Source organism: Lycium ferocissimum, chromosome 7, assembly GCF_029784015.1.
Source record: "Lycium ferocissimum isolate CSIRO_LF1 chromosome 7, AGI_CSIRO_Lferr_CH_V1, whole genome shotgun sequence".
In the NCBI taxonomy this organism is placed as follows: Eukaryota; Viridiplantae; Streptophyta; class Magnoliopsida; order Solanales; family Solanaceae; genus Lycium; species Lycium ferocissimum.
The window spans coordinates 57,309,666-57,374,464 of NC_081348.1; the positions used below are offsets into that span (position 1 = coordinate 57,309,666).

The following is a 64,799-nucleotide window of genomic DNA, read 5'->3' on the forward strand; positions in this document are numbered from 1 at the left end:
AGAGCGAAACCGAGGTGGTCCCCACATCCAAAAACGTCATTTTCTATTAAATTTCATCCGGAAAGTTTAGATTCTCGGATATTCAAGTCAAGGAGCAAGGAAAGATTCTAAGTTCGAATTTTGGGAAAAAGCGGTATCCAACTCGATTAAAATAACTCTACAAAAAATCTTCGATTAAGGTTTTCTACTATGAACTTTTGTTATTATTTTGTTATATACATTATATTCTAAGCATGCTTAACATTTAATCCTTGCTATTTTCCAAAAAAAAAAAAAAAAAAAATCAATGTTTTTTTTTTGGTTCTTAACGAATTTGGGTAGTGGCTTTTGCCACTGTTCCGATTTTTGTTTTTTTTTGTTTAATTCATTATTTGTTAAATGTTTATGCATTGTTAATTTGTTAAATTTTTATGGATTGTTAATTTGTTATATGTTTATGAGTTATTAATTTGTTAATTATTTATGAATATTAATGAATTATTATTTTGTTAATTGATTATTTGTTAAATATTGATTATGAATTTATTAGTTGTTAAATATTGTTTATGAATGAAAGAAGTTGATTGGTAATGAATTATTATGTTGTTAACACTTTGTTTGGATGATTGTTATGTATTGTTTTGACATTTATCGTATTGTGTTGTATTGTATAGGACCAAATCAGTGGTTACATAAAATAGGACCTTTCGTCGTTACATAAAAATAAAATTAAAGTAACAATTACAAACATTGTATTTAAACTAACAACATAATATAATACAATAGGTTAACAACCATCCTTCAAGTTGTAAATGATTATGAATTGTTAATCTATATAATTTAAAAGCGTGAATATATGTTAAATAAAAAATATTATCTTAAAAAGAATAGTTAAAAGTTCTTCTTTTCATAAATACATAAGCTAACAAAAAAAATGTAAAGTTTGTAGGAAAATATGTGGTCGACAAATATACTCTTTTAGTTTAATTTTATCGTAGTTGTATTGGCTATTTGGTCAATTAAAAATATATCACATATTCAAAATAGAGTTCTAAACAAATTTGGCTTTCTTGAATTTCGATTCCCAAACTAATTAACTTAACAAGTCTTTGCCATCACATAATTCAAAAGTAATTAACTTGAAAAAGTCTTTGCTATCACATATGTGTCCTTACTATCACATATTAAATTTTAGCATATCCCATGTTAATTATTCACAAGATATAATACTACATAATTCACATATTCCTACAAATTATTAATTAGTTAATATAATTTATCTTTCATTTTCAAGAATAATGACTAATTTAGTTTGTACGAACTCGGACTCTTTCATGGATCCGAATGTAAAAAAAATCATGTTTCATTAGCAAAATGATCACTTTTTGGGCCCGTGTTCACCCGAATCACAAGATTTATGTCTTTGCAAGACAATCATTCATTATTATGGTTCGGTACTATAGGGATATCTACTAGGCTCGATCCCCAAATAATACGATAGAGCAGTGGAGCACAGCCCCCACACCCTCGCGTCTTGGAGATATTGTTTCGAGGCGGCATCTACCATTGCGTGTCCGTTGGTCGGGTACAGCATAATTGGGCGCTCATCACGGCCATGGTTGAGCGGTAGAGGCCAGAGACACATACCTTCCATCTTCCCAACTAACGTGAGGCCACGATTACACTTCATGTGGAGGTCCTCTTTGGATTGCGGGTAGACTGAGAAAGTGTACACTCGGTGCGAGCCTCCTCCCGGTTCGACGTGAGCGACGAGTTGACTAGGCTCACCGACTTTGCACGATCTTGGGGACGATTTCGGGATTTTTGGGTTCAAAGATTAGTGCACTCGCACTTATTTGGAGGGTACGGATCCGGTTGAGGACGGCACCCCACAAGACGATGTTGATCGTCATGCCCGTTTAAAACCGCTTATTAAAAATATTCGGGGGCATCTTGTTCCCGAAACTCATCGGGTGCCTTTTTTTCGTGTTACGTTATTTGGTTTTCTTGGAGCATCCGGACCGCTCGGGAGAGACTACGGTTACCACCACTTGTTTTGGCGTATCTTTACACCAAACCCGTGCCGAGCGTCTATTGGTGTTGTCAAAGATGTGTGTTGAAATTTTCATAGAGGTAAAGGGGTTCAAATTTTCATAGAGAACCTAAGTATGAGTTTTGCACAACAGTTTCTTTGATCTTTTGAACCCCCTTACAAAAATTCTACCTCTACCACTAAATTTGAGATTTTATTCTCACACCATCTAATTTATATTCTATCTATAACAGACGAATTCATTTGAATCAAGAAATTTTTTTTTACCTCCCAAACCCGTAGAGGCTGATGGAATTATGGGTTCAATTGAATCCTACTCTTTTCGGACGAAATATAAATAAATATGAGGAAAACGCTAAAATTTTAATAAATAATAAATTTTGAATCACTAGTTATAAGTCTGTGATGGACTCAAGGAGAGAAATATTAAAGATCAAACTATTCGAGTTTAATCTTGAATCTACCTATGCAGCCTTGTCGCCGCGTAGACAAATCAGCTTTGCTTATTATTTTATCACTTAAGAAAAATATAGTGTCTTATTTCCCTTTCCTTGAGCACTAAAAAACTTGGTTATGTTTTACATATTTGGTTGTCATAACCTGTTGTGATCTATGTGACGAAAATAGCGTTATCATCCCGCTTCATTTTTTCATTTCAATCATAAAAAATTTGTCACATCCAGGTGTTGGAAGGTCATTTTGTCCGAAGTTTGATACTTTGGGGGCAAAATTAGGAGTAAAAACGTTCCACTCTAGTTCTAATGCCACTCATCTGTGCAAAATTGGAACTAAAACCTAACCATTATAAATTAGTTACATTACTTTGAAAATGTCACATAACCTATATAAAATTTCATTTAGCAAGATACTTGAGTTATTTTTGCATAATCATGATGTCGCAACTCGAACTGTAATATCAAATATAAAAAATAAAAAATCATGAAAACATTAGCAAAATATTCAAGCACTGACTCACGTGAATAACGCAATCACAGAGTTTATGCTCCATATTAGAGAAAAGATTCAAAATAGTTCATTTAAGTTTGGACCTTCATTTAAACTGATCCCTAAATAATACGATGGAGCAGTGGAGCACTGATGATTTTTAACATTTTATTTAAAAAGTGGTTAACTTTTGGTCTTGATATGACTAAATTTACAAACTAAGGGAATAATCAAATTGTAAATCACGTGGCTCGTTCCCAAGTCCCAACTAACGTGAAATGGATATACAGACAAAATATGGGTCTGAGAAAGTGTAATTCTGGATGGCTTCTCTGTTTTTCTTTCCTTTCTTTTTGCCTTTTTTTTTTTTTTAAATGTTTTCCTTTATTTTTGTGTATTCAAGATAAAGCATGTAAACGTCAAATTAAAAAAACTACTTTTGAGGTTTGATTTCTTTTTCTCGTTTAAAATAAAATAAAAATGTCATTCTTTTCTTTCCATTCTTCTTCCTCTCGCGCATCTATTTTTTGTATTTTTTTATTTTGCCAAAATGGTTCTGGTTTTGCGACCTCTCCTTGTCCAAAAGTTTATAAAGGAAAACATTGGATACCCGATAATTAATTAATAATTAATCCTTTTATATATATTTGAGAGAAGCACACAATCATCTTCTCAGGACTTTAATATTAGTATGCATCCTTTTAACGGGAAAAAAAAAAAAGTCTTCTTAGTACTTTGGGGTTTCAGCTTTGCCATTTGGAGTCTCGCTGACGATTCAAATTTGAACATCTATTCTATCTTTAAAATGTGCATATTATTTAGTATAATCTATATTTCCTATTTACTTTTAGTATAATCTATATTTCCTATTTACTTTGGATAAATAGAAAATGAGAAAACAAAACCCACAGAGAGATATTGAGAAATAAGTAGTTATAAAAGTTTTTACATCTTGTTAATGCGCGTTCGGCATAGTTAATAAAAAAAAAAAGATTTTTAAGAGCAGTTTGGACAAGATTTGAAATCATGATATGAAACCAGTGATTTGAAATCAGGATGATTTGAAGTTAAAGTTTTGTTTAGGCATGCAATTTAGATTTTTTAAGTTGTATTTTTTCTCATAGATATAAAAACCCTCACAAGTTGTGAAAACCATCGAAAACTTTCCCAATTTTTATACATTCTTACCAAATGAGCAAATCATAGTTCATAAAAAAATTAATAAGCTACTAGAAGGCCTTTCTAAAAAATACAACATCAATTGATCGAACTTTAATTCAATAAAAAAGAAATTTGAACATGAATTGTAGTGTAGCTACTCTTTAATGCAGTTGGTAAATGATTGGTAAAAGTAGATTTGTTATAAATATACTACCAACTTGCAGATCCTTTTTAATATTTGATATAAATGATTGGTAAAAATATCTACCCACTTATGTTTTATAAAATATAAATTTGTGGGTCAAATCTTATATTTAAAAAAATTTAAAATCATCATTTGGAATCACAAATCATACTTTTTTGGAGAATTTGGGATTGGAAATCATGATATGAAGTTGCAGTTGAAATTTTGTGCAAATTGCATAAACAAACGCTGATTTGCAATCAAAACATGAAATCATAATCTCACATCTCATGGCCAAACGCCTACTTAGAAATAGTCACAACACAATATATCAGTTTGCCTATATTTAGTTTCACTAATAAGCAGTATTTTAAAAGGTTTTTCTGGACTTTTTTCGGACTCAACCTAGGGCGGACTTATAAAACATATGAGGCTCACATATGGGGTTTTGTTTTGTGAGGTTTATGCCCCAAACATTCGTCCTAAATGGCCTTTAAAGACACTAAGTGGTGAGCTTTAATGATAAAGTGTGAATTGAGAAATAGAGGGAAAAAAAAATTGAAAAATTACTTTTTCAAGTGAACTTTCTCCCAAATTGGTGAAGGAAAGCAACATTTGTGTGCTTATATGTAGAAGCACACCTATCATAAAGAGTTGAAAAGCTGGTCTCCCCTCTGACCATTGTCGTCGTTGGATCGGCTTCAGATTTGATCAAATAATCTGATTGATTTATAATATTTTTGGACCAGATTTATTCACTACTAAAAAACTGCTAAAAACCGACGGACCGCGTCAGTTTTTTCAATGAAACCGACCCTTTACGATCCGTCGGTTTACATACTCTCGCTTTTTAAAAACCGACGGATCGCGTCGGTTTTTTGCGACGGACTGTGTCGCTTACGTGGTCCGTCGGTTTTTATCCAATAATTTTAAAAAATTAAAAAAAATTAAAAAAATATAAATGTTATGAAAAAACCGACGCACTATTTAATTTGTTTTATTTTAAATAAAAAACCGACACCGCATCGGTTTTCTCAAAAATTTAAGAATTAATTTCCAGAAAACCGACGGATCAGTCGCTTTTCCGTCGGTTTGGAAAATTTCACGCATGCAATTGTTGCATTTTCTGCACACACACCGCTCAAAACCGTACCAAGCTACTCAAAAACTAGCATTAAAATGCTCCAAATCAATTCTAAAAGAGTTACAACACATAAAATCACCCTAAGTAACAATCAAACACATCAAACACTATCTAAACACATTAAATACGATCTAAATAGACCTTCAAAATTCAAAAATATTTAAATGTCCAACCAAAAGTACCATTAACTAGTTCTACATAGTTTTAACATAAGTCCATAAAGCATAAAACATAAGTCCATTATGAAATCCAAACTAAAACATAAGCCCCACGACTATATAAATGAACCCTAACCGCTTCCGATTTCAAATACTTCTTACAGCGGCAACGAGAACAAGCACACCTAATTACCGCTTCATTTTGAAAAGGGTGAAGTGACATTGCATGTGTGTAAACTAGTCAACAAATTCATCGTGTACACCCACACGATCACTATTTTTTATATTATACATCCACATACGATCCATCTACAAAAATATACCCACAAATTATTGAGGTTATAGAAATACTATATTTTAACTTAAGAATTCTAACTTAAAATATAACTTAAGAAAACACAATCCCAACCAATTCTAACTTTGAATTCTCAATAACAATTCTAACTTTAATAACTTATGGATTCTAACTTTAATATAACTTTTAAAAGCACAATCCCAACCAATTCTAACTTTGAATTCTCAATAACAAATCTAACTTTAATAACTTGTGGATTCTAACTTTAATATAACTTTTAAAAGCACAATCCCAACCAATGCTAACTTTGAATTCTCAATAACAATTCTAACTTTAATAACTTATGGATTCTAACTTTATTTCTAAAAATCGAAAAGTAAATCTAGTCAAATAAAATTTACGCTTTAGTTTAGAGGTTATAGAAATATTATGACTTAACAATTCTAACTTTGAAAAGTACAATCACGCCCAATTCTAACTTTGAATTCTCACCAACAATTCTAACTTTAACAACTTATGGATTCTAACTTTAATACAACTTGGGAAAGCACAATCCCAACTAATTCTAACTAAGCTAAAACAAATACATTGACAATATAAAAAGCAGCACAATCTCAAGCAAATATATATATATGAAAAGTACACTAGTCAAATAAAGTTTACATTTTTTTCACAAATTCAACATCAATAATTTTTAAAAACACAATCCCAACCAATTCTAACTTTGAATTCTCAATAACAATTCTAACTTTAATAACTTATGGATTCTAACTTTAATATAACTTTTAAAAGCACAGTCCCAACCAATTCTAACTTTGAATTCTCAATAACAATTCTAACTTTAATAACTTATGGATTCTAACTTTAATTCTAAAAATTGAAAAGTAAATCTAGTCAAATAAAGTCTACATTTTAGTTTAGAGGTTATAGAAATATTATGACTTAACAATTCTAACTTTGAAAAGCACAATCACAACCAATTCTAACTTTGAATTCTCAATAACAATTCTAACTTTAATAACCTATGGATTCTAACTTTAATATAACTTGAAAAAGCACAATCCCAACCAATTCTAACTAAGCTAACACAAATACATTGACAATGAACATAAAAAATAGCACAATCTCAAGCAAATATATATATATATATATATATATATATATATATATATATATATATATATATATATATATATATATATATATGAAAAGTAAACTAGTCAAATAAAGTTTACATTTTTTCACAAATTTAACAATAATTTAAGAAAGCACAACACCAACCAATTCTAACTTTCAATTCTCAATAACAATTCTAACTTTAATAACTTATGGATTCTAACTTTAATAACTTATGGATTATAACTTCAATATAACTTTGAAAAGCACAATCCCAACCAATTCTAAAAATTGAAAAGTAAATCTAGCCAAATAAAGTCTACATTTTAGTTTTGAGATTATAGAAATATTATAACTTAACATTCTAACCTTGAAAAGCACAATCCTAATCAATTCTAACTTTGAATTCTCAATAACAATTCTAACTTTAAAAACTTATGGATTCTAACTTTAATATAACTTTGAAAAGCACAATCCCAACCAATTCCAAAAATTGAAAAGTAAATCTAGTCAAATAAAGTCTACACTTTAGTTTTGAGGTTATAGAAATACTATAACTTAACACTTCTAACTTTGAAAAGCACAATCTACCAATTCTAATTTTGAATGCTCAATAAAAATTCTACTAACTTATGGATTCTAACAAAAGCACAATCCCAACAAAAAAAAAAAAAAAAAAAAAACTAGTCAAATAAAGTATACATTTTTGCACGAATTCAACATCAATAATATTACAAACAATGATAACTAAGCTAACACAAATACATTAACAATGAACATAAAATATAGCACAATCTCAAGCAAAAAAAAAAAAATGAAAAGTAAACTAGTCAAATAAAGTTTACATTTTTTCACAAATTCAACATTAATAACATTACAAATGATGTTTAACAAAGCTAAATAGACTAACATTAGGCCTAAAATCTACAAATAAAACTAAAATTGAAAGAATTTTAAAAGCTCTAATTTAAAAGAAACTACCTCAAATTACAAGTTAAAAACTAAGTCGGGGTAGGTGGGGTTGGGTTGCGTGCAGAAGCGGCGGGTGGGCGGCTGGAAGCACAGTGGCAGTGCATGGGCAAGAGGGGGTGGGCGGCGGGTTAGGTTTTTTATTTTAGAGAGAAGTGGGTTTTTTTTTTTTTTTGGGAAGATGGCAAATGATATGCCAAACCCGTTAATTCTATCATATTGTTAAAAAAAAAAACCGACGGAAAAATCGATGCGGTCCGTCGGTTTTTTTAAAATTTTGACCAGCCTTTGACAAAAAAAAATAATTAAAAACCGACATAGTCCGTCGGTTTCTTTAAAAAAAAATCGTTTATTAATATTTTACAAAACAAAATGAATTATAAATTATTTAATATATTTTTAAAAAATTTAATAAAACCGACGTGGGACGTCGGTTTTTGTAAAAAAAAAATTGGCCGAAATATAATTTCAAAATTTTGCGAAAAAAAAAACCGTCGGTTTTTTAATTAAAAAATAAAAAAAAATAGAAATACACAAAATTGACGCACTGCGTCGGTTTTATCAAAGCGACGCAGTCCGTCGGTTTTTTGTCCGTCGAATTTTGCCAGTTTTTTAGTAGTGATTTTTCATTTCCATCATTTAATTTCCTTTTTCTGATATTAATTCGTACAGAATTTAATTCTTTCATTTAACACCGAATAATTTTTCTCAACCGTCATTTATGAATTTAAACATTCATGGCCAAAACAGAAAGTCACCTTCTATCCGAAAAGTACCTTTGCACCTGTTAGTTGGTTATTAAAAAAGAGAACAAAAAAAAAAAAAAAAAACAGAGGCTTAGCCTCATTTCACACACTGAAAAATCACGAAATTTACTCTCTGAAAATTAATCTTCTTCTCCCCTCTTTTGTGCATCGGTTTTCAAAAACAAAAGTAAGTGCCCTGTGATTTCCTGCTATTTGTTGAGTTCACTGAAGTTCTGCAATTTCGATTGCCAGTATTGAAAAATAGAGTTTCATTCTATCCTGGAAGAAACTAAACCAAACCTTGGGCAATTGTGAGGGCATTAAATTCCATAAGGAAACACAGTTTTCTATTGGCTCGAAACTAAATCATTTTCTATTTTTTTCAGTATAACGTGAATATAGGGATAATATTAAACACGTCTAACGCCAACGCTCGGGGTTCGCCTTACTGTTCACAAATCATACGTAAAATTTCACAATTACTTAATTAGCATTGTTGACCCCCAACATTCTTTAACAAATAATTGATAATTTTTTTATTTAACTATTGGAGTTGAAGATTGAGAAGGAGTCATACTATTGCATATATACTAATTGAGACAATGTGATGGTGAAATTTTTTTAAAAAGTTAATTATTGTATGGTGGCGTGACCTTTATATCAATAAATTAGAAATTACAAAGCTGAGGAAAGCAAAAACTCAACCCTCCGTTCCATTTTGCGGCCGATGACCGCCAGCCAAAAAAGAAAAACACAGGCAAAAACTATATAAGTTTTGCACAAATATACAAGTCCAGCGTGATAGACAAAAAATAACTTACCATCTAAATTGGTTAAGAGGATTATAACTTCCACTTTTTACATGTAATGCTTTTGGCTTTTCATCATCTTCTGAAGTAGAACCAGAAGTATTCACGGTCATGGAGCTGAAGGAGACTTAACAACAAGCTTAGATGGTGAACATTTCTTCTAAAAATAGATAATCAAATTAAAATTTACATCTTCACTTGTTATTAGTCTTCTTGTCTAAATTCTATATCTTTAAAATGATCAAACTTTTATCATTTTGCTATTTGAAAGCAAAGTATGTAGGAGTAATGTCTTAAATTATAGTAGTATTAATAGATTTTATCAGTTATATATTTTTAGGAAGGTAAAATGCATAGTTTGACAATATCTTAAAGATTTTTTTTTTTTAGTTGCTCCAAAGTTATGATGTTTTTAGTTGATTTCCAGCTCATAATAACTTTATAAATATTGCATTATTTATACTTGTAAAAACATGCTACATATTTTATTTTCTGCTAGTTTCTTTAATCCTTTCATTTTTCTTAACTTTTAATAAACTTTCTATATTTTTGTGTTATTTTGCTTTTTGATTAATTCATAAATTTAAAAAATAAAGCCCTTTCTTGTCCCCTTTTAACTCATTGCTCATGAAAAGTAAAATTTGAAACTTTAGCTACATCAAAGTAGGTGACGAAAGGCATTTTCATGTAGTGAAAAGTCCAAGTAATAACACAACGATTGATATATAAAGCGAATATGGAAAGCCTTATGATATTATTCGTTTAAGATTTCATTTGTACGTAATAACTCATACCTTCACTTCGTGTAAATGCAAAGGGAAAAGAAGGCAATTCTAGCTATATATTTATTATTCTTTGCAAAAGATTACAAATATTTCTTTCAGTATTACTCTATTATTTTTTGCTAATCATTAAGGAATATATATAAACTTAATCAGGTCGATTACATATTAAGATGAAGAGTTGATGTAGTTCATCCATAGTGGAGATCTGTATAGAGACTGAAATATGGGGAAGATTAATTAGTAGTAGATCATGAATAGGGAAAAGCAAACACCATTATTTAATGGAGGATAAGGAAAGGCTGAGAAAAGCACACAACATGTAGTGGAATAGTTTTTACTCTTTTTGGAGGAACCAAACGAAATGGTCAATTAGCTACTATTCTTAGATTCTTCTTCGTTCTAAACCTCAAGAAAAGAATACCACTGCAATCATGGGGGTACCTTATTTTCTTAGATTCTTCTTCGTTCTAGTTGAGTCAATCTCACATCTCAAATACGATTATCTCCTTAGCACCTAATTAGGTTTCGATAAAGAGACCAAAACCCTTGGAATGCGCATGAAATTAAATCTTCATCAAGGGTGCATAGTGAGAAGGATGGATCCCTCGTCCCTCCATATATCTTTAATCAAAGGTTTTAAATTTGAACTCTAAAAATGAAGAAATTCTAAGTAAGGAGGGAGTGATTTCCCCTTAAATGAGTCTCATACTTTAAGAAGTCTGAATTAATCGATTCAGAAAGTTTCAAATATCATATAATAATTTATTTATTTTTTAAAATGAACCCTCCAACCAACCTAACCAAAAAATAAAAGTTTAGATGGTCGTCCTAAATTCACTTACCCCCACAACCAACCTAACAAAAAAGAAACAAAAATGGCTAGTTTTGCTCTTTCTTAGAAACGTGAAAAAGAATGGGAAAAAGTGAAAGAGAAGGTGAGAACCGATGGGAAAACTCAAAGTTCATTCCTTTGAAAGGTTATTGAACTATTGGAAACAGGTGAATAGTTTTTTTTTTTTTTCATCAAAAGATTACTTTTCTTTCTTTTGTATCAGAAACATTACATAATTTTTGCTATTTTATTCAAAAGATGATTTCTCTTTTATTTCTTTCGTATCAGAAAAGTCACATAACATATGCTATTTACTCAAAACGTCACTTTTTTTTTTCTTTTGTATCAGAAACGTCATATAGTTTTCACTATTTTACTATAAAAAAATCACTATGCTTTCTTTTATCATAATTATCACATAATTTTTGCTATTTTACTTAATTTCAAGAAATTCGTTATCCAAGAAGTATTGCTTTAAAATGAATTGTTTATCTTTAGTCATGACTCATGAGCATTGAATAATGAGGTTACCCTAAATGTGCAATCAAAATTTTGGACGAATCCTCAACCCCACGTCAACCCAACCAGAAAAAAAAATAGAATAGTATTGATCTTTCTTAGAAACATGACCAAGAAAAAAAAAAAAAGATGAACGAACCTTGTCCATTAAACCCTCATCAACTCAGTCACTGGGATTTTTTTCAAAAAATAAATAGAGAGATATAACCGAGGAAATAATTCGGTAAATCTACTTAACTGTTATTAAAGAAGAAATGCTTCTACTTAACAACTACAATTGCACTAGAAAAAATTAGTGCTTCTCTTTTTCTGGAAACATTATTATATTCCGTCTATTATTAACCTCGTGCATGTTCCTCTAAGATCATGCTAATTTAACCGTGACATATCACATCATGACCAACCTTAAAGCATTCACTACTTTGTATAATCAACGCATAAATAATGCATTATTGATAATTGAATAGAGCCTATAAAATAGGCAGTATGGTAATAAATCTTGTATGTGGACAGGATATTTGGCTAGATAAGTAACATAGGGTTCACCAATTCCACTCAGTAAAATAGGTGTCCTCTGACAGAAAGGTTTCAATAAATTATTATTAGTACTTTATTTATTCACTAACTAATAGCGTCATATCAGAGCATTGTGGTCCCTGGGACCCAAAAAGAGTTGATTTTAGAACAATTTCTGTGTAGTAACAAGTGGAGCACAAACAGCAGGCAAATTTGAAGTGCTATACTGTTTGTCCTCACTAATCGGTCTAGCAGCTACTTCCAAGAAAACTGTTACTCTATTTGAATGAAGCTTCTGGTTATGCATGTCTATTCTGACTTTAAAAGAAACAGCACAAATCGATCTGTGTACCTGTTAAAGTATTTAATCTTTGTGAAATCAACTGGTGAGGATATTATTAAAGATATAATTAAGTAAATAGAAATATACTTCTCTAATAGCAAGTTTTCATAAATTTGATTGGTCTCATACAGTAATTTGTTATCAGGGATGGTAGAGGTCCAATTTATACCTAAGAATTTTGATCATTATAGTCTAGAGCAATATAACTGTTGTGAAAGATCGTGGACTAACTAGCACACAATCACACAAGAGCAAATGGTGAAGAAAAATAATATAAGGATTTAACAGGGTCCTGCTAAGCCTAATCCTCGTGGCAGAAGCAGAGAGAATTTTCCACTATGAATAAGAAGAATTGTACATAATCCCTAATTACAACTCCTGTATATAGATCCTATATATCCGTCCTAATCCTACAAATTGAGAATGCTTTCCCAAACCCACTAGGAAATCTGATATAATTAGGATTTATAGAATTCAAGAGACAATTAACAATAACAAACAATGTTTCTATTGATTCAATGTATGGCATTATATCTATCATCAGTGCAAATACTTGCTTTTGGCCCGTCATTGACTGCTTCCTTTTTATGAGCAAGTTAAGGACATAAACCTGAAACTAACTCTCCAGTGCATGCTCATCTGTGCTGAAGATTGAATGAGGAAATGGTAGGACTAAAATTGAGAATAAGGACCTCCAAAGAGATAAGATTTTAATGATGTCCTTTTCATTTGCCATGCTCAAATGAAAGAAGCTAAACAATGAAACATTACATCAATATCCCTGTGACCTTTGCAGTGACCTTATTGCATTCTAGGCACTATCTAAGTTATTGGTACCATTTCTATATTCTGATTAGCATTTTTTGAGTGGGAATATTTCACTTTCTTTCATTAAAGAAGTTGTGCAAGACATTTTATAAACTCATTTACAAATACAGATACTGAGGAGAGTACTATATATCACCTCTGGGACAAATTTATCCTGGATTGGCTACCTAAAAATCACGCTTGCACCATAAATACACTTAGATTCCAAGAGCTCAACAGTCGAATAAGGTTTTCTAAAAGAAGGAAATGTACTATCTAGTGGAAAGTTTGTTGATATTGAGTGTGTGTGAGTAAAGTCCACATGAAAAGTAGAAAGAAAAAGAAGTTAATACTCTTAAATGGTATGAGGCCTTTTGAGGCTTGGTCCAAAGCAAAAAATATAACACTATATTTTCTTTGGGTTGTTTCAGACAATTGTGCCGTTAAGAGATTGAAATTTTGTTGAATAATCACAAAAATTATTGAAGTTAAGGCATGTTTAAGATGTTGTCCTTAAGAATATTTTGCCAATAGTGACATATCACATGATTTTAGTTAAGTATAATAGAAGAGTAGAAACAACATGAAATAACAACCATGTTGACCCTTTTGGAGTAAAACCATGTGAAACTTGTATTGTAACTAGTAAACTTACTTTTATAGAATCCATATATTGTGCACGTTTTTACTTTTTTAAGTCGAGGGTCTATCGAAAAAAACCTCCCTACCTCGCAAAGATAAGGGTAAGGTCTACGTACATTCTACCATCTTTGACCCTATTTACAAGATTGCACTGAATATGCTAAGTTGTTGCTGTTGTATATATTGTGCATGCAGGGGAGAAAATCCATTATTTTTGCCTTCAACCCATTTCTCGAGCGCACGAACCCAATATCTTTACTAGCCACTAAGCTAGTGTTTGGCCATAGATTCCTAAAAAAAATAAATTAAAAAACTTGATTTGGGTGAAGTTTTTCACGTTTTAAACGTTTGGCCATAGTTTTTTTAAACATATTTCACTTTTTGTGTTGGAAAACATGAAATATTACTTATGGAAGTTCTAAAATCTATCAAGAATATCCAACCATACAAAACATACGTAGTTGCTAATTCCAAATTATGCAGGACATGGTATTTTAATAACAATTACTAATAACACACTTGCTAGCTACTACAATTCAAATTACAGTACAAAGATCCATCCGTGCAACAAAAAAAAGGGTAGTAACTAGCTATTCTTTAATATAATCTTCCCATAACAGTAGTAATTGTGGAAACATGGTAGATATAGCTTTAATGGAGAACATGGTATTTTAATAACAATTACTAATAACACACTTGCTAACTACTACAATTCAAATTACAATACAAAGATCCATCCGTGCAACCAAAAAAAGGGTAGTAACTAGCTATTCTTTAATATAATCTTCCCATAACAGTAGTAATTGTGGAAACATGGTAGATACGGCTTTAATGGAGGAACATGGTAGATAGAATTAGTTGGGTCATACAAGAGTTTGGAGTAGTTTTTAAAAGGTTTGAAAAGGTCAAAACATAGATCTTGGCTCAAAAATTGGTTTGAGCCAGAATTTGGGATTTGAAGATTTGTTACCAAATCTGTCAAAATTTTATGGCAAAACAAAGATTTGAAAATAAATCTTCAAAATATGCTCTCAAAATCTATAGCCAAATGGGAGCTAAAGAATGGCTCTTTATGAAGTAAAAGAAAAACATGTTTTAAACAGTGAGACACTTTTCTTTTCAGATACTCCTACTATTCACATTCTTTCCAATAAATTTTAGACAAGAAAATAATTTTTTAAGTTAAAGCAGCTGATTAAAGCCTTTTAAATAGTTGAAGTTATGCCTTTAACAACTTCAGCTCTGCCAAGGGCCATAAATTCACTTTGAGGCCTTAGCCATTAGCTTCATCTTCAAACACATTCTAACTTGTATTGGCTAAAGAGAAACAAGAAAATGGCTGTATCAAGAGAAGGTGAGACAGAGTTCTCACAATTCGAGGCATCAAACACAAAAGGGTTCTCGCAAACACTTCAAGGAACTGAGAAAGTACAATTTTCTCAGTTCTCCCAAACAGTTCAAACACCTATGGCTTCTGACAACGAGAGAAGGCGTGATTGGGTTCTAAATGTGCCGAAACCACCAGGCTGGTTATCAAATCTGAAGACTTCATTCAAGAAAACAGTAATCTATCCTCTTGAAAACAAGCTTGAATGCATTGGAAAGCAGCCTGTTCCTGCACTCGTTTCGATTATCAACGTCATATTTCCTCCACTATCTTGGTGTAAAGAATACAATGTAACAAAATTCAAAAGGGATGTCTTGGCTGGTTTAACTCTTGCAAGCCTTTGCATTCCTCAGGTAAATTAATTAAGTTAAAGTTCTACTGATACAATCAAATATCTCTATAACAACATTGTTTGTTTCGATATTTTTTTGCTGCTATAGCGAAATGCTATTATAGAGAATATAATTTAAGATAACATATGAAAGATCGGTTCCAGAGAAAACAAAACATAGTGGTTATAGTGAAATGTTATTATAGAGGATGATTGTTATAGTGTGGTTTGACTGTAACACATAAGTCTGTCATGTTTCAACATTGATCTTTTCATTTATTATTACTCATGTAGAGCATTGGCTATGCGACTCTCGCAAAACTTGATCCTCAATATGGCCTGTGTAAGTGAAATCGTTCTACTACAAGGTTGTGGTTTAATTTTCTATTTTACGAATTACACTAAAACGTCCTAACAAATTTCTGTTAATTTCTACTAGACACAAGTGTTATTCCGCCACTTATTTACGCTATGATGGGGAGTTCAAGAGAGATAGCAATTGGACCAGTTGCTGTTGTTTCACTTCTCTTGTCCTCAATGATTCAGAAACTTGAAGATCCTACAGCTAATCCAATTGGATACCGTAAGCTCGTGCTTACGGTGACCTTCTTCGCCGGTATTTTTCAAGCTGCGTTTGGACTACTTAGGTAAGTTTAATTTTTCCTCAGGTTCATCTTAAAATTTACTATTATCAGTTAATGAATGTTAGTGCTAATTGTGTAGAGATATCACTCATTAATTGCAGGTTGGGATTTCTGGTTGATTTTCTATCACATGCTGCTATTGTTGGTTTCATGGCTGGTGCTGCCTGTGTGATTGGTCTACAACAGCTCAAATCACTACTTGGGATTTCAAACTTTACAAATAAGACGGATATCATCTCTGTCTTAACTTCAATCTGCAAATCAATGAATACAGTAAATCAATTTGTCCTTTTTTGTCTTCTCCATTCTTTCTACAGCATAATATCTGGTTTTTTTTTTTTTTTTTCATAAGTCAGCTAATTCAAGTGTTTGTTTTGGCAGTTGCATACTTTTAGCTTTATGATTGGGAGTTCATTTCTGATCTTCATCCTTCTTACCAAGTACTATCTGGTAAGTAACTATCTCCTTTGTAAGTGTATTTCACTCATTGTACTTATCAGTGGCGGAGTCAAAAATTTTACTATGAGGTTTAGAGTATATAGAAGTAAACACACAAGAAGCCAAGGGAATTCTAACATCTACTATATATACATAAAATATGATTTTCCCCTTGTATATATGGTGTAATTTTCAGCCAATTTGTACTTCTTTCCATCCCACATTGAACGAAGAACATCAGCTTTAGTATAGTATCAGAAGTTGTGATAATTTAGTTATTTGGATGGTCAAAATGAATTAGTTTCGACCATATTGATATTTCAGGCAAGGAAGTACAAGAAACTGTTCTGGTTAGCTGCAATGGCACCACTGTTGTCTGTAATTCTGTCAACACTTGTTGTTTTCTTGACAAGAGCCGATAAACATGGAGTTAAGATAGTGAAGCACATCATTGGAGGATTGAACCCAAGTTCTATCCATGAATTGCAGTTCAATAGTCCCCACACTGCTGAAGCAGCCAAAATTGGGCTAATCGTTGCACTGGTCGCCCTCACGGTATGTTGATTTCTTGATTATAGTTAAATAATTGGCGGATGTTATTTTTGTTTAAAAGATTTATCCTAATTTATTTTTATTAAGATTAAAACGTTTGAATCTGAATTCACATCTAAATATTAAGATGTGCATCAAGATTTAGATGTATGAATTTGAATATACAACTGAATATTAAAATATGTTTTAAGAGCTGAATACTATAATGAAGATTGTATGTTTTTTTGACATCTAAATGTATAAAACTTATTTTTATTTAAGAACAAATAGATATAGAATTTAATAAAATATTAAATTAATCAAATACTTTATCAACCAAATAATTTCAAAAAGTTATGCGGCGGTTGGTAGTAGTGATGACTAGCGGCTGGTGGTTGTATGTGGCGATTGTATTGGGATCGAAATAATCAGGGCTTCATGCGAAAGCTCATAATTTGCAAACCTTAAACACGATAAATCAGACGACAAAGAAAACTATATTAAAATAAGCATATTATTCTAATATGGTTTGGTCAATTGGCCTACATATGAGAAAACTAATATAAAAGCATAAAATCCTATTGAAAAAATAATCTCCCCCTAAACAAAACTCTCCAAAGGACTACATTGTGGATATTATTGTGTTATTATATGAGAAGAAAGATCTCCTATTTATAGAAGTCTAAAACTTCTCCTTCAAGAAAAATATAGATATGGAAGAGTTCTTTTCTAGCAAGAAAACCTTTTTCCACCAAGAAAATCTTTTTGAGGTAAACCACAATTATGTAGAATCCAAATAAAGTAGTAAATTCAGGGCAAACCCTAACAAATCTCCCTTTGGCTATCTTGATTGTCCTTCACATAATCTTCATCACTGCTGCTTGACATGGTTAAAAGAAGATATGGTTGAAAAGTTGTGCCTTGTGCATTAAAAGTGAGCACAGGTTGAAAGTGGAGCCCAGCTGTTAAAAGTGAACATGGTTTGAAATTGGCCCAAACGTTTAAAATAAGCAAGGGTTGAAAAATTGAACTCATACGAAATTGAACTCATACGTTAAAAGTAAGCATGAGTTGAAAATTGGAGCTCATGCGTTAAAGTAAGCTTGAGTTAAAAATTATTTTTACTTTAAAAATATGCAGCAGCAAGATTGTTGAGAATATGATTGAAACTTCGTCTCCATACGTAGCACTTCAGCTTCTTCTTTTTTTCCTTTTCTTATTTGATAAAAAAAAACCTTTATTATCGTCAATAGGCTGAAACTTGCTATGAATCTGTTTTGAACCTGTTTTCAACCTTGTTGAACCATCGGCTCTGACCATTTGTTGGGATCGGAATAATCAGGGCATCATGCGGAAGCTAATAATTTGCAAACCTTAAACACGATAAATCAGACGACAAAGAAAACTATATTAAAAGAAGCATATTATTCTAACATGGTTTGGCCAATTGGCCTACGTATGAGAAAACTAATATAAAAGCATAAAATCCTATTGAAAAAATAATCTCCCCCAAAACAAAGCTCTAAAGGACTACATTGTGGATGTTATTTTATGAGAAGAAAGATATCCTATTTATAGAAGTCTAAAATTTCTCCTTCAAGAAAAGGATAGCTATAGAAGTTCTTTTCTATCAAGAAAACCTTTTCCACCAAGAAAACCTTTTTGAGGTAAACCACAATTATGTAGAATCCAAATAAAGTAGGAAATTCAGGGCAAACCCTAATAGATTGGGGATGGTGTTCGCTAATGATGGTGTTGTGGGTAGTAATTAGTGTTGACTGTGGCTAACAGTAGTGGTTCATAGTTGTAGTTGGCGGTGACAACTCATAATATAATTGTGGTGGATGATAGTGACAACTAATGATGATGGTGGTGAACGATGCACGATGGTTGGCATGTATAGTGGTGATTGATTGTCACGACCCAACCGAGGGCCATGACGGGCACCCGGAGCTAACCTACCGAGCACCACCTAACATGCATGCATCTCATAATCATACTTGAGTGGGCCATAATGCTAACTAATAGATGTCATAAACTATAAGGAACACTATATATCATCAACTGTGCCCATGTACACAAGCCGACAAGGCTATCCAAAAGATATAATGAAATATGGACCGAAAAGGTCATAGGACAACTAAATGTACACATCTGTCTACGAGCCTCTACATAGAATGCATAACATAATAAGGACGGGACAGGACCCCGCCATACCCATATGTACACAAAACAATCGTACCAAAACGAGCTGTAACTCCGAGACAAATGGAGTGCTCCTGCACCAACGCTGAGATGACTGCCTAAGGATCTGTACCGTCTCCCTGTCTACCTGCGGGCATGAACGCAGCATCCACAAACAGAAGGACGTCAGTACGAATAATGTACCGAGTATGTAAGGCATGAAAAATAACATATAAAAGATATGAAGGTAATACAAGATAAGAGAATTAACTTGTACATCTGATTGCCTCTTAAGGCGGATATCATGCATGCCTAGCTTTTTTTTTTTTAAGAAAAAAAAAACATTTTCATATATACATATATAGTACCGTACCTCGCCGTGTAGGATTAGTGTTATCGTCATATCATCATCATCCCGCGGCCAGGGCATCCTGCGCCCGGGGTAATATCATAACCTGTCCACTTCAATGGTGTGCACATCTACGTGCCTGCCCGACCGACTATAGCGCTGCTCGGTGTGAGAAAATACATACATATATATAAAAAGCATGCATGAGAGGCCAAATAAAATCTATAAATTTATCGGAGTGACGTGAGGTCGGTAAACCTCCGATTATCATTATGAAACTATCATCATCATCATATCTCACCTTGACGGAACAATAATCATAAGAGGAGATCAACATCAATGAATAAAATCAATAATCATATGATAAAGATCAATAATCATGAGACAAATGTCAACAATATCATAAGAACATCAAGAACCATGAGCTTTTAGTATTTCTAGGAATAGGGACATTATGGATAGCATTTGTGTGGATTTGTATCAATAAGATCATGCCATAAGAAAGAAAGGGACAACGTTAACATACCTTGTTGTCTCCTTAACTACTTAACGCCTGTTCTCCCAAGCTCACAATTCTACATTCAAAATGATTCATACTAAGGTTAAGCCATTGAAATGCTTATAAGGTTGAACTGGACTAATACATGAGCGAACGAAATTCGGGCAGCATTTCCCCTATACCACTTACTTGCTCCAAATCTCAAAATAACTCCCAAACAGAACAACAACATCAGCAATACCATAGCCAAGAGATTATATTCAAATTAAACTTAAATCAATCCAAAACTCTCTTAAAAATCAACCCATACTCATCAGCTTTAACTTAATACCTCATGACTTCTCTACCACCATTCACTTAATTTTAAGGCTCACTAAACCTCCAAATCAACTCAACATAAGCAATAAGATGAAGAACATACCTTATATTTGAAGAACTTTAGCCACACACAACTCTCCTCAAGATCAAATTCTCCACAACTCCAAGTAGGGCCAAGAACAGTCACTTTCTAGGGATTAGTTAAGTATTTTATGGCTTGATCTCTTCTTGATTTGATTTGAGATGTTTATGGGTGTTTTTGGATGTTTGAGAGAGATTAGAAGGTCCCTAGGGTTTTATTTTGATGGAAAAAAATGACCCCAAGTTGTGGGAAAATCATTTTATAGGCCAAAAAAAAAAATGTCCACCGACTTTAAAGTTTCTGAAATTTTCGGGCAAAGTACGGGCAAAAAGTGTTGGCCGTACTTCAAAGAATGGGCCGTACTTTCAGCCCATACTTGGGAGGGTCAAAATCCAACTTTTTGGAAAATTTGGGTGAAGTATGGGCAAAAAGTGCGGGATGCACTTCAAAGAACGGGTCGTACTTCTATCTCATACTTCTCAGAATCACGATTTTTCAGTTGCATTGGAAAGAAGACTCGCTGAACTTCAATTTACATAGGTTATGCATTCCATAACTACTCATATTCTAGGAGATATACCCTCTCAAGTTGGACCAAAATTTCCTGTCCAAAATTCTGCCAAGTTTTCCCAAATTTTCGATAGACTTAATTTCTTCAATTCTCTTGATCCCGAAACCTTTAGACACTTGCTTAACACTTGTTAAAAGTATTCCTTAACCTTATAAGGGTCCCATAACCTCTCCGGGCTTACATAATTTACTTACGACGCAAATAACGCGAAAATTTTTGAGGTGTAACATTGATGGTGGTAATTGTTGACAGTGATTGGTGATTGTTGTGATAATGGTGGTTTACCGGTGGTAGTGATTGTAAATGGTGTCGAGTGGTAGTGATGGTTGATTGTAGTGATTAACAGCGGTGTGATATCGAAGATGGCGGTTGTAGGTGATGTGTGGTGGTAGTTGATAATGGTGGGTGACGACAGCGGCAATTGATAATGGTGGGTGATGATGATAGCAGTTAATGAATGAAACTGATGAAATGTCATCTTTGTAAAAATTCTTGAATAGACATCTTAATGATATTAAAATTTTGTTATAGATCTTAATCATTATAATCTATTCAGACCAATTAAGTGGTTGTAACATTAAAAAAAAAGTAGTTAATTGTTAAATCTGAATGATTAATTAAGATTCAGGCCTACAAATACAAATGGATTTAATAACTAAGATTTGAATGATTAAGTTTAAAACATTTCATTATGTAAAAATATAAATGAGGCATTAACTTATCTAAATGACATTGTAATTTGTTATATTATGGGTGTATTTGAACTGCTTCTACATTTTTACTTGCTTACTTTTCCAGGTTAATAAATGTACTTTTCCAGGTTAATAAATGTCTTTTATTTTTCTGAATTATGTTCAACGTACAGGAAGCCATTGCAGTTGGTCGATCTTTTGCTACTATGAAAGGGTACCGTCTTGATGGAAACAAGGAAATGCTGGCCATGGGTGTTATGAACATTACAGGATCCTTAACTTCTTGTTATGTTGCAACTGGTGAGTCTTTTAGTTATTAATATTTCCAAATAAGAGGGTTTTAATGCAAAGGGGCAAAAAGAGGGTTTTAATGGAAAGCAATATTCTCGTTGATAGTTTCGCGACTTTCTAGTTTTTATGACACTTAAAGCATAATTGAGTGTTCTATTTGTTACGAAACAGAATCTTGTGACTTAATTAATTCTATGATACTTACGTGAAGTTTGAATGACTTTTTCGTTACAAAAATAATTTAATGACCTTGATGAAAAATGAAAGTTGAATAATCATAATAATCATATATGTAATCAAATTCTTGAAAACTTAATCGATGCAGGATCATTCTCAAGAACAGCAGTGAACTTCAGTGCTGGTTGTGAAACAGCTGTGTCCAACATAGTGATGGCTGCAACTGTGCTAATATCACTTGAATTTTTCACAAGGCTTTTGTACTTCACTCCAGTAGCCATTCTTGCTTCCATTATACTTTCTGCTTTGCCTGGACTCATCAACATAAGTGAAGCTAAATACATATGGAAAGTAGACAAGATGGATTTTCTAGCTTGTGCTGCTGCATTTCTTGGTGTCCTTTTTGTATCTGTCGAGATTGGCCTGCTCCTCGCGGTATGTAACTTCTTTTTCTTTTAACTCTTCTTCTTGAATATTAACAAGTTTGTATTTAGGGAAAATATGGCATTTGGTTAAGTGGTATAAAATTATTTTGATACTTTTGGTACAAACAAAGTTTATGCTATATGTGATTGGTTTATGGCAGTTTACAACATGAAGACGTTTTATAGCCGTTAACGAAAAAAATCAAAAAGATCCCCTTTACAAGTAACTGTAATTTACTTTAGGAAATGTAAATTTAGTTTCATATCCTTCTCACGTTCCTTTTTTTGGCTGTAAATTAATGCGTCTATGAAGAAATTACCAAGATATAATAAAATTTAAACTTATATGTAAATGTTTTTTTCTGAATGGTATTTATGGGGTGGGATATGGTGTGTTTGGTACGAAGGAAAATGTTTTCTTGGCAAATAAGTGATTTGTCTGTTTATTTCTGGTATTTTTTAAGTAAGTAAAAAAATGTTATTCCAAGAGTATTTATATGTTATATAACAAAACACTATGGGGTTGGGGCGGGGTGAGGAGTGGGGGGTCGAGGGTGGCTAGGGGTGTGGTGGTCAAGGGGTGGGCGTTGGAGTGGGGAAAAGAATGTGCTTGGAATGCAACTTACTCCCTCCGTCCCAATTTATATGAGGGTTGATCTATTTGGGAAGTCAAATAGCTCTTTCTTTGACTCAATTTCAAAACATAGACTCTTCGAGTATTTTATAATAAAATTTACATATTTGAAAGCTACATAAAAATGCGATAAGTCTGCATCATTAATAATTCAGAATATATGAAAAGAGTTAGAGACAATCGTAGTCAACAAAAGAGTTGTTTGATTCCTCAAATAAGTCAACCCTCATAAAAATTGGGACGAGGGAGTATGAAACTTGGTTTCATTACTCTAAGAAAAGTCATTTTTCTCATTTTTAAAAAACTTATTTTCGTAAAGAAAATGTTTTTCAAAAATTTGACCAACCAAACATGAAAAATTGGACCATACCAAATACACCCTTAGTGAAATTTACTGTACTTATAATTTTTGCATCTCCTATGTTATTAACTTGCTATTGGGCATGTATTGTACTTGATTTCAGGTTGGTATATCATTTGCAAAGATCATTCTGAACTCAATCCAACCTGGAACAGAAAAACTAGGAAGGTTTCCAGGAAGTGATTTGTTTGGGGATGTGGAACAATATCCCATAGCTACCAAAACTCCTGGGGCTCTCATTGTCAGAGTCAAATCTGCTTTGCTTTGTTTTGCAAATGCCAACTTCATTAGAGGAAGGTATAAATATCCTCAAACTATAGTTAAACACTCTCGCATATTACAACAACAACAACAACATACCCAGTGAATCCCACAATGTGGGGTCTGAGGAGGGTAGAGTGTACGTAGACCTTACCCCTACCTTAGGTAGGGAGGCTGTTTCCGGAAGACCCTCGACTCAAAAAAAGGCATATGAAAGGTTAGTTACGGGCAAACAAATCAAAGCAATTATGAAAATGAAAACAATGAAAGTAAATAAGCCATTATAAACCAACAGATTCTCGCAAAAATCAAGAGACAAGAAACTATAGAGCAATATAACTACTCGTAAGAAAGGATAAACGCGACTACCTACTAGCCTTCTACCCTAATCTGAGTCCTCCATACCCTCCTATCTAAGGTCATGTCCTCGGTAAGCTGGAAATGCGCCATGTCCTGTCTAATCACCTCTCCCTAATACTTCTTCGGCCTACCTCTACCTCTTCTGAAACCGTCGCTAGCCAGCCTCTCGCACCTCCGCACTGGGGCATTTGCATCTCTCCGCATCACATGCCCAAACCATCTCGACCCTCACTTCCTCGCATCTTGTCTTCCACTGAGGCTACTCCAACCTTGTCTCGGATGACTTCATTCCTAATCCTATCGCTCCTAGTGTGCCCACACATCCATCACAACATTCTCATTTCCGCCACTTTCATCTTCTGAACATGAGATTTCTTGACTGGCCAACACTCCACCCCATACAACATAGTTGGTCTAACCACCACTTTGTAGAACTTGCCTTTAAGTTTTGGTGGCACCTTCTTGTCACACAACACTCCGGAGGCAAGCCTCCATTTCATCCACCCTGCACCAATACGGTGTGTGATGTCATCATCAATCTCCCCATTTCCTTGTATAATAGACCCAAGATACTTGAAACTATCTTTCTTCGATATGACTTGGGTGCCAAGCTTCACTTCCACGTCCACCGCATGCACTATATCTCTGAACTTGCACTCCAAGTACTCTGTCTTGGTCCTACTCAACTTGAACCCTTTAGACTCTAGAGTTTGTCTCCAAACCTCCAGCTTAGCATTAACTCCGCTGCGAGACTCGTCAATCAGGACTATGTCATCCGCAAATAACATACACCATGGCACCTCACCTTGAATTTGCCGCGTCAATCCATCCATCACCAAGGAAAATAAAAATGGGCTAAGAGCTGATCCCTGGTGCAACCCCATCACCACTGGAAAGTGCTCTGAGTCTCCTCCCATAGTCCTTACCCTGGTCTTGGCCCCATCATACATGTCCTTGATCGCCCTAATGTACGCCACAGGTACACCTCTAGCCTCTAAGCATCTCCATAGAACCTCTCTTGGCACTTTGTCGTATGCCTTTTCTAGGTCGATGAATACCATGTGCAAGTCCCTTTTTCCTCTCCCTATACTGCTCCACCAGTCTCCGTACAAGATGAATAGCTTCGTTGAGCGCCCGCACGAATCCGAACCGGTTCTCTAAGATAGACACGCTCTCCTCACCCTCATCTCCACCACCCTTTCCCACACTTTCATAGTGTGGCTCAGCAACTTGATCCTTCTGTAGTTGTTACAACTTTGAATGTCGCCCTTGTTCTTGTACAACGGAATCATTGTACTGCATCGCCATTTTTCGGGCATCCTAGCCGTCTTAAAGATGACATTAAATAACCGAGTCAACTACTCGAAACCTGCCCTGCCTGCAATCTTCCAAAACTCCCCAGGAATCTCATCGGGCCCGGTCGCTCTTCCCCTACTCATCCTACGAACAACACTCTTAACTTCCTCAACCTTTATACTCCTACAATATCCAAAATCACGACTCCTCTCGGAGTACTCCAAATCTCCCAACACAATATCTCTGTCCCCTTCATCGTTTAAGAGTTTGTGGAAGTATGACTGCCATCTCCGTCTAATGAGAGCGTCCTCTACCAGTACCCTGCCATCCTAGTCCTTGATGCACTTCAGCTGATCCAAGTCACGCGCCCTCCTCTCCCTCGCCTTGGCTAGTCGGTACAACTTCTTATCCCTGCCTTTGTCCTCTAGTTCTGCATACAGGCGTTCAAAAGCTGTTGTCTTTGCCGCCATAACCACTAACTTTGCCTCCTTCCTCGCCATCTTATATAATTCCCTATTCGTTCGCTTCTCCTCATCATCCTTGTTGTCTCCCAGCTTCGCATACGCCACCTTCTTTGCTTCCACCTTCTCTTGAACTTCTCCATTCCACAACCAGTCCTCTCGGTGCCGACCACGGCTACCCTTCGAGACTCACAGCACCTCTCTAGCTGCTTCCCTAATTCAACTGGTCGTCCTATCCCACATGTTGGTAGCCTCCCCACTACTCTCCCAGGCTCCCATAGTCCTGAATTTCTCCCCCATCTCCAGGGCACCCGTCATGGTCAAACTCCCCAATTTGATCCTAGGCCTGTCATCCACGACCCTCTTTCTCTTCTTCATCTTGATTTCCAAATCCATCACCAAGAGCTTATGCTGGGTCGTTAGATTCTCACTCGGAATCACCTTGCAGTCTTTACAAAGACCTTTATCGTCCCTCCTAAGGAGTAAAAAGTCTATCTGCGTCTTAGCCACCGAACTACGAAAGGTTACCAAGTGCTCCTCCCTTCGGGAAACTCGAATTGGTCGCCACCAGCCCCAAAGGCTTTTGCGAAATCCAACAAAGGCAACTCCTCCTCCATTCCTCTCCCCGAAACCACAACCTTCATGCACATCATCATATCCCCTCGAAATTGACCCAATGTGCCCACTGAAATCTCCTCCGATGAATAGCTTCTCAGTGGGCGGTATACCTCCCATCATATAGTCCAAATCCTCCTAAAAACTTCTTTTCTCCTCCTCGCCCAAGCCCGTTTGCGGTGCGTAAGCACTAATAATGTGCAAAATAAACCCTCCAATGACCAGCTTAATCGTCATCAACCTATTACTGTCCCTCTTAACCCCTACCACCTGGTCTCTTAAGTCATTATTTACTAAAATGCCTACCCTATTCCTATTCCTCGACCTACCTGAGAACCATAACTTATACTCGTCCACATCTTTAGCCCTGGATCTTACCCATTTAGTCTCCTAGACACAAGCTATATTAATCCTCCTCTTCTTAAGAATCCTAACTAGTTCGATGGACTTCCCCGTTAGAGTCCCAATATTCCAAGACCCTACTCGCAGACTAGAGACTTCCTTAACCCACCTGCCCCCTCCAACCCTCACCCCCGTCCGAGAACATGACCCTAGTCCACCATCGTCTACCAAAGCTAGTAAAGCAACTATAAACTACTCAAACAGGCAAGAATCAATACTAAAACACAAGTTAGCATTAATCTACATGAAAGTGTAACTACTACGACAAGAACGATATAAGTAATGCCAGAATGTAAATTAGCTGCAAGGATAAAAGACAGAGAATTATAAAAATAAAAAAAATAAAAAAGGCAGCCGGAGGTACCAACTCCAGTTAGACAGAACCTGCTAACGCCTGAATCACTGTTCACGCCGGAATCACTGTTCACGCTGGAAGTACTGTTCACGCCGGAAAACTCTAATCTGTCTGGAAGGAGCAGGGAATACCAGAGAGAAAGAAGATAGGAGAAGAAGAGGGGTGGGGGTGGGCATAGGGCTGTCACAAACCTTCACTTCAATGGCAAACACTCTCACATATTATTGGGCTAAATTTGGACGGATTAAAACTAATTGGGTCATAATCCATCTAAAATTTGCTTGAGTTAAGATGGGTGGGATCGGCTATAATCCAAACCGTTCAACTCAAACTCATTTTTTAATTTGTTTGTTTGTTCTTTTATTAGTTGTTTAATTATCAACTACAACTAACCAAAGCATTTTGTTTTATTTACTAGTGCTATATTTAACTAACCAAACCCAAAAGGATTAATTTACAATGTTTTGGTAAGTTCTTTTTTCTTTTACTCAATTTGGGCATATTATTGTCCCAAACATTTAAATGAGCTAACTAGGATTATCCCCAAATTGACTTTCCAATATTTATATAACAAGTTGAGCTAGTCATATTTTCATGAACCTAATTTGACACCCCCACTCCCATACCATGCAATCGACCAAGTTATATTAGGAGTATTATTCTTTTGGCCTTTTTCTCTTGTATCCTTATACCTTTTGATCGTAAATGTCTTCTGCTGTTTATTATCCAGGATATTGAACTTGGCACTGGAAGAACAAGATGAGGGTACCATAGAAAGTGCTGATCAAGATAGAGTGCAACTAGTTATCCTTGACATGTCGAGTAAGTATTGTTCCAGTCAAAGTACGACTTTTGCTTGTTTGGTGTAATTTATAATCTTTGTAAAAGCTATGACTTTGTTATTCATTTACATTGAAATGTTGATGGATGTAGATTTGCTCAACATTGACACATCCAGTATAGCTGCTCTAGAGGACCTGCAGAATGAGCTGGAATCAAATGGAATGCAGGTAACTAATTCTCTTCAAATTATGCCTAATTCTTGAAAAAGAAAAAAAACGAAAAATAAGTACAAAAAGTCTCTCATATTGAACCTTCTTGTTGAATATACACATGAATCGATTAATGTTTATGTTTGGTTTGCAGTTAGCACTAGCGAATCCAAGGTGGCATGTGATCCACAAATTAAAGCTAGCCAACTTTTTGAAGAAAATTGAAGGGAGGGTCTTTTTGACCATTGGAGAAGCCATTGAGGCATGTTTGACTAGTAAGAATATGCTTCCTATTTGAGAGTTCTTGTTTGATCTGCAGCTGTTAGAACGTATCACAATAATCGTCTTTTTGAAGTTAATGTTCTCGATGGCGAATCGATCAGTATTTGATTCTCGTTTTGCGTATATATATATTCAAGGGGACAATAATAAAAGGAGCTAATAGTATTATTGCTCCCTGTCAATGTAAGAACGAAGTTGTGGCATTCAATCTGGCTTGAATTGACATTATTATGTTATGTACCCACATATGAGTAAATTTGATGTCTGGATGTGTAATATATGTGTGAGTTATTTTCTCATACTTAGGTGGTCTTCACTTGAAAGCCCAATTAAGGAGTTACATGGCAATTTAGCACTCTTTAGAATTCTAGCTAGTTTTTCACCAGCCCAATAAAAGCGAACCCCAGTGTCCTGTTCAGGTGGCTTGGGGAAAGCAAATAATGAAAACTGCTTTACCTCTTCATTTGAGAGGTTGTTTCCAGGATTCCAACACTGATCATCCCTAGAAACACAGAGCGCTTCTACATTGCTCCTAGATCTAGTTCTTTTCACAATCTCGACAGAATAATAATTTTTGCCCCGTTAAAAAAAAAATTGTTTTGCACGGGGAGCTCTTTCATTTTGAACCATCGCTAATTTAACAGCCTTGAAACTTGCTTTTCTAAAGCTTTAACAACTAAGTGCAGCATGTTATAGAATTAATTAACAATCTAGAAACAAGGGAAAGAAAACACAAGTGTAAAAGATAGAATCAAAGAATATCAGCTGATATTTATTAATTGAGATGTACAAACATTTACAGAGTTCCACAACTGAAAGAATGAAAGAATAAGTAATCAAAGAATACAAATTGGTTAATCAGATGATAAGGTTAGCATCCCTGGAATTTAGAGCTTGAATTAGCAACTGGAATTTGATTACTAACTGGGACTTCAATGTGATCTTCATAGCTTCCAAGTTCCAACCAAGTCCATTAATTTCTCAGTCATAGGGGGACAAAAAAATCTCCTCCAGACATTTTCTCAGAAAGTTAACTTCCATGTATGCACCTTATGCTTGAATTCTTTTACTTAAATACATGCAAACTTATCCAACAGAGTTGAAACCTTTGATGGTCTTGCTCCTTAAAATGAGAAGAACTGGTTCTTCATACTCCTCGGAAAAGAGTTGATGAATGCTTCAATAAAGTATTGAGAGGCTTGTTTTGAGCTTTACATAACAAATTCCTTACACCTACAGTCACCTAATGAATAGTCCAATTCCAAAGTCAGAAAATGAAAATAATGCACTTAAGTTTTTAAGTAAGAGTTAATTTGGAATCAACCTTTCCCAAGCTTTGCCTTGCATAAGGAACAGCTCTGTGATATCCAAGAGCACTTGTCGATGCAGGAGGAGATTTCCGGCTTGTTTCTTCTCTGCACGGAAGTTTCCCTCTGCTACTCCTTGTCGTTATTGAGGAAGGATTATTCTGCCACTTATCGATCGGAGAACTTGGAAGATTTTGCTGATAACAAAATATCAAACCTCATAAATTTTCTTTTCTTGATCACTAAAATATAGGCTCAAGAAGAACTAGCTAGTAAAAAATAAATCCAACAAAAGCTAGTATATGTTTTTTATCAATATGCATACCACTTGGCTTCTACTTCTTGTAGTAACGCTGGAAGTGCCTTCACAATTCCCAATTGACAAATCTGGTAGACTTGATTCCTAACAGTAGAAAAGAATCACATTAAGCAAAATATAATCAAACAACTTGGAAGATCAATTTGGACAATTCTGCCAAGATAAGCTATTTATGAACATACAAGAAATAGAACTGTCGCACAATGTTTTAGGACTTCCAAATTCATCCGAACATCATCTAAGCTCCTGCGATTCATGAGAAAAAATCCAAATCAGGATCCAATTTCATGAGAATCATAAATCTTAGACCATAAAGTTTAAGCTTTTTTAATCAAAATCCAGAGATAATTACACTCCAATGGCTTCCGATGATCTATTTTACAAAATAGCCAGCAAATGTGTAGGTTTTTGTAAATTAAGTATCAATACACATATAGTAACATACATACACTATACATATAATATACATAATCAGTGTATAGGTATTTATTTTGGCTAGCGCCAGTAATTAATTTTGGCCAACGGACCAAAAATGAAAAAAGACCTTTAATCTAACCTGTGCTTTTGCTCCCCGAGACCAAAGTAAGCTGCCAATGATGCCATCTACAATAAAGAATCATTTAAGAAGCATATGGTCAAAATTGAACATTATATTGACTAAACTATCAGCATATTATTCTGAAAGTTCATGCAGACCTTCATGTTTCCAGCTCTTTTACCAAATTTCTCAGACAAAACACCTAAGGAATCAATAAGTCCAACAGGAACAGGTGCAGGGCGTCCAATTTCATCAAACGCTGCTTTAATACGAACACAATCGAATCTCTGTATATTATGACCTGCCCAAATCCTACCATCCAAAATACTGAAGATTTTTTCTGAAACTTCTTCAAATGAAGGTGCATCAGTAACTGCTTTTCGCGTAATCCCGTCGACTCTCCCTGACTTTAATCCCACAACTGATAAGTCACCTGGCCTAATAAGGGTGCAGTAGCTTTCAAGTTCAACAAGCTTTCTTGAACAAACTACCATTGCACCAAACTCCAACACCCAAAATTTCTGTCCAGGTTTCGATGGAACATTTGTTTCCAAGTCGAAAAAGACAATCTCTGAGGACCTTTTGTTGCTTGAAATGTTAGGAATTGCCATTGTTTTGTTTTGTTTTGTTTTGTTTTGTTTTGTTTTGTTTTTCTTTTGGGGAGCTCAACAAGTTGTAAGATAGGTTGTTATCTGATGAAGTGATGGAAATGATGGTCCATTTGCTGTATATATATGGAAAGAATGTAAAGATTGAAGAATATTCTTTCATGTGTAAGAGAGACATTAATTGGTAGATTTTCTTGTAATTCAAGTTAAACTTAGTTTTGGTGTTTGTACAAAGTTGTCCTTAGCTTCTACTTGATGATGTCCTTTCTTAAGGGAATTCCAGTTAGATAGGAAACATTCCCTTCATCTGCTAGCCTCAATGGTATTTTCTACATGATATTAGTTGGATTGCGTTGTCATTTTAAACTTTTTTCACTTGGATATACCAAATTAAGTATCTGAATATCAATTTAAAGAGAATTTTATTAAAACTAATTCCATTTTTTATTTGGAGATAAAATTGCTTTCACTAGTTATAGGATATTTGGCGAGTATGCTACTATATATGATCTTCGGTTAGACTTTAATACAAAGAGCAATTTAGGAAATGATCAACTTATGTATAATCACCAAACATGGAGCTTTAGAAAGTATAAAAACTACTACTATAAAAAATAATACTTTATAAAAGTAGTTCCAAAAAGGTTAAATATTTGTTAAAGCTAAATAAGTTTAACTCTGAACAAGTACAGACTTACGTTGGATTCGAAAGATTACATGTTTTGAATATAGTAAATATAAAAATAAGATAAAAAGCAGGTGTTTTGTATAAAGGAAGACAACTGATTCGAAAAAGAAACATCCAATCACTGTTGCCTTTTGGGAGTTAAAATTATTAAAACCCTCCTAATTGGGAAGTTGTATTTTTCTTTTGTTATTAGAATTGAAGCAAAGAGGATGTCCAACAAGATAAGGAATTCCTGTTCTCTTACGTTAGTTGAATCACGTTACCAGAAAAAGTGGGTCACGCATGCTCACATGGCACCATGTCACACGGAACTCTTTTTGACCCGTTAAATTATGTCTAAATTTTCTTCCAAAAATACATATAATCGAAATTATCAAAACCCACTTTCTTTAAGGATGTGTGAAATATAGTAAGATTAAATTCATCAAAATGTGAAATATAATATTTTAAATTTATCAAATGAGATGTTGTCAATTGGACTTCCTTGTCACGCCATCAATGTTGTGGGGTGGATGGAATTCCTCAAATCTTAGTCGAAGGTTTCAAGTTTAAGCTTTAATAATGAAACAAATCCTATTAAGGAACGCTTCCCCTTTTTAATCGGTCTTGCACAGTGAATCGGATAGGTCGGGACCCAAAGCGGATACCAACATTGGTAGGAAACAAACAAAAACTTCCTGGTCGTGTCCCCCTTCTCTTTTTACCACGTGTTGTGGCACAAAATTTTGACTAACTATACATCACTGACTCAGAATTTTGGACATAAACGCCACACTCAATTATTTTCATTTTCAGTCATCAACAAAAAAATTACACACAAATTAACAACTTCAGTCTACAGGAATTTTCTCAAAATCCGGGAGAAATAATAATCAGTAATGCACTTAAGAATACATAAAATGAGAGAAGATGGAGGGGGTCAGACTACAAACTAGTTACAATCTTTGGCCGTAGGCTGTAGCTGCATCCCAATCAGCAAAAGCATTATTGATGCATGTTTTAAACTGGGACAGGAGGTTTGAGAGTAACCAATGCTTTCTTGATTCTCTCCACAGCAGCCTGCAAGGTCGAGAGCGATGCTGCATAGGAGATACGGATACATGTGTCATCCCCAAATGCATCCCCGGGGACTAGCGCAACCTGTTTAAGGTAACGAGAGTCACATGCATTAGGGAATGGACAACATAAATAAGCGGCAAGGAGCATCCTAAAGTAATGCACTTTCACCAAACCACGATGAACTATCAGTTCTTTTTATAGGATTGTCTTCCTAGAATCTTTACCAAATGAGACAATTACATTTTGGACCCCAGGTTTTATATATTCAGTACAAATATACATATACTATACATATTGTATACACAAAATATACGTATAATATACATAATCAGTGTATAAGTTTTGTAACTTTGGCTAGCGCTCGTAATTAATCTCAGCCGATGGGCCAAAAATGAAAAAAGCCCAATTATATTTGCCTAAAATCGAGAATGACATAGTTAAGGGGGAAACCTTTTCTGCAGAATCCCCAGGTTGGATGATGCTCAAGTAGATACTACACTCAATGGTAAAAGTATTAAGGGTTGTTTGAAAGTTGCAGTATTGGTATTTTCTGAAAAAATGTCAAGAGTGTATCCTAAAAAATGTTTTTAGTGAAAGCAACTTCGGACCTATGGGTAAGTAAACATCTGTCGTTTTGTAATCAAAGTTCAAAAAACCATGAATCTTACTTGAGCTTTATCCAGCAAATATCGGCAAAGAGATTCTGAGTTGTCGACGGTGCCAAATCCATCAACCTCTACTCCATAATAAGAGCTTAAATCAATAAATAGATAAAATGCTCCCTGCAAAAGAAAATATAAAGTTTGGGCTCAATATATCAGGGGTAAGAGTTAAAAAGGAAAGAGTCAGCAGAGTTCTACTAATAATAGATGCACATAATCTTGTTTCTCTACTTTTTAAGTCCTCTGTTAAGAAAAGAAAATATAAAGTTTGGGCTCAATATACCCGGAGTAACAGTTAAAAGGGAAAGAAGTCAGCGGAGTTCTACTAATAATAGATGCACATAATTGTGTTTCTCTACTTTACTACTAAGTACACCCATAATTCATACAAATGGACCGTTACCCGAGGCTCTGAAATTTTGACATCATCTATTTCCCCAAAGCTGCTGACAAGGAAATCTCGCCGCTCACGAAATGCTTTTACCATAGTTGCAACTGCTTCTCCACCAGCATAGCCCAGTCCCAAAGCAGCCACAGCTGCTTTTTGGGAGATGCTACTTGCACCTGATGTGAACTGCAATAGGACAGAAATAGATTTAGAAGTGAACTATCTCATAGGGGGGGAGACACTGGATAATATGAAGAAAACTGATTTTGTCAATCATCTTAAACTTTAGCCAACGATGAAACTCAGTTTCCACACCTGTTAACTTGTTAATAAGAGTTCCGAAGAAGAAATACCACATTCATTTAAGTCAACATACTTGCTAAGAAAAAAAGATATTACCTGGCTCTGGATCTTATTACATGCGGAAACAAAATGTTTAGGACCAGCAATATAGCCAAGTCTCCAACCAGTCATTGCAAATGCCTACAAGAATACATATATTATAAGGCACACCTTCCAGATATGTATTCCCATATTAGTAAACGAAATAGTCATTGCCAAGGAATTCAAGAAACGCAAGGGAGAAGTAAGGAATTATAATTTTCATATAATAAGAGCTGCATTACCTTCGAGAAACCATTTACAGTGAGAGTCCTATCCCACATACCAGGCAAAGATGCAAAGCTAGTATGAGTTGCTGGTGCATAAATAATGTGTTCGTAAATTTCATCCGATATCACCTGCAGACCAGAAAGCATTTTTTAATATTCAAAGATCAGATTGGGATCATATTCAAGATGAGTTAGTTATGATGAACCTACAAGAAGCCTCGGATGCCTAGCCACAATCTGAGCAATCTCCTCAAGCAATTTTCGAGGGTAAACAGACCCTGTTGGGTTGGACGGAGAACAAAGAATCAGAAGTCTTGACTTTTCAGTCAGTTTAGATTCAAGAAGCTTTGGATCTAAGAGAAAATCTTCAGATATGCTTGTTGGAAGAATCACAGGCGTTGCATCTGCCATCCTTGCCATTTCAGGGTAACTCACCCAATAGGGAGCTGGAATAAGAACCTGCGCCGTGTATGTGGGTTAATAAGCCAAAGTACTTCTTATATCTAAGAACTAACAAACAATCTTCATTATGTTAACTGTCATTATGACAATGCTGACTGAGTGATTTCTATTGTAAAATCCCACTGCTTAACATCCATATTTGAGGGGAAAAACTAAAGAGTATCCAACCTTAACTTCTGCATCTAACTTCACCAAAATGGAAGTTCTCTTTTTAAGTGAGGGAAATGCAAACTGATTTAAGTAATGGCACTACCGGTATATTTCCCATCACAGTTAAACCAGCTATAGTATTTTTCTACCAAGAGATTAAACAATAGAGAAAAGGTGAACTATGCTGGCAATCCCTTTTATGAAGAAAACAACCTCCAACTTAAAAATTTGTATCCAAACAATGAGCCCAGCAGTCAAAAGTAAAAGAGGAGTTGATTAAATAATCAAACAGTTGTCAACGTGTTAAGCCGTTCACCACCAAAGGGAAATTTTGGGAAGACCCGTTAACAATTCGACATGGAAATGAGAATTATGTGGAAGTTAATAATCCTTGGATGTGTAGAGTTACCTCATCCCCTGGGGAACAAACTGCAAGCACTGCCTGAACAATACTTTGTTTTGCCCCATTGCTTACCAAAATCTGATCAGGCGTGTATGATAGCCCGTTCTCCTCTACATCCAGAAATTAGATCAGAACAAACAAATAGAAAAGAAAAAAAAAAATCTATGTAATAAACTTCAACTAGAGAAATTGGTACCTTTTAATTTATGACAAATAGCCGACCGAAGTTCCATTAAACCTGCATTTGGTGTATACCTGGTATGACCTTCACGAATTGCATTTATCCCAGCCTGAATAAGTGAGACTGATTTAGCAAATAGAGAAAAGAGTAAAACATTGATTTCCTATTACGAAATATTACCTCTGCTATCGCAGCGGGAGTGTCAAAATCAGGTTCACCAGCTGCTAATCTAATAACAGGTACACCAGCTTGCACAAGAGCAGTTGCCTGATCAGTTATAGCAACCGTTTTTGAAGGCTTTACTGAATTTACCCTGGGGCTGAGCGAGATATCAACCTCAACTCTGTCCATGCTCTGTGTTATGACAACTGAACCTTTTCCACGTGAGTACCTCTTTGACCCTGAAGATCTGCAACAGACAAATATAAACAAATATTCTGATTCAGCAAAAACAACTAGGTGGAGTATTTCTTATTGAATGCTTATCATGGTTCATTGACACATTCCCTATGTCAAGTTATTAGAGAACTGCACCATATAAGAAAGTTCATGTTTTTATGTCTTTTTCAGAGATAGGATAAAACAATGAAATTATGTCTCTTCAAGCTCTCTTTCTTCCCTTTTCTCCTCTTTCTTTTTCTTGACTGGTAATAATTAAGCTCAAATAATAAAAGTAGCATTACAAGTTCATTCAAACATTTCAATATCACAACTTTTGTCACTTATGGTTGAGAGGTTAACCTTCTTGGGATGGCCTAGAATGAAAATAAGGTTCTATACTAAAATTGACAGTGTCTTTGCAATTTGCAATGGGAAACATTTTATAAGTAGACTGGGGGTAGCTGAAGACAAAATGTCCCAAAAAAAAAAAAAAAGGATTTCAAGCCAATCAGCTTATTAGGAAGTGTTTTTAAGATTAGCGCAAAACTTCTGGCAGAGAGGATCAAACTGGTGATCGATAAGTTGGCTTCACCAAATCAGAATGCTTTTATAAAAGGAAGAGAAATCACAGATGCAACTTTCATAGCCAATGAAAGTATTGAGCAATTGATGAGATGAAAAAGGAGAGGAGTAGCTTGCAAATTGGACCTTGAAAAAGCTTATGACCATGTTAACTGGTCATGTCGGCTTAACATACTGGAAAAGATGAACTTTGGCGACAAATGGATTGAGTGGATTAGGTTCTGCATTTCCACTGTCAGATTCTCTGTTTTGATAAATGGAAATCCACATGTGCCTGCGCTCAATTATAAACACATGTCTCGTGTTAACCAAACCCGACCAGTCCAATTAAAACCCACTGTTTTTCTTCTCCTTTATTCAACGTTTAACAGGACACTTTCACATACTATTAGGGTTCTCCCATAAACTAATGAGGTCCTTGAATTTCCTTCTCTCTTGTATAATTACTTCTTAGTTTCATACTTTAAGGTGTTAAAGTTGTAGGAAGATAGTGTTTGCAATGTCATAAAACACATCTCATCTTCACCTCACCCCATAGCACCTATCTCCACCCCACACCCCTCAACACCCCACCCCCCCCCCCCCCCCCCACCCCAAAACAAAAGTCCCGCCTCCCATAGTATTTCTGTAGATTATATACAGATGTTTTTAAGATAGTATTTATTGCTTACCTACCGAACACAAGAAAATAAGTAAGAAACCCAAACATTTTTCATGAAGAATAATTTCCATTATACAGAACACACCCTACATGGTAGCTTCAATATTAGACTAACGGAGTTAAGGACTAGCTCGAAGCACTAACCATAAAATTAGTCCTGCACTAATATGCTTATGTCTTAGTCCTTTACTTCTCTACAATTCAAGCATTATAAAGCCAAAACTCGAATCTCCTCTCCGGCAAACCAAAAGACGCTACAACGCTGCTGTCTAGTCTAGCATAGAAGAGAGTAGATCCCTAAATTGATTACTTTTCCATTTTTCCAACTGGATCTCTCTCTATTTGATCAAAGAATCCTTTTGGTTGATTTGGTTCTCAACTGTTATTATTCTTGACACTGCTATTTTGTTATTTTGGTGGTGGAAAGCTGAAGCAGAGGTTTTGGTATCTATTACTCTAGTCCTTTCTCCTTGAAGTTTCGAGGAACTTGGTGTTCTACTGCAATTTGCTAATTACAATATGATGTCCAGAATCAAACAAAAATTAATTCACCAACTTCAATATTCTAATTCTCAATCATTTGCAAACCACAGCGAACACATTCTTAAGAATACATTCTAACAACTCAAAAATTCATTAAGGTAATTGCAATTAGCAACCAAGAACAACAAGGCAAGAGAGAAAATTACTTGAGAGAGAGAGAGAGAGACCGTTTAAGGAATTTCTACTACATAAAAATCGAAACTTTCACCATCCCAAGCATTCTCAAATCCTAAACATACCAATAAGACTCCTAGAACTAAACAAAAACTAATTCACCACCCTCAACATTATCATTTGCAAACGACAGCTAAAACATTCTTGAGAATACATGCTAAAAATTCAAAATTCTTTAAGGTAATTGCAATTAACAACCAACTCTTGATTTCTGCGAATATCTGTTGGTTTATAATGGCTTATTTACTTTCATTGTTTTCATTTTCATAATTGCTTTGATTTGTTTGTCCGTATCTGACCTTTCTTATGCTTTTTCTTGAGCCGAGGGTCTTCCGGAAACAGCCTCCCTACCTAAGGTGGGGGTAAGGTCTGCGTACACTCTACCCTCCCCAGACCCCACGTTGTGGGATTCACTGGGTATGTTGTTGTTGTTGCAATTAACAACCAAAAAACAACAAGGGGAAGAGCGAAAATCGCAACTTTCACAATCACAAGCATTCTCAAGTCCCAATAAGATTCCTAGAACTAAACAAATACTAATTCACCAACTTCAAATGTTTTGGTTCTCAGTCATTTGGCAATTGCAAACACAGCTAAAACATTCTAAATGAAATTAACAACCAAGAAACAACAAGGGGCAGAGAGGAAATTACTTGAGAGAGAGACTTTGGAGGTTAGAAGAGAAAGAGATTGATTTGGGGTTGAGTGAATCAGAATGAAATCCAGGAATGTTGGGTCTTGAACCAATTCTTGATGAAGATGTAGTAGTAGCAGCAGCAGCAGCAGCAGCCATTTGGTGGGATGTATATCCAATTTCAAACTTGGGTTTTCAATTGATTCCATTTTGGGTGATGGAACAACTTTTTTATAAATACTGAAATGAGGGTTGGTAAGGTTGTTGGATGGAGGCTCCTGGAAATTGAGGTTGGTGAACTTGGGTCTCTTTATTTTCTGATTTGCTTTGTTTTTGTTAAGACTAAACCTCTCATGATTTTTTAAGAATAAATATGATTATATTCCAAAAAAAAAAGACTTTTTATATACAAACTATGGAAAATGGTTTTAACCAAATCCTACTCATCCAATTAAATTGTTTATCTTCTTTATTCATCATCTAAAGAACATTTTAAATATTAGGATGTTTTCATGGATTAATTGAGTCCTAAATAGGGATGTGCAAGATCCTATTTAACCGATAAATCGAATTGAAAAAAAAATGCTTTTTGTTTATCGGTGTATGATTATTGGGTTAATGAGTTTTAAACGGTTTTGTAAATTTTTAATTAGACTATGGGTTATCTATTTTTAATTTTTAGGTTTTACTTAATGGTTAAATCCATAACTCAATAAGATATTATTAAATTTATTTTTTTATCTGTAAATATTGGCTTTAGATTTTAAATACAACCCCAATTTATCCGGCTAATTCTTTTGCATTGTTGAAGTTGTTGGCTTGGTGCTACTATTTTCTTTACAAAGTCGTTGGTTTGTTTTATTTTTCCTTTTGTTGCAAATATTTATTTTGTAATAGCATTGTTCATGATTTGAAATGGTATATGACGAGTGAGAGCTCCTCAAAACTCTGTTGATTATAACACAAAATATATTTACGCTTTTGCAATATATTTTATCATTCTCTAGTACTCTCACAATTTAGTGAAAACAAGAGAAAAGAAAAATATATTTAGATGAGCATTTTTTTATTTATTACATGTGAGCCCACAGCCGCTACCCTTCGAGTGCGCACAGGATAAACTCAGCTCCTGTGCAATAGCTCGTAAACCACACAGGAGAAGTAACCCGCATTAGGCAAACCCTGTGCGATGAGTTCGACCCAAAAGGCAAATCCTTTATTGTCGTAGGCAGGGGGTTTCGAACTTGAGACCTCCATTATGAAAGCCCCATGCCCAACCAACTGAGCCACTCTTGCGGGTATTTAGATGAGCATTTTCTTAACAGTTAAATCAAAAATTGAACAGTTAAGGACCGCAAACCAATTAACCGATAACTAATAGTATCTTATTTGTTTGATAATCGACTTAGCATGTTTACAAACTGATAACCGATAAACCAAATCGATAAGTATATAAAACTAGAGCAAACTGACGGAAAAGCACCCCAAGTCCTAAATTCCCTTCTCTCTCATCAAATTTCTTCTCATTTTTGTACTTTAGGTTGTTGAGGTTGTACAACATGGTGCTTGCAATGTCGAAAAGCAATTATTCTTCGAAGAGGAAGTCTCGCTATAGAAAAAATTACCAACCACTTCACTTCGATGACTTCTTATAACTACGGAAGGAGATTCTATAAGGGGTCGTTTGGTTGGGGGGAGCAAGTTGTCTCGGGATTAATTATCCCACCTTCAATGTGGAAAAAAACGTGAGATAAATCCATACCAAATTTAATTCCGAATTAATTATCCCTTATCATTCGTACCAATCGAGGTGTAAGTGTCTTAAACCTAAAGTAAGAGATATTTTTAATTTGGGTGTTGGTTGAATTTTAAAGTAACTTTTTATTTTTTCCTTATTTAATATTTTCTTTGGATAAAAAAGAGTGTTCATTTAGTTTTTTTTTTTTTTTTTTTTGGGTAAAAATAGTGTTCACTTATCAAATCAAAAAAGAATTAATCTTATTTTTTCAGGTTTGCCCCTATTAAGTGTTCTGTGATCAAATTCCAGTACCTATTTAATTAGGGATAGTGTGGTCAAATTACCTATTTCTTTCGAGGAGTTAATATCTTCTTAAGGATGTGTAAATAGTTAAGTGGACTCTCTTTTTGATTCGGAGGGATTAGTTCATAATTGAAAGTTGTTTTCATTGCGTGTGTTATTGGGTTACAGGTCGAACGCCTCGGTTGTATATGTATGTATATATGTGTAAGATATAGTATAAACTATCATCGTGCCACCCGGAATAACAAAGGAGTTTGTGGTGCCAATGGTTAGGCGCTAGGTTTCCTCCCCGGGGGTGCAAGTTCGAACTCCTGCAGATTTTGTATCTATGCATGGGTGTACTGTGTCAAAATAACATCTAATTTTCACTGGCTTTCCGTTTCTCCCTTTTTTTTTTCTCTTCTTCCCAAAAAACTCTTTCTCGTCACCCGAATCTTCTCCTCTCTCTTCATCAAAATTTTAATAATTTTTTTCCAGTTGCTCTCTTCCGTCATTGTTTCTTATCTTTAATTTTACATGCTATTTATTTTATTTAAATGGTTTAAAAAAATGCAAAAGAAAAGGGTATGTTGAGTCTTGGTTCACACAGATTTAGTTTATTATTTTTTATTTTATAATAGAAATTATATTTGTAAGCTTAAGTTCATGTACCTAACTGAGCGTAATTGTTTCTATATAATATTTGGAATAATATTTGTGTGTGCGTATACCGAGAAGACAAATAACCTTAACCCCAATACAAAGTACGTTTAATTACTCTATTAATTGGACCGTAAAAATTGCAATCCATCTATATTTACAGCACAGTGGCACCCGGGACCTCCAAATTTGGATCCGCCTCTGAATCAACATTAAACTAACGGAGTTTTAGAGTAACATTAAGCAATAACCCTAAGATTAGTCCCTCACTTGTATCTTAGTGCTTATATTTTCTCTATACAATTTTCAAGCCTTATACTGTAAACCCAAAGCTTGTATCTCCGGCGACTCAAAAGACTGGGGCAACGCATAGAAGAGAGTAGAGTAGATCCCCAAATTCATTAAAGTTTCCATTTTTCCAAGTGGGTGTCTCTACATTTGATCAAAGAATCCTTTTTGGTTTATTTGGTTCTCAAAGTTTCACTCAATCGCATTTGACTCTTATCACTTTCTGCCTGTCTTACTACTCTAGACATTGCAATTTGCTAAGTAATAGGATATTCATTTGTTCCTCACTTTGTTTTCTGATCAACACTCTGCAGAACAAGGTCAGTTCCTTATTTTCGTGATTTCATTTACTTAGTTTAATAAAATTAACTTGCATCTTTTAATCATCTAGGTCATTTAGAGTAATTTAGCTTAAGCACTTAAGTCCCCACCTAGTTTAAATCCGGAATGGAACCACAGTTGTAGTAATTTGAACCCTTACTCGATCTCAGGTTACGACGTAGACTAGTAAAATGGTGTTATTTGCAATTAGTTGTAGTAAATAGGTGCCCTGACGCACCTTAACTTGTTAGGTGATGACTGCTCTTTTTTAGCACATTAAAAGAGTTGTCACATGTTGAAACCCGCTTTCGCTTTGCGAGAAAGTCTCCATTTGGCTTTTGAGTCCAATATTAACCGGCCAAGGAAGAGAGTCTACTGTTTGGCTTGTAACTCTTAAGTTAACAGAGTATGTTGTCGTTAGAATTGTTTAGGTACAACCATGAATGTATAACTTTTTTGGAAGGTCTATATCTTTTTTTTACCCCAAATGTTCCAATAAGTGGTTTTACTGCTTAAGGTTTGTTAAGTACTCTAAGTAACAAAGCAGGCAGAGGAACAGAGCTATAGAATATACAGGCTTTAGAATGCCAATGTGTATTAACAAAAAGTTCAATTTTGTAATTCTTGCTCTGTTAGACTGTTACAAGGGGAAAAAAATGAAATGCCAAAGATCATAAAAATGGTTTTTTTTTTTTTTTTTTCCTTTTTTTAATTTAATGAAACTGCAGTTTCTGGTTTGCTGGATGAAGCTGGGAAACGTATCGAAGCATAATTTGTTTTCTCATTTAGATTGTTGTGAATACTTTGGCGATTGGTTCTCAAGGAGGTTTTCAGTAAACAGGCACAGAATGGGCCACACTTTAGGGGAAAAGTGAAATATAGAAATAACAAAGGACTAGGGGCAGATTAGAAAATAGTTCATACGATAAGGATGCGTAATGGAAAGAGCTGAGCTCAGCACACGCACATACAGTTTCTTGTTTTAATATTGAGTTTGTACAATTAGTTTCTCAAGTATTTGGTCATCTTATTGAGAGTTGGCATTATATCTAACAGGAAAATGAACAATGAAGAAAAACGATTTAATCGAGAAGAAGAGGATGAGGAGGAGGAAAGTGGGAGAGGTCGAGAAGCTTGGGAAAGAACTTATGCAGATGAAAGATCATGGGAGTCTTTGCAAGAGGATGAATCAGGACTCCTTCGTCCAATTGACAACAAAACTCTATCCCATGCTCAGTATCGACGGCGTCTCCGCACTGCAACCGCTGCACGAATTCAGAAGGGTCTCATTCGGTATCTCTACATTATCATTGATTTCTCCAGGGTATGTAAAATCCTCTGTGATTGCACAATAACTGCATTACTATATTTGGTTGTTGATATTTGAAGGTTTAAATTTTCATTGCGAGATATGAAAAAATTATTTAAATATCTATGGTTATCTGTTTTTAAATGAGTTATCTCCAGCAGAAGTTGAGGCTGAAGATTTTAGTGATTGCAACTAGTTTATTATGCTATGAGATACAGATAAAGCTAAGTGTATTTCTGTTTTTTGTAATGGTTTGAGAAACCAATACTCAGAATAACTTTTTCAGAAAATTAGTCTGATGTATGCAATGCAATTGGGTGCTCTTCTTTGATCAGTAATAATTAATATTCAAGTAAATACCCACTTTCAGTTTTTATGTCACCATGTATCCTTGAACACCACCTCACATTGATTTCTTTGAACCATGTTTTGAAATTCTGAGATAAAATTGTGAATTGAGTGTGTCCAAGACAATTATTGCCTTATAATAAATGTCCTTAACTGGGTTGTGCTTATCACTGCATTGTACATTTTCTTTTTTCATTGACAAGGTGCAATAAACAATCTTATGTATTTGCACATAAACATTGTGCTGACAGTTCTCCTTTTAAGATGTCAGCATCCATTGTTTTTTTGACATTTTTCCTAGGACTCTTTTGTGCACATTGGTCGAAAGTGTTTCTGAGAATTGTTTGCGTCTACTTGATACTTATACTAAATGGTTATAGTTCCGCAACGCCCAAGCGAACTTGGAAAGCTAGAAGAAAAATTGAAATGTTTGAGTACCAGAAATCTACACAGAATAAAATAGATAATTTATGCGTTCATTTAAATTAAGTCTGGATGATTTTAAAAATGATATTTGATAGCGTGACAGTAATGTCTCATAATATCTTGAACTTTATACAGCTTTTAAGTTAATAATTGCTTACTTGATTTTTGACTTTTAGGCAGCTGCAGAAATGGATTATAAACCAAGCCGAATGGTTGTAGTTGCTAGACAAGTGGAGGCTTTTATAAGAGAATTTTTTGACCAGAATCCACTGAGTCAAATTGGCTTGGTGATCTTGAAAGATGGAGTAGCTCATTGTTTAACAGATCTTGGTGGCAGTCCTGAGGCTCATATCAAAGCATTGATGGGTAAATTGGGTACCTCAGGTGATGCATCCCTTCAGAATGGCTTAGATCTTGTGCGTGATCTCCTAAATCAAATCCCATCATATGGTCATCGTGAAGTCCTTATCCTGTATTCGGCTCTTAGCACATGTGATCCGGGGGATATACTGGAAACCATCCAAAAGTGCAAAGCGTCTAAGATAAGGTGCTCAGTAATTGGTCTCTCTGCAGAACTCTACATATGCAAACATCTCTGCCAAGAGACTGGTGGAATGTATTTTGTTGCATTGGATGAGGTGAGGAATAGATATTTGAGATCTGAAATACTTGAATTTATGAAACAAACCAATAGAGTAAGGAAATCTTCTGCTGAAAATTTGGGAGAAATTTGGTTCTAATTGCCTACTACATAAAACATCTCACTGAATAATGATTAGCAATATGTAGGAGGTGTAATATTGTTAAACTTTTTATAATTAGTTTCTTGGTTATTGCTCTGTTAGCCTCATTTAAAAGAGTTGGTATTGGAGCATGCCCCACCTCCTCCAGCTATTGCAGAGTTTGCTGTTGCAAATTTGATCAAGATGGGGTTCCCCCAAAGAGCAGCAGAGGGTGTGATTTCAATTTGTTCGTGTCATAAAGAGGCTAAAGTTGGTGGTGGATACACTTGTCCGAGATGCAAAGCACGCATATGTGAGCTGCCTACTGAATGCTGCATCTGCGGCCTGACCCTGGTATCTTCTCCACATTTGGCAAGGTCATATCACCATCTCTTCCCAATAAGGCCATTTGATGACGTTTCACCCTCAGTTCTGAAAGATCTTCACAAGTTACCAAAGAATTGCTTTGGTTGCCAACTAAGTCTCCTAACTCCTGGTAAGAGCATTCTTAAGCTTATTTTCAAAATTGAAACTATGCAGAGGTAAAAATTTCATGCCAAAACAAGGAAATCTATCTTATTTGTTTGCTCTCAAGATTGCAGTATAAATAACCACTGAAGTAAATCTGCGACCCAATGAAGCACCTGGTCACACAGGATATTTGTAAAAAGATTTGCATTTTTTTGGTTCAAAACTGAAACTTCTAGTGGTAAAAGGTTCAAGCCAAAAATGAGCAAACTGTCTTTTCTGTTTGCTTCTGAAGATTGCATTGCAAGTAACCTTTAAAGTGAATCTGAGACGCAATGGAGCACCTGGTCACACAGGATATTTGTAAAATGATTTTCATCTTTTGGGTGGATATTATCATTATCCATGTATATGTTAGGATGTCCGATATGGTGAGAATTCTCAAATGGAGTAGTTTATCAGATTAAACCTCAGGTACATAACCCTGACCTGAAGCATCTTGTGTTGCTGAGGATGTCAGTGAAGTTTCTTTCTTTAAGTTCATAGCTGCATAGAATTGTACAAGGCATTTGCATTATTGTTTGTTGTCTGAGATTTCTTGTATGTGCATTTCTCCGACTATCTTTAGGAAAAAAACCCTCCTACCGTGTCTTCTTCCCCAACCTCACCCTTCCCTTCTCTGGTCTCTCTCCGGCTAAGTTGCACGGACTCGGGTGTAGGTATCCGATACGGGTACGGATCCGAGAGTCGATTCGGCAAAATCTAAATTTTAATATAATTATATTTCAAGTATTTTGATAGTTCAATATTAGTTATTCCTCCTAAATTAATTTTAATTAATATAAATTAAGTGCTCCTAAATCCTCTCATTCTTGATATAGTTATCTAAAATGCTCGATTATTCTTATTTGTCATTTTTCTAAGTTATTTTCAATTCATTATCAAATTACATATTTGAAATTATGTAAAAAATACTATAATTTACAATAATTAATAATTTAAATTATTTAAAAGGCATATGAAAAAATACGTTCCAAGAATAATCCGTTGTACAAAGGGGTCAATTTTATTATGTACAACCATAGAAATTTGTCCGTGCTTTTGTGCGATTAAAAATATAAATTAATTATAAAAAAATTGACATGCTAATAATTAATTTAGATATTATCCCTATATTGTATGAGAAAGAAACATTTACAAATAGCATAATTAGGTGCCTTTCAATTTTGTGACACAAGTAGCATATAATGGAAAATAAAGGGGATAAAAATAGCATATATGGAGAATAAAGGGGTCATTTTTGTATGTTAATACAATTAAGACTTTAAGAGTCCTAATTCTAGCTTCTACACGTCTCCTCCAGCTGTAAGCCTGTAACTTTTAAGTCGTCGTCTTCAAATTCTCCAAACTTCCCTTTCAAGCTTTTACAGAGCAAAGTTCTAGCCTCTAGGTTGTCTCTTTCCTTTGTCTCTTTGTTCTTTCCTCAAGATAGAAGGAGAAAGCCATTCAAGGCCGGAAACAAACCCTCCATCTATATCACTGCTTCTCTCTTCCATCCGAACTCAACACAACCTTGTATTCTTGGTTTATCTGTAACATGAAGCAGCAAAAATGAGATAAAAGTACTATAATATTGAAGTTATGTCATTTTCCTTATCTTAAATCTATTTTATTTTTAATTTTGAGAAATCAAAATCTCAAATGTTTTCCCCAAATTTGTCGACGGACTCGGGTCAAGGTATCCGGAGTTAGTTGATAGCATCCCGGATGTTTGCCGTTCTCGCACCCGCAACCGACCCGTGTCGAGACGGGAACGGCACCTAAACTGGCGAGTCCGTGCAACTTAGCTCTCCGGCAACTCATTCCTTCATTTTCTCCCTTACCCATGAAAGCTCTACATAACTTTGCTCTTTCCAAATACCCCAAAAAAAAAAAAAATAGAAATATGTCATTATTCCAAACAACACAAATCATGCCTATAAATACTCAAGTCGTCCCTACCTCACTCAGCTGCCCAACAATACAATTAGTACAACTCAGTCCCATGCAAGTTGAGTCGGCTATATAAATCCTCACTGACCATATCACTCGAGTTAACTCATATTGTACCAACATTATATACATTAAAAATAATATAAAAAATAACTCAACATAAAAAGTACTAGAAGTTCTTTATATTTTGTGACTGTCATATAGATCTCTGAAAGGCTAAACAACTCCGATAAAAGTATAGGATGTAAAGTAAAGGTGTTAGCATGACTAAAACGTATTCTCAATTAATAGGTATCTCCTACATAAATTTTTTTCTTCCACTGTGCCCTATCTTCCGCTAAGCCTGCATGAACCCCAATAATTATACTCCCTCCGTTTCAATTTATGTGAACCCATTTGAATGAGCACGAAGTTTAAGAAAATAGAGAAGACTTTTAAACTTGTGGTGTTAAATGAGTCACATATATTTTGTGTGATTATAAATTATTGCATAAAGGTATCCAAATATAGAAAGAGATCATTCTTTTTGGCACGGACTAATAAGGAAATAGGTTCACATAAATTGAAACAGAGGGAGTAAGTTTTTTGATACGACTTCCTTCCAAGTGATTTAGGTTTACCTCATTACCTCATCCCTTTTTATTACTTTCTCTAACCATGATTTCATATCTACAGACCAATGCATTTGGAGGTCGATGCAAGACATAAATATACCATCTCAAGCGACCTTCTCTTATTTTATCCTCGATGTGTGCTACTTGAACCTTCTTGTGAATGAGATCATTTCTAATCTTGTCTAGTCTTGTATGACTGCATGGCCATCTTAGCAATCTTCATTTCCGTGACACTCATCTTGTAGATGTGTTACTTTAGAGGCCCAACCATAGCATCGGTTTTTCTCTGGCAAAGTTTTATAAACCACGTTTCAAGGCTACAAAATCACCGACTTTTCATGGATGCTTTGTTAGACTGAATAATGAGGTTCATCATCTTCTTTTTCTTCTACTTGTTCATGGGTTGCCATCCCCTTAGTTTCGTTAGATTTAAGTGTTGATTTGGAGGTGGGTATGAGGGGCTTTGATTGTAAGTTGAAAGGCTATCGATATGTTGGGCTGGAATGGCGGATTGATGGATGATGTGCTGTAGTAGTAAAAGCAGGGTGTTGTTCATCCATGGTGTTCTTTTCATCAATCAGTCTTGGTTTCTGATGGTTTTTCTGAGTGGAAACTGAAGGATCGCTAGTTGGTATTTTTCCCTGGTGGGATAATACTATCCATGGTGTTCTTTTCATCAATCAGTCTTGGTTTCTGATGGTTTTTGTGAGTGGAAACTGAAGGATCGCTAGTTGGTATTTTTCCCTGGTGGGATAATACTTAGGAGGGAGAGACAAAGGCTACAGTGGTTTCCAGTGATCGGTAGTCTGTCCAAACTGATGGTGGAGAGGTGGTGGTAGCAGCAAAGAGGAGTTCAATAGGAGAAAGAAGAAGAAAGAAATAAAATAAAAATTACATTTCAATTCATGCGCTCAACTCTGTGAAAATCACTCATTGTGCCACATTACTGTGAGGTGTTAATATGCATATTTTGGATATATGTTAGGTTGTCTGAAAAATAACAACCTCAATTGAGGTGTGTTAAGTGAAAAGTCATGGCAACATTAAGTCTTAAGGGGATCTCCATGTGTTTAGCTTAATGCAAACTTAATGTATAGGATTCTCAATTTTTGCTTGTTCCACTTTTCTCTTCATTCGTCAGGTTTCTCACTTTTTGCTTGCTCCACTTTTCTCTTTATTTGATCTGATGCAGGAAATTTGCTAGGTCCACAGGTTGCTTGTCCAAACTGCAAACAACACTTCTGCCTTGATTGTGATATTTATATACATGAGAGCTTGCACAATTGTCCAGGTTGTGAGAGCTTGAGGAATTCCAAGACCATTAGTGATATGGAAGAATGATAAGGATATCTGTTCTGAAGTGGTTTATTCCTCAATGGAACAAGTTAAATGGCAGAAATGTGATGTTCTGTTGGATGTTCTTGTCAAGTACAGAAATCTTGTTTCAGACCTTGTCCTGAGGAAAAGTCAAGCTGGCTGCTTTTACGGAACCTTTGTTGTTGGATGCAGCCAATTTCTATGGAACAACTATGGGAAACACAGCTACTGATCTCAGAGGTGAAACTTCTAATTCAAAGTTTGGAGCTATGCAGGATTATGGCGTGATGTATCATATATGACTATCAGATTGTTGCTTCTTGTACCCTCAAATTTTGACTTCAAAGAAGAAAAAAAGAAGTTGGTGATGAGATCTCTATTTTACCTTTGAGCCTCAGGAATTTTGGCATTTAATTACTGGACAATCCGCTGGTGAAATCATTTTTGAGTGCTTCATTGTGCATTTCCAAAGGTAGAGGCCCTTGCTACTGGTAGATGAGAATAATTTATCAGCGATCGTTAAGCCAAAGAGATTGTTTAGGAGGACAATTAAATTAGCTTTTATGAACATGTTATAGCCATATTCAGCCTTTGTCACCATTGAGAACGACACTTAAGCTGTAATACCTGCTCATGTTTGTGCCTACTTATGTTGATTTAAATCGAACACTCTCGAGCCTCTTTTAAAGGTTATTGGCCGAGTGGCCCTCTGAACTTTTTCTTAGTTATTCTGGATTATCTTTTCCCGAAAATTTATGTTACTCTAATCAATAATCAAGTTTAGAGACATTTGCATGACCTTTGTTAGACTCTTAAGGATTTCCAACCATCAGGCTTGTCACTTGGGCTGGGCATTTGGTACTAAGGTTCCGTAGCCTTTCGGATCATATATACTATGTATCAAACCGTCGTTTTTCCATACGACTGGGTATCAAAATCAAGTTAGTATTAATATATATTTTTCGTTAATTACTTATAGTATCCAAGTTCATAGTCCACGATAACAGTGACTTGCTGGATTGCACAAAATGCAATTGAATTTACTTGGGAAAATGCATTTCTGCTGTGAACCCGACCCTACTGTGTTGGTATTGAGTTTCATTTTATTGTTTCCTTGTGGTCTCTCTAGCTCATTTATATGGTTAGTTATAAAAATCTAACTATTTATATTGATGTTTCTGCGGAAAAGGGCAGGGGAAGCATACTTGGATGGATGAAAATGATCATAGTCAGCGGATTCAAGAATTGTAGATGTTTTCCGGCTCCTTTAAGAGCTATTTTCTTCATAGATTGGAGAACTCTATTTATTCTAGTGCGGATGGCTGTCAATCTTGGTTTTAATAGGACTTCTTGCCAGCGTTGTTTGTCTACGCCACAGAAACTTAAGTTTATTCCCGCAATGCCAAAGCTACTGAGATTTGAGGGCGTGGATCCTAGTAAAATTTTGGAAGATGTTGAAGTTTGTAGACTTCATTAACAGCTTAGATTTGCTTCTTATCTGCGCTAACTTACAAACACTAATGTATACCTAGCCAACGACAAATGCGCCTGCTTTTTGTCTTGCCTGATCACGTTGAATGTCATTTGTTCTCCAGAATAAAGAAATCAAAGTAGGGGGATAAGGGGCCGTGTTCCAGAAAAAGAAAACAAAGATACCAGCATACATTTGTTCTCCCAGTTTTCAAGGAAACTTAAAGCTCAAACAAGAATTTCTCCAGGTTTTGTGGTTTTGTGCTCGTATCTTTATAAACCACAAAACCTGGAGAATCCTTGTTTGAGTTTAAAGTTTCACTTGAAAACTATGGGAGAAAAGGGCCAAAATTGGGAGGCTCACAATGTAAAAGATTTCCCCAACTTTTCTAACAAACAAATCAAAAGAGCACTAATAAAACTCTTCCAAGTAATTACTTGATCAACCATGACTGATAATCACCGAATGTCGTGGTGTGATGAATAATATCTATGGTCAAGAATTGTGGGGGATGGATAGATTCCTCCTCCCTTTAACTAAAGATCTTGGATTTGAGTTGGAAATGATAAAATCCTGGTTAGGGGTGCTTTCTCCTTTAATAGCCTTATACGGTGCAAATTCAGATTAGTGGGGCCACAATCGGGTATCATACAATATCGGGTGAGAAAACCAAAAAAGAAAAAAAAAAGCAAAAAAGAAGAAATGAATATGATTCCTTCACTCTTAACCAGAGGTCTTGGGTTCGACCTTGAAAATGAAAAAATCTTGATAAGGAGCACTTCCCCTTCAATTGTCTTATTACACGACGCAAATTGCATTAATTTGGTCACCAATGTGCTATTGAATACCGATGAAGAAAAAAAACATGACAGATAAGACAAGGAAACTATAACTCCAAAACTTGTACCCTAGTGTTTGGAGTCATTTGCTTGGAGTACTCTGAGTCCGCAACTTAAATGACCCAGCTCCAAAATAACCCACAAAAAAAAAAAAGTTACAAAAGTGCCTTTTGCTCACAAAATTAGTGCGCAATAGCAGTTAACTGTGACGGCTATAGTTAAGTCCTATTGCGCATTAATTTTGTATGCAATAGGGGTTAGTTTTATTTTCCCCACACTTCGCATAATTTTAAAGTTTTGAAATTCACGTTTTTTTTATATTTTGACCAAAGATTAGTCATGTCTCAAAACTCCGGAATATCAATATTTTATATAGAACCTGATATCTTTTTCTGTGAATAATAATGTAAGCTCAATACATCAAGTATACTTCAACGTTTGGATCGTCATTTTAGGAGTTGTAAAGTGTCCCGAAGTAAGTTTTGTTTGGAAACTTATTATCGTTTGGTTTAAGTGTTTTATTTATAAGGTTTTGATTTAAGCGTTTTATTATTTAGTCAAGGCATTACTTTATTTCGAATATGTCGAGATGAAATGTGTGGGTCTCCGGTCGCCATCGCTCAACCATGGCCGTCACAAGAGCCCTATCATGTTGTACCCGACTAGCAACGACGCAATGGTAGATACCGCCCAGATAAAGTATATCTAAGACGCGAGGATGTGGGGGCCGAGCTCCTAAAAGATCCCACACATGTTCCACCTTACGGGGACGGAACAACGTACTGGAATCTATGAACTCATCCCATAATAGTTGGGACCTATGAGTAGCCTGCAGATAAAGTACTGATGGATCGAAGGGCCCCGGATGAAGGTTGGGATCTATGGAGGTGTCGTATCTGTATTAATAATTTTTAATTAATCATTAACATGTAATATTAATTATTTAATCCTTTATTGAAAAAATATACTAACTAACTAATCCTTTAATGGGAAATTATATTAACTATCTAAATTTGTGAATTAATAATTGTTAATTAATTATTATACTAACTACAATTAATTAACTAATATTATATAAATGATATTTTTAATCCTAAACTAAGGACGTTCAATCCTAAACTAAGGATTAACTATTTCTAATTAACAATTGTTATACAAACTACAATTAACTAACTAATATTATATTAATTATTTTTTTAATCCAAAACTAAGGATGTTCAATCCTAAACTAAGGATTAACTATTTCTACTTAATAATTGTTAATTAATTATTATACTAACTACAATTAACTAACTAATATTATATTAATGATATTTTTAATCCTAAACTAAGGATTAACTATTTCTAATTAATTATTATACTAACTACAATCAACTAACTAATATTATATTAATTATATTTTAATCCTAACTGATGATGTTTAATCTTAAACTAAGGAAGTTCAATCCTAAACTAAAGATTAACTATTTCTAATTAATAAGCACATTAACACATAAAATTAGATAACTAATTAGAAAATAAAAGTAGATTAACGCATACAATTAGGTAACTAATTAGCACATTAATAATTAACATGGATTAAACAATTTTACAAATAAATAAATTAACAATTAGATAATTAACAAATAAAGATATTATTAGGAGAGTAGTATATTTTCCTATAATCAAACAATTAACATCTATAGGGGGGGAGGGGGTGGATTATTGCCCCTATTGCGCACATAAATAGTGCGTAATTTTTTCTTTTTTTCGAAACCCACCACTATTAAACATTAATCATGCTTAGGATAATAATATATTTAACAATGTAATTGCAAAATTCATAGCAAAATACCTAGATTAAAGGTTGTTTTTGAGTTTTTGAACTCGAGTTTTACGGCGCTTTATTCCGAAATTCAAGCTTCGAAACTTGATCCTTGACTTGAATATACCGAGAAATATTGACTTTCAGGTTAAAAAATAACACAAAAATGACACTTTTGGAGCGTGGGACCTCGAAAAATGATTGTGAATGGCGAAAAATGGGGGACCAATTGGGTGGGGAAGACGGTGCGCCGTTTTATTAAACCATTATTGCGCTTTGTAAATTTTGCTCCGATAACGCACTTAACGCGACCGTTACTGCATCGCTTACCGCGAATAAAATTTGTATGCAAAAGGCACTTATATATATATATATATATATATATATATATATATATATATATTTTTTTTTTTTTTTGTGGGTTATTTTGGACTCAAATCCCACTTTTGGGATCATTTATATTTTTTTTGTGGGGTTATTTTGGACTCAAATCCCACTTTTGGGATCATTTAAGTTGCGGACTCGGAGTACTCTGTATTAAAATGGCGTAGCCTGGCTCAAAGTCATCATCTTAATGTATTTTATCCCTTGTAGACTGTAGTAATTCCCCAAAACTTGATCCAAAATTTTTACTACTCCCACTGTTTCAATTTATGTGAATCTATTTCTCTTAATTACCCTGTCCAAAATGAATAACATCTTTCCTAATTTGGAAACAAATTCACTTTATGAAATGATTTATAGCCACACAAATATTCAAGCATTTATTTTTAACTACAAGTCTAAAAGTTTTCACTCTTTCTTAAATGTCGTGTCAGCTAAATGAACACATAAACTGAAACGGAGTGAGTATAATTTATGTGGATTCAAAACTTTTATAATCTATCCTTTTTCTGGGGAATTAGTTTGAAAAGTTAAAGTTAAAAAGAAAGGTATCAACACTTTATGGTACGTGATCTTTACCAGTTATCATTAATTATGAATTAGTTTGAAAAGTTAAAGTTAAAAAGAAAGGTATCAACACTTTATGGTACGTGATCTTTACCAGTTATCATTAATTATGAATTAGTTTGAAAAGTTAAAGTTAAAAAGAAAGGTATCAACACTATATGGTACGTGATCTTTTCCAGTTATCATTAATTATAAATTGCTTTTGGAGAAAAAGGGAATTGAACCAGCAAACGCGTTTTTGAAACATTTGCAAGATTTTCATGGGTGCGAAATCAAATATAATAGCTCCTTCATTGCTTGAATCAAAATGTTCCATAATCAAATGCAGGAACAATTTATTAAGAATTTTCTGCTTGTTTCTTTCACTCTTACTTCAGACACAATCAATTATTTTCTTTTCCCAAATTTTGTCTAGTACGTATTGGTCAAATTTAAATTCTTTGACCCAGAACTTATTTTAATGCTTATTGGGCAAGAAAAGAGGAAGTTGGCACTTGCCAGCAGTTTTTCTATATAGATTTACTTGATTTAGTAAATAGTTGGACCAGTCTATAACTTATAATTGACTTATACAATGTCCAAGAAGGTACACTAAGCGGAAATTTTCTTTTTAAATTTTTATACTAATAAGCTTACACACCCAAGAAGCTATGCTGAGAATGACATAAGTAGCTTAAATAATCTGAATGCACTGTGTTATTATAATATCGATAGACATATATACCTAACATTAATCAATAGATGGTTGTGTGTCGAAGACTTTCTGTTTAGCTCTATCACAATCCAAGCACACGGCACTAGCCCAAAAGACTTCACAAACTTATCTCTTAAGCTACATCATCATCGAACTCAAAAGCATGTATAAAAATGTAAATTTGTGCTTTACTATATCGTACATATGACTTTACTTTTATTCTTTTTCCGATGTACGATTTGTCTAAAATATTATATGCACCTTCTTCTTCTTCTTTTTTTTTTTTTTTTTTTTTTTTTTTGAAAAAGTTTACCACTCTAAAAGTTTGACAGTTCTTCATCACCTTAAATTTAATACAACCTCATCAACGTTGCCCTTCGTCAATGGCGTCACACATAAAGTCGTGGATAGGATACAATTGATGAGCCTAAAGCACAAAAATACACAAAATAAACCAAAATGTATTTCCACTATATATGCTAAACGTTATCAATTTTTTTTTCGAATTGTTTCAAAACTAATGGCTTTTTAGCTAGACCGATCCAATATAGACGGCCCACGTTTAATTCATTTTTGTAAAACGGGGATCCAATACAAAATTATTTGTATAACGTGGATCGCTCCACGTTTTAAATATATATATATATATATTGTAATTTGGGGAGTTATCCGAAATAATATTTATCAGACCTAAAGTGAAGGAATTTTGAGTGAGTTGCGTCACTAAACTTGAAGACTTTTAAATGAAAACCTAAATCCGCATCCTTATTTGTATTAATTGTTAAGATACTTTCGATAAAATAATTGATTAAATATGTGGAATTCTTTTAATGTCCTATTATAGGTGTGCACACAATTGCTAGAACTTTAACTTGAAAGGAGAATGAACCCGGCATCCTTGTCGCCAACCAGTTTCATTCGGAAGAAACTTCTTATAGATCTCGGCAAGTATGTTAAGAGACTTTTAGATCTTGAAAACTTGTGAATGCTTTTATTTTTCAAATGTCAGACTATATTATGAGATAACTCATAATCTTACTAATGTTGTTTTCTGGCGAAGAACGGTATTTTGAATTGAACTGCACGTTCATGTTTTTCCTTCGATTCAGAACCAATCTTTTGTGGCATCATCTTAGCTAAACCTGTGTGTGTGTGTGAAAAAAATATAAATTGTGGGAAAAAACAAAAATCATTAGGTTCTAATTTATTGTTATAGCACTTTCGACTTAATTGTTCTTCTAATTGCTCGGGATAGTTTGACACGTTATACTCGTTTCTTCAATATGTTACTTTGTTTCATTCAAAGAGTATTGTACAAATTTTAAGTGGATAAAAATAGTGTTACTAGTGAAGCAAGAAAAGAATATTTTTGACCTGTAACATGTTTCAACTTTTCGATTTACAATATATTTATATATATTGTATAACGTGGACTGATCCACGTTATACAAATAATTTTGTATAACGTGGATCAGTCCACGTTTTACAACATATATATTATAAAACGTGGACTGATCCACGTTATACAAAATTATTTGTATAACGTGGATCAGTCCATGTTATACCATTAATTTTTTTTTTTTATTTTGTTTTGGTCCGATGTTCGAAAAAAAATATGTGGGTATAACGTAATTCATGTATATACCCCTTTTGGTATATACGTGCTACAATAATTTAAAATGTGATGGTGATTCTTTTGACTTGATGGTGTTAAGAATCCAATGTTATCGGTAATGTATACATAATAAAAGTCTTAGTTAAATGTTCTAGTGGCTTTTTAGCAAGGCCTACAATTACAAATACTTTAATTAAAAGTCAATATTTTCAACGAAAAGACTTAAATGCAATTTGGAGTTATATTTGTTTCAGACCTAATAATTTGATACTTGCAAAACTGGCATTTTATATATGAAAACTCTTCTGAATCACTTTGGAGTGGGAAGATATAAAATATAATGTGTTATATATTATTACTGTAATAGATAAAAGAGAAGACACACAATTGCTAGAACTTTAACTTGAAAGGTTGTATCCCTTCAGGATTGTAAGACAGTTTCATTGGAAGAAACTTATTATACTTCTCTCCACCCAGAAACAACAAAACATATTTTCTCCCAAATGTCAGAAAAGAAATATTCTCTTCTTTTCTGGCGAAGAACTTAAGTGGACAGAACTGCACGTTCATGTTTTTCCTTCGGATTAGAACCAACATTTTGTGTGCATATTTATATGTGTGTGTGTGAATATAAATTTTGAAGAGGTCATTTTATTTGATTTAGTATTATACTACTCGACTTAATTGCAATTGCTAAAATAGTTTGACGCGTTATACTCTATCAATCTGCACTTTGTGAATATATTTAGTATTATATTCAAAGATTTGTATAGTATTATTTGCATCAAAATTCTGTATTCACAAATAATTGTGACCTGAACAAGTTAGACTTTTAGTACCACTGCAAAAAAGTGGATAACTTAAAGGGTTTTAATTTAAGCAATTGCGGAGGCTAAAACTCTCAAATTACAACTTTTCAGCAAATTACTCAGAGAAAAGTGTACTCTCGAAATATGTGAGTATTGTAATTTTTGTAAACAAGACACCACTTGACTTCAATAATTTAAAATGACCTGATGGTGAGTTGACTTGATGGTGTTAAGAATCCTACGGTGTGTATAACAAAACTTTGTTGAACTTTTTGCAAACTTTACACATACAAAAAAGTCAATATTTTCAACAAAAAGATTTGCGTTTGAATCTTCACCGTTGCTTAAAAATCCGGATAAAGACTTCGAATTAATCAAATTGCTTGCCAGCAAGCTAAGCCGTGTTACAGTTGCATAGTTCCTATAGAAGCATTCGACTTCTAGATCGTTGCATAATAGCTTTTGTGATTCTTAAAAATGATACAAGCAAGACCAAAGATGGTCAAAAGATTCTAGGGATGATCCACTGTATAAGTTTTTTTCCCGCTTAACTTAAACATATAAGAATAAGATAGGTTTATTTTAACTTCGTTATTACGATTAGATCCTATAACGAGTTCAAGTACTCAATGGTTTGGCATATTCTTTAATTACAACAAGAGTGGAACTTGTCCGAGAATCCGCAATGAAGCCAATTCTCTTGTGCATGCTATAAAATGTACTTATAGATTTAATGAATAACTAGATAAGGACAAAATAAATGAAATGAACATAGTACTAGGGCGGGTCATTAGAACAAGTAACCTAAGAAAGAGGTCATAAACTTAGTTAATAGAATCCTTATACTCTTATATTTTATTTGAAGTTTATCCTTATAGTTTCCTTAAAATGTAAAGTAGTTAATTACTATACTCAATTAACTTCTTAATTTATTGACTTGGTCACTTGATTTCAGCCAACAGAGAAAAAGAAATATCAAGAGATTATTTATATGAAACGCCACTTGACTTCAAACTTATTCACTTATGCATGCTATCGTTAATAAACTGTAAAGTTAAACTTTAATTAATGACAACTATTGAAGCCTCAATTTTTGGGACCTAAAGTCATTTCATTAATGGCTTGGGATAAAGCCGCCCTGCATAATTCATGCATTTTATAACACAGTATTTCAACGTTTGCTCTTTGTCCAGTTACTATTAAGGTTGTAATCAATATGATGATTGTCAACACCACCCCCAACCCCCCAAAAAAAAAAAAAGCTTAATAGCCTGTTTGGCCAAGCTTTTAAAATTAACTTATTTCGAAAACTTTTTTTCAAAAATGCTATTCAAAAAAGTAATTTTTGGTTGATTTCTTGTTTGGTCAATTAATTTAAAAAGTACTTTTGAGCAACAATTATTATTTGGTATAACTTTTAAAGATAATAAGTATTTTAATAAAAGTGTTTTTCAAAAAAATATTTTTACTACAAATTTTTGAAAATGACGACTCCCCAAAATTTAGCCAAACACCTTGCTTTTTTTAAAATAAGCACTTATTGAAAAAATAAAGTACTTTTGGAGAAAATAAGCTTGGCCAAACAGGCTATAAAACTGTCCAGTCATAGTGATTATTATATTCTGGGAAATTATCTATGCATTTAAGAAAAGAACGAGACAAAATTGCACAGTGCGAACCATAGTTGGCTTAGAAAACTTATGACAAATGAAGATTTTTTCCAACCATGTGCATGTTGATTAATTAACTTAACGATAGAAAATGGCAAGTGAGCAGTGACCACGACGTAAGTAAAACAAAAAGTAAGAAAAACTTAGTTAATCGAGATGAATCGCTTAAATTGTATTTTTAGCATCTAAAAGAGGTACGATTTTACACAGTACCGGTTTCATAGTTATAAATATGAAAGGTTTTCAGTTTTTATTTTTTTAATTTTTTTCAATTATCTAAAAGTATGATTTAGTGGTCAATGAAATTGATACTATGATTTAGCGATCAATGAAATTGATACTAGTTTTATAATCAAGAAATTAATTTTAGCAGAGATAAAAAATATTAATAGTTGATTTCTTTCCGTTTATTCAAATATTGGTGGACAATATTATTAAGTATTTATATTGATAAAAGATAATAAGTATTTAATAAAATAATCGAAATATACACAAACGACTAATGACGATTGACGACACACCTTTAAAAATATGTACTGTCACGACTCACGACTCGGTGAAGATATTTATAACCTTTGAAGATCTCGAATATCATATTTTCCTTCTTTCGGAAAATGATATTTGCAGGATAACATTGACCCCTTCAATAATTATGAGTAGAAATAGAACATGCTTGCATGCATGAATTATCTATAAAAAGAGAAACAAGGAAAATGACTAATTTTGCTTCAGCATTATTAAAAATAGGATAATTTGTTATCCGTTTTATTTTGGCACAAAATGCTTTGTCTTTAGCCAAATAACTTAAGAATATCCTTTCTACTAGCTGTTGTTCCAACTTAAATGAAAAATGACCAATTTTACTGATAAAGTATTCGAAAGGAGATAGGAGTAATTTTCATCAGTTGTTCTCTACAATTTAATTCAGCCAGTATACAATATAATTCAGCCAGTATCCTTTTTCCCTAGCCTGTTCCTATCTATTTTTCATTACCCCTCACCCCCTCCTCAACCCCTCCCCACCCTCGAAGAAACGTTTATCCTGTGAATACTAGCTTATCTTAAATTTTGTCACATTTAAAGTAATTTTTTTTATATATATCTGAACGGTACGAAATAGAGGTAAAACCAGTGTTTTAAAAGGTGGGGTGTGAGACGGGGCGTTTTACTTAGTAAGGGGCGAGGTGTAAGCCCCATGAATCTTTAAAATTTTAATTTATAATATAGTAAAATACTATAATGACACAAAAATTATAAAATATATATAAATAGCTTTAAAAAATTAAGAAACTCATAGAAAGCAAAACCTCTAACATGATTTTACAAGTATAAATAATTGCAATGATTTGAAAGTTATTATGAGATACAAACCATTTTTAACCCCTTAACTTTCAAACAATAAAAGAATCACAATTTGTAAAGCATACTATTATCATATATACTATGCAATTTACCTCCCTAAAAGAAAATAATCAATAAGCTTTATCAAATTATAATTAAAACATCACTCCTTCATGAATAAAAATAAAATTACTTTTAAATAACAAAATAATAAACTATGATAATTTTGAGACACATGACAAAAACGTGAAAACTAATGACAAGTGAAGATGTAAAATTCGGCTATATATTTTTAAAAGAAATGTTAAGTGATGTTCACCCTGACAGTATTCTCAAATAGTAAATATGCAATACGACGGTTCGTTATTTGAGTTATTCTCAATCGTCTTATTTCCATAGATGAAGCAAACTATTAAGCATCACTCATTTAATAAAGAATTATGAAGTTCAATAATGTTAACTGGGGAATTTGACACATAATTTGTGTAAGAACTCTTACGTGAGCCCCGAGCGTCGGCCATTAGGCGTGTTTAGAGCGTACAGTTGGGCGCTTAGAGCGTAAGCCTCACAGAACTAAGCCCCACACGTAAGCCCCGAGGCATTTTGCCTGTGCCGTGCCTCGGGGCGAGTCCCAGAATTGCCTTTTAAAAAACTGGGTAAAACTTGTCTAATTTCAAATAGTTCAGAGCTGAATTGGTCATTTTCCATCCGAATTGAGGAAACTGTTAGTAGGGAGGACAATTTGAGTTAATTAACAAACTGCAAAGCGTTTTTATGCCAAAATTGAAACGGATGACTAAATTATAATTTTATTTAAATAATTCAAGGAAAAAATTGACCATTTTACCCTAAAAAGATATACCTATCTCCTCCCCCTCCCCCTTCCAAAATCCAAACCCCACCAAAAGTTAAACCAAAACCAAAACCAAAGAAGTTAATTGGGGATATAACAAACGTCAATTAGGTTGTTACCTAATATCCTTAGTTGAATATTAAATCACGCAGACAGGTAGAGTGCAATCACATGCACAATCACTTATTTGAAATCCAATATCTAGCTGGGATAACCAGACAAATCATTTAATAATTTAAATTGAATGAATTAAATTCCGTCAAAATTAAGTAGTTGAGTTGACCCCGAAATTATGGCCCAAATGTAACATCCCGTAAATCCGAATTAGGTGTGAATGTATGAATCTAGTATAAAGGTGATATTTTAGCTATAAGAATCCATTAGGGATGAACTCGGGTGATAAACAGTCGTTTTGAAGTCAAACCAAAAAGTGAAGTTCTTAAGGCCTTCTAAATTCGTTTAAGTCTAAGACAGTCTGTACTTATGGCCAGTTTTCGGGTACTTGCGTTAGTAATTTGGGAAAACTTCCTACTTGAAAATTGTAGATCTTTGAAAGACCTTTCCAACGGTATATTATTAAGGTCAAACGGTCATTCGTACAAAGAGTTATGGCCATTTTACTGAAGGGTGACAGAGCTGAATCTTCACTGAAAATTTCACCCAATGTACGCCCAAGGAGTGTTGGACCTACTTTCAAGTATGGGCCGTACATCCTAGGACGTACATTGCCCATTTTTGGCAGAAAACTTGTTTAAAATGGGTATGTTCTTATTTTGTTCTCATTTTTCATTCTCCCAAACCCTAAGGACGAAATTCTTCTCTCCCAAACTCAAGATACTCTGAGGTAAGCCATTCTGAGTCATTCCAAGTTAATTCTAACATGTACCCATGATTACTAATCAAGAATTCATCATTCCTAACCTAGGATTTTCAAGAAAACCTACATAAAGATCAAGATTCTAGCTTTTGGAGTTCTTCTTCAAAGTTCAAGTTTTTAATTCAAATTTTGGAGCGATTAAGGTATTTAGGGTTGCTATCTATGTGTGGGAACATCATTGTTCTTCCCCACGCTTCTTATTCCATAAAGTATGAATCTTTATGAAAACTAGGGTTTCTACACCATGTTCATAACAACCCTAGTTCCATGTCCATGAATAGGTTATGTATGAATTGCTATTATTCTATCATTGTGTTCTTAATAACTCCATATGATTATTGAGAATCTGTTCGTAATCCATGAACACCCATATCTCGTATTCCATGGGTTCTTGCATGCATGTTTTTAAATAAAAATGCTTATTTCATGAATATCCTACATGTCTACAAGTTTTCATGCAATGGTATTATATAATTATCTTCATGCCATGATTCAAGATACATACATGCTAAGTACAAGTTATTTCATGAAACTATGATTACAAGTTATTTCATGAAACCATATTTACAAGTTATTTCGTAAAATCATGACTACAAGTTATTTACAAGTTATTTCACGAAAATCATGGGCTTCTTAGCCAACGATATCATGTTCATGTTTTTGGGAGTTGCACAGATTACCGAGAAGGTTTCATACCTGAAACTACGTATGCCAACGTAGGATAAAGATCGCTCCGCCCAGTAGGACGATTCCTTCATATCTTCCCCATTGAGGGATTTGGATCCATTCATGTCATGTTACGTCTTGTACCGGAAGTACGGGGGACGGCATCCCGGGGCAGAGATCGACGCCACGTGTCAACGTAGTGGTTATATGTCGGTTATATTAATGCTCTCCCAACTTTTAAAATGTTTTTACCCATGTTATATATGTATTTATGTCCATGTCAGATACACATGTTCATGACCAGGTTTCAGTTTCAGTTCCAGCTCTCATCATGTAATTTCATGTGCCATGCTTATTTCATTCAGTTGCTTTGCATACCAGTACATTCAATGTGCTGACGTCCCCTTTCTATTGCCCCGGGGGCACGCATTTCCACGATGCGGTAATGATACACGGTGACGACGGATCTACTCCATGTGACCACACGCGTATTAGCTGCGAGCCCCATCTTCTTCGGGGTTTAGTCATTATTTACTTTATGTTAGTTATGCATTTAAGGTATGCTGGGGGCCTTGTCCCAGCAGTTACGTTTAGCAGTTCAGACTCATGTTAGAGGTTTCATAGACTAGACAGTTATGTTATGTCAGATGTTTAGAGTCGTATAGCCATCTTTGGCTCATTATCTATGACAATCCATATTCATGTTTTCTTAAAACAAGTATTTTATTTGATAATTATGATATCCCATGTTTAGGCTCATCACGTTTATGTCATATTCCGCTCATGTATGCCTCATGATGATTCAGCAAGCCATGTGGTTTGCTCGGTCACATGCAGCAAGGCACCGAGTGCCGTGTTACGTCCAGACCATGGTTCGGGGCGTCACACCAAACATGTCTTTTTTTTTTCCTTTTCCAAAACTAATTTGTATAGATCAAACATCAATCAGTTGTATAAGCATTGAGAAGCCTCTCTGACAACCCAACATAGGAAATTCCCAAACCAAGAGACTTCAAAAATAGTGATAAAGCTAACTTCGCTAATCTATGGCTACATGTATTAGCACGTCTACTTATATATATAAAAGCTACTTCGTCTAGATTGTAACACCTCGTAGCTTCGGGCGAAGGTTTGTCTCATAAGATGATACTATAATGGAACCAATATGAGGGTTATAGGAAGTGTTTTGAAAACTAATCAAGTCATAAGAAATGTCTCGGGCAAAGCAAATTTGGAAGCCACTTTCTACGAGGTACGTTTGCAAGTGAGTTTGTAGAAGGTCTTACTTCCAGCCGACCATAACCCCTTTATTAATTAGGAATTTGGGAAAACTTCCTAAATGAAAGTTGTATCCCCTTTGAAATACCTTTCCAACGGTATATTATGGGGGTCAAAGGACATCCGTACAAAAAAAATTAGGTCGTTTCTTGAA

At 34.4% G+C, this 64,799-nt stretch overlaps 4 protein-coding genes across 8 annotated transcripts; 2 read left to right on the forward strand and 2 right to left on the reverse strand.

Moving 5' to 3' along the window:
* Positions 1-15,131: 15,131 nt before the first annotated feature.
* Positions 15,132-29,242, forward strand: LOC132065743 (low affinity sulfate transporter 3-like). The gene is made up of 12 exons (XM_059459266.1): positions 15,132-15,743; positions 16,016-16,064; positions 16,161-16,368; positions 16,467-16,638; positions 16,747-16,815; positions 17,128-17,358; positions 22,203-22,329; positions 22,646-22,932; positions 24,021-24,214; positions 28,398-28,489; positions 28,601-28,677; positions 28,814-29,242. The coding sequence occupies exons 1-12, from the start codon at positions 15,339-15,341 to the stop codon at positions 28,955-28,957; spliced, it is 2,055 nt and encodes a 684-aa protein (XP_059315249.1). The 5' UTR covers positions 15,132-15,338; the 3' UTR covers positions 28,958-29,242.
* A 445-nt stretch (positions 29,243-29,687) lies between these two features.
* On the reverse strand, positions 29,688-31,814 carry LOC132065746 (protein NEN4). The gene is made up of 6 exons (XM_059459269.1): positions 31,264-31,814; positions 31,124-31,170; positions 30,750-30,813; positions 30,574-30,651; positions 30,266-30,445; positions 29,688-30,184 (listed from the first exon to the last, which is right to left on the reverse strand). The coding sequence occupies exons 1-6, from the start codon at positions 31,714-31,716 to the stop codon at positions 30,089-30,091; spliced, it is 918 nt and encodes a 305-aa protein (XP_059315252.1). The 5' UTR covers positions 31,717-31,814; the 3' UTR covers positions 29,688-30,088.
* Positions 31,815-33,155: 1,341 nt separating this feature from the next.
* Positions 33,156-39,555, reverse strand: LOC132065744 (bifunctional aspartate aminotransferase and glutamate/aspartate-prephenate aminotransferase). 2 transcript variants are annotated; one of them, XM_059459267.1, is made up of 10 exons: positions 39,312-39,555; positions 36,498-36,726; positions 36,333-36,426; positions 36,143-36,246; positions 35,332-35,580; positions 35,137-35,250; positions 34,910-34,993; positions 34,526-34,696; positions 34,129-34,242; positions 33,156-33,541 (listed from the first exon to the last, which is right to left on the reverse strand). In XM_059459267.1, exons 1-10 carry the CDS (start codon positions 39,449-39,451, stop codon positions 33,401-33,403), a joined length of 1,440 nt encoding a protein of 479 aa, XP_059315250.1. In that variant the 5' UTR covers positions 39,452-39,555; the 3' UTR covers positions 33,156-33,400. The 2 variants fall into 2 exon arrangements, with proteins under 2 accessions (XP_059315250.1, XP_059315251.1); XM_059459268.1 differs by having other exon boundaries at positions 36,498-36,708; positions 39,288-39,439.
* Positions 39,556-42,354: 2,799 nt separating this feature from the next.
* LOC132065747 (general transcription factor IIH subunit 2) lies at positions 42,355-51,331 on the forward strand. Of its 4 annotated transcripts, none has more exons than XR_009416777.1 (6): positions 42,355-42,580; positions 43,638-43,905; positions 44,841-45,302; positions 45,510-45,882; positions 49,653-50,017; positions 50,967-51,331. XR_009416777.1 is itself a non-coding variant. In XM_059459270.1 (5 exons), the coding sequence occupies exons 2-5, from the start codon at positions 43,642-43,644 to the stop codon at positions 49,799-49,801; spliced, it is 1,248 nt and encodes a 415-aa protein (XP_059315253.1). In that variant the 5' UTR covers positions 42,355-42,580; positions 43,638-43,641; the 3' UTR covers positions 49,802-50,746. The 4 variants fall into 4 exon arrangements, 2 of the variants coding, with proteins under 2 accessions (XP_059315253.1, XP_059315254.1); XR_009416778.1 differs by lacking the exon at positions 50,967-51,331 and adding an exon at positions 50,176-50,746; XM_059459270.1 differs by lacking the exon at positions 50,967-51,331 and having other exon boundaries at positions 49,653-50,746.
* The last annotated feature ends 13,468 nt before the right edge of the window (positions 51,332-64,799 follow it).

Bases quoted from the DNA above. Each gene is read 5' to 3' on its own strand.
- LOC132065744 (XM_059459267.1), bottom strand. From the start codon at position 39,451: ATGGCTGCTGCTGCTGCTGCTGCTACTACTACATCTTCATCAAGAATT. The intron at 35,251-35,331 runs GTAGGTTCATCA...TCTGGTCTGCAG, and splicing joins CTAGGCATCCGAGGCTTCTT to GTGATATCGGATGAAATTTA. The intron at 34,243-34,525 runs GTAACGGTCCAT...TTTCTTTTGCAG, and splicing joins TCAAAATTTCAGAGCCTCGG to GGAGCATTTTATCTATTTAT.
- LOC132065747 (XM_059459270.1), top strand. From the start codon at position 43,642: ATGAACAATGAAGAAAAACGATTTAATCGAGAAGAAGAGGATGAGGAG. The intron at 45,303-45,509 runs GTGAGGAATAGA...TTGCTCTGTTAG, and splicing joins ATTTTGTTGCATTGGATGAG to CCTCATTTAAAAGAGTTGGT. The intron at 45,883-49,652 runs GTAAGAGCATTC...GATCTGATGCAG, and splicing joins ACTAAGTCTCCTAACTCCTG to GAAATTTGCTAGGTCCACAG.
- LOC132065746 (XM_059459269.1), bottom strand. From the start codon at position 31,716: ATGGCAATTCCTAACATTTCAAGCAACAAAAGGTCCTCAGAGATTGTC. The intron at 30,446-30,573 runs GTATGCATATTG...TTTTGTTATCAG, and splicing joins CAAGAAGTAGAAGCCAAGTG to CAAAATCTTCCAAGTTCTCC. The intron at 30,185-30,265 runs GTTGATTCCAAA...ACTATTCATTAG, and splicing joins CAAGGCAAAGCTTGGGAAAG to GTGACTGTAGGTGTAAGGAA.
- LOC132065743 (XM_059459266.1), top strand. From the start codon at position 15,339: ATGGCTGTATCAAGAGAAGGTGAGACAGAGTTCTCACAATTCGAGGCA. The intron at 16,369-16,466 runs GTAAGTTTAATT...CATTAATTGCAG, and splicing joins GCTGCGTTTGGACTACTTAG to GTTGGGATTTCTGGTTGATT. The intron at 17,359-22,202 runs GTATGTTGATTT...TTCAACGTACAG, and splicing joins TTGCACTGGTCGCCCTCACG to GAAGCCATTGCAGTTGGTCG.